At 42.7% G+C, this 72089-nt stretch overlaps 1 protein-coding gene across 1 annotated transcript; it reads right to left on the bottom strand.

The window, feature by feature from the left end:
- Positions 1-12869: 12869 nt before the first annotated feature.
- HORMAD2 (HORMA domain containing 2) lies at positions 12870-70006 on the bottom strand. Its single transcript, XM_068990167.1, has 10 exons — positions 69917-70006; positions 64769-64910; positions 62856-62919; positions 62273-62309; positions 59403-59423; positions 58650-58676; positions 49535-49602; positions 46456-46607; positions 46025-46278; positions 12870-12974 (listed from the first exon to the last, which is right to left on the bottom strand). The coding sequence occupies exons 1-10, from the start codon at positions 69965-69967 to the stop codon at positions 12870-12872; spliced, it is 921 nt and encodes a 306-aa protein (XP_068846268.1). The 5' UTR covers positions 69968-70006.
- Between the last annotated feature and the right edge of the window lie 2083 nt (positions 70007-72089).

The following is a 72089-nucleotide window of genomic DNA, read 5'->3' as shown; positions in this document are numbered from 1 at the left end:
AGTCCATTTTCAGAGAAGCTCTTTGCGTTTGGGGAAATAAGGCCTTTTCGCAACCAGATGCCCCCGAGCTCCCCCTCCCCTAGTCATATGTGTGTGTGTGCGCCCCATTGCTCAGTCGTGTCCAGCTCTTTGCGATTCCTTGGACTGTAGCCCGCCAGGCTCCTCTGTCCATAGAATTTTCCAGGCAAGAATACTGGAGCGGGTTGCCATTTCCTTCTCCAGGGGATCTTCCTGACCCAGGGATCAAACCCTCTTCTCTTGTGTCTCCTGAATTGGCAGGTGGATTCTTTACCACTGTGCCACCTGGGTGGCCCCCCAGCCCCCACCCACCTCCAATCATAAGTGCTTCCAAAGTTGACTGGGTGGGTATTTACAGAGTAGACTCAGGAAATTGAATGTTCAATCAAATTAATATCTTTCCATGGGAGACAATGTTCATAAGACACAGAAAATTGAAAGACGGGAGTTGATGAGAAATTCCACTAAGTTCAATGCTTTTGTACACACACACACACACACACACACACACACAGGAAATACTCTAAAATGGGTGGTGAGACTAGGAGTAATTGTTCCCTTCTTCATGTTTTTCTTCTCTTTCTAAACTCTTTACCGTAAGCAGAGATTTATGCCCATAGCAGAGCATGGTGAGTGAAAGCTTAGACTTTGGAGCCAGACTGCCTGGTTTGAGTCCTGGCCCTCCCACGTCCTGTGGTGGCGTTCAGGGAATTACTTGATTTCTCTGTGCCTCATTTTCCTTATCTGTAAAGTGGGGGTAAGGATTGTACCTATTATATAAGCTGATTATAGCAATTAAAGGGTTTATGTGTGTAAAGTGCTTAGAGCATGTCTAGCACTTTTGTTCAATGAAGAAAATTTTTACTTTCTTTTAAATATTAATTGGAGTATAATTGCTTCACAATGTTGCGTTAGCTTCTGCCATTCAGCAGTGTGAATCAGCCATCATGTATACATGTATCCCCTCCCTCTGGAGCGCCCCTCCCGCCCCGACCCTACCCTCCTAGGTCATCGCAGAGCGCGGGCTGAGCTCCCTGCGTTGCGCAGCAGCTTCCCGCTGGCCGTCTATTTCACACGTGGTACTGTGTATATACCCTCCCAATTCATCCACCGTCTCCGCCCCCTCCCCCTCCCCCTCCCCCAAGTCTATTCTCTACGTCTGCGTCTCTATCGCTGCCCTGCAAACAGGTTCATCAGTATTTCCATCAGTACCGTTTTTCTAATTTAGTCGAATTGTGGCTAATTTTCTCTGGAACGCTCTCGGCCATGGTATTCATGCTTTACAAGGCTGACTGCTGAGAGGGCACGTATATCCCTAGGCCTGTGTCTGCCCTCAACTAACACAGTTAGGGTGGACATGTGGCTAAGATTCTCAAAGACAAAGAGCAGAGATTTCCCAAGGGTATACTGTGACGTCCCCCCCTCCCCACCACAGCCCCCCCATTCGGTCATAGCCGAGTGACGGCAAGCCTAATTGTCTCCTAAACCACAAGTTATACTCTCACAGTTTGGCTGGTGACGTCCACAGAGCTGGAAGGATCCTTGACCTTTGGTAAGTGATGCCCCCTTGCCCAGATTGAAATGCCCTGGGTAAACCTGTGCACAGTGGTACGTGCTTCACTTCCTCACGTAGGCCTGGGAGGAGCAGAGGGAAATGGGAGCCGGCTTTGTGGCAGGTAGTCAAATAATTGTGAAATTGTTCATGAACTGATAGGAGAAGGTGAAGGAGCTCATGACGAGGCAGAATGAGCTGGGGAGATCTTTTCCCAGCACTCAGAAGAGGATCCACCCAGAAGCACATCTGGGACCGTTCACTTGTTTTGCCGACCACAGACTTGAGTGGTGGAGCTCATTTTTCATTTCATCATCATCATCATAGTATATATGTATGGCTGTGAGCTGTAGCCTAAGAGCTGACAGAAAGAAAGGAAAAAAAAGAAAATGCCTGAAACAGGGGATCCCTCTTGCTCAGGGGACAGGACAGGAGGGCACTGGAAACCATGTCAAACCACACTGAAGCTGTTTCCCTTCAGCCAAGGGGAAAATATTCTAGAAAAAGGAAACTCCAAAACTCTTGTTTACCCAGCTGTCTGTACAAAGTGAATTATTCATGATTAAATGTGAATAATAAACCCATGCAAATATTTGTTATATTCTCAGTTTTGAGGAGGTTGGGAGAGCAGCAGGAAATGAAGTCACTTTAAGGTGATTTTGTTAACTATTTTCTTTAAAAATATATAAAGAATATAGATTTTGATTTTTACTTATGTTCTAAAAACAACCCACCAGGTTGCGTTTTCTTTAGGAGGTTGTGTCCTATTGGAAATGACAATCTAAAGCTTTTCCTTTTAGTTATTATGACTTTTATATAATTTCCTTAGAAACTAATTGTGAAAGTTTTTTTTTTTTCCTCTGACATTAGAGGGCTAAAAAGCTTACAGCAGAATCTCTTCTCTAATGGGAAATCTTAACTGACAAGTTTCCAAGTACCTGCTGCTTACTGTAAATTCTTACCTATAGATTTCAGTTATAGGTTTTTGATAAAGGGAATATTACAATAATACTGATACCTGGCAGTTTGAAGCTGTTTGTGTCTTTTTGCAGAATTGGTTTAACAGTTTCCATCAGAACTGTTAGACTTTTAGCTGGAACTTGGTTAGGTTTTATGTAGCTTGCCCATTCTAAGAAACACTTAAAAATCCAAGCAATTGCCAGACAGTGTTTAATCATCTTGTAACTTTTCAAAGTCACTTAACACAGTGTGTCACCATGATCTGCTAAAGAGTTTAAAGCATGCAAATGACCATTCTCTGTATTGTAATTGTAAATGAGTTTCATTCACAATAATAACTTAAAAAAAACCCTTTCCCCTGGGCTCCATCCTTATGGCTGAGTTCATTCCAAGTGAAGCCCATGTTACCGCTGACCATAGACTAGGTTCAGATAAATCTCACTTTTGCTCAACAGTAACCTCAGTCTCTGGAGGAGGGGCCAGAGGACTGGTGTGGTCCCTTCTGACTCATGAGGATCAGGCTTTCTCTAGTTGCTGGGTCAATCGCTAAGTCATGTCTGACTCTTTGCGACCCCATGGATGGCAGCACATCCGGCTTTTCTGTCCTTCACTATCTCCTGGGGTTTGCTCAAACTTGTGTCCTTTGAGTGGGGTTTGCTCAAACTTGTGTCCATTGAGTGGGGTTTGCTCAAACTTGTGTCCATTGAGTTGATGATGCCATCCACCCATCTCATCCTCTGCCACCCTCTTCTCCTTTTGCCCTCAATCTTTCCAGCTGGGCTCCCAAGAGAGCTCACCCTCCCTCCCCGCAAACTGCCCCGAGGCCAGGCTGAGGAATTCCGTCCAGGTGCCAGGCTGCGTTTAGAGTGGACCGTCACCACCCCGAGCGTCTGCCTCTCGGTGGTCCCAAGCCCTATGTGGTCGCTGTCTGCTTTTCGCTGCTAATGGAAGAGAAGAAGAGAGGAGATAAAGGCCTCGTCCAGAAATAAAGGGAGATCCAAGATTACGATGAAAACCAACTTTGACAGGATCTCTGGTCAGTTCTGCACATCACGCTACCCTGCCCGCCTCAGTTTTCCTGGAAACCAACAAATTGGCGGCTCATCAGTAGCTAGCGCTGTAGTTCACCTGCCGTCCTCTCTTTCTTCTGCTGCTGTTGTTCCTGGAGATCCGGATCTCCAGGACTGGGTGGCACAGGCCATCCAGAGGAATGAGAGACCAGAAAGTCATCTAATCTGCTCCCCAGGCTTTAGGCTGCCCTGAAATCTATCTAGACTTCCGGAGCGGGTAATCCTACCACCTTCTCTTGAGTTTGAATGAAACGTAATACATCCTAAGTCCTTCATCTCTCTCTCTCTCTCTTTTTTTTTTTATTAAACCTTTTATTTTGTATTGGAGCATAGCTGAATATCAATGTTGTAACAGTTTCAGGTAGACTGCAAAGGGACTCAGCCACACATATTCATGTATCCATCCTCCCAATCCTCGGTCCACTATCACTTATTCTATGTTACGTGGAGAAAACTGGGTTTTTAAAAAACATTTATTTTTAGTTATTCGGCTGTGCCGGGTCTTAGTCACAGTGTGTGGGATCTAGTTCCCCGACCAGGGGTTGAACCTGAGTCCCCTGCATTGGGAGTGGGGAACCTTGGCCGCTGAACCACCCAGAGGAGTCCTGAGAACTATTTTCTTATTAAAAAGAAAGCACATTAAAATTGCATTGTAAGGTTAATTGGCAATATTTGTAAGTGGCAAACATAGGTCTCAAATAAGAGGAGGTAATAAAGAACTAGAAATTTTTAGAAAAATATGGCCTGCATTTAGTGAAACCCCATCAGTGAGTGAAGGCTTCCCAGTAACACTAGTGGTAAAGAACTAGCCTGCTAGTGCAGGAGACAGGGGACTCCGGTTTGATCCCTGGTTTGGGAAGATCTCCTAGAGGAGGGAATGGCTACCCACTCCAGTAGTCTTGCCTGGAGAATCCCATGGACAGTGGAGCCTGGCGGGCTACAGTCCATGGGGTCAGGAAGAATTGGACACAACTGAAGCGACTTAGCACACACTCACACCAGTGAGTGAACATTGGTCTCATCGTTGACATTTTCACTCTCCTGTTTCTCCCAGGATCTGCAGTTATCTGAGCAAACTTGCCTTTCCCTTTATAGGAACTGGCCTCAGGATTTAGAACGGTGGTTTCTTTCTCAGACTGTTTCGGCTGGGGAGCCGTTTCATTATGTGCCAGGAAGTTTCTGAACCTGCAGTGTGATTAATTCCTTTAATAGCCTCCTCTCTAGGGAAGGCCCATTAGCAGACATCATTATGAATTAACATCCGAGTCCAGGAGAAAAGCCCTTGGAGGCAGCAGTGAAACAGATCAATCTTTGTTGAGAGATGTGACCGGGGGACTAAACCACGTTCCTTGTGGTTTCAGAATGACATGCGTGTTCTTGGACCTGTAGATACTCAGAGATAGTTGTCTTCTCAGTAATATCCTGACCACACCAGCTCTTTAACATTAAGAGAGAGTTCTCAATGTTGTAATTTCTTAGAAGAGAGCGGCGTGGTGAGTGTGCATGCTGCCTGTGCTGACTGATGCCTGTGAAGAAGGGCCACTTAAAATACACTTGAGGCTGCTGGACAGATCCATTCTAGAGTAACGTAAAATTCAGGGTTCCCCCCACCCTCCACACGCCTTGATCTTGTTAAATAGTAATGAAATCTTTCTTGGGACTTCCCTGGTGGTCTGGTGGCTAACACTCCATGCTCCCAACACAGCGGGCCCCGGGTTCAATCTCCTGGTCAGGGAGCTAGATCCCACATGGGGCAACTAAGACCTGGAGCAACCAAATACATAAATGTTAAAAAAAAAAAGTAATGAAGTCTTTCTGCTGGAGTCTGAGTATTTTCTTGATTATTTTCACATTGCTTTGGGTTCAGAAAAGACCCTGATGCTGGGAAAGATTGAAGGCAGGAGGTGAAGGGGGTGACAGAGAATGAGATGGTTGGATGGCATCACCGACTCAATGGACATGAGTTTGAGCAAACTCTAGCAGATCGTGAAGGACAGGGAAGCCTGGCATGCTGTAGTCCATGTGGGTGCGAAGAGTGGGATGCGACTGAATGACTGAACAACAAAGCCTGTATGACCTTGGGCAAGTGGTTTTGCTTCTCTGTGTCTTAGACATCTCGTCTGAAATCGAGAGGACAGCAGGACCTGCCTCCTTTGGTTGTGGGGGGATTAAATGAATGAGCATGAGTGGGTGGGTGCTCAGCAGAACGCCCAGCCCAGAGCGAGCCCCACCGAAGCTGACTAATACCGCGATTAGCTCGGCTGAGTGGAGGTTGCGCCGCAGCACGCAGGCCTCAAACACAGAAGCCGAAAAACTCTGACAGAGCAGAGGAGTGGGTGTGTGGGTCCAGGGTGGGGCCCAGCTACAAAGGGACATAAAGGAACTTCTGGGGGTGACAGAAAGGCTCGGTATCTTGATTGTGGTGGCGGTTAGGCTGGTGTAAACTTAAAACTCAGGCCATTCTTTCTCTGATCACCCCCTTTCATGTATCAGCCCAGGCCGTGTAACCACTTGCTGTCTGCGTTAATGCAGAGTTTGCCCGGTTGATTTTGTGTCTCTGAGCGACTTCTTCTCTAACGCCCCTTCGTGTGCGCATATTCACCCTCGCTTCTGTGACCGTGTCAATGAACACACCTGGACCGGCGTATGTGGCCGTTCGTTTAAAAAGGAGGGAAAGAGACAGACGTGCACATGCCGGTTGGTTTACCTGTTTTTGCCTTAAAATAGCTCTAGAACGACAAATGAGAAAGTGCCTGTCTTAGTCACCGGTGGGGAGGGGGCCTCGGGACAGGGCGGGAGGGCTGTGTCTCGCTCTATGGCCTCTTGTTCCTTTTGAATGTTCAATCCCGTGCGTGAATTACCTAATCAAAAAAATAAATAAATAAAATGTAGGCAATAACAAGAACCCTGCCGAGTCCGTCCGTCCGTTCAGCAAATGTTTACCGGGCAGCCCCCACTTGCCAGGCAGGCAGCAGGGTTAGGTGCCCAGGGCTGTGTGTCTCCCGTGCGACCCTTCACAAACGGTGCGTCACAGGCCCTGTGTGCTTGTTCAGCCTGAAAGCTTGCTTACAGGAGATAGAAAGGGCCCGGGTTAATTACAGTGGCCGGGGCTGGCACATGATTCAGGGAAAAAACAAGGTCAGGGTCAATTACGGTATAAGGGACTTCCTTCCACATACTGAAAAGACGCAGAAAGCGGCAGCGTGGCAAGGCTGTGGGATAGTACCTTGTCCCTAATGTGTCTGAAGCATTAACTCTCTTTGTGCCAGGCATTCTCCTGCGGGCTTTATTTGAATCAGTTCACTCAGTTTTCACAATAACTCCGAAGGGAGACACTATCATGGCCCCCACTTTTACATGTGGGGAAATTAGCTCGGAAATAGGACAACCAGGGTTTGAACCCAGGCAGTGTCTAAACTCCAGAGCCCTCAGCCTTTTTTTTTTATTTAAAATTAATTAATTTAATTGGAGGCTAATTCCTTTACAATGTTGTGGTGGCTCTTGGTGTACATTGACGTGAATCGGCCACAGTGTACATGTGTCCCCTGTCCCGAACGCCCCTCCCACCTCGCTCCTCATCCCATCCCTCTGGGTTGTCCCAGCACACCAGCTTTGAGTGCCCTGCCTCATGCATCGAACTTGGACTGGTGATCTATTTCATATATGATAATATACATGTTTCAGGGCTATTCTCTCAAATCATCCCACTCTCACCTTCTCCCACAGAGTCCAAAAGTCTGTTCTTTACATCTGTGTCTCTTTTGCTGTCTCACATATAGGGTCATCATTACCATCTTTCTAAAGTCCATATATATGTGCTAATATACTGTATTGGTGTTTTTCTTTCTGACTTCTTTCACTCTGTATAATAGGCTCCAGTTTCATCCACACCATTAGAACTGATTCAAATGCATTGTTTTTAACAGCTGAGTAATATTCCATTGCGTATATGTACCACAACTTTCTTACCCGTTTGTCTGCCGATGGACATGTAGGTTGCTTCCATGTCCTGGCTATTGTAAACAGTGCTGCGATGGACACTGGGGCACACATGTCTCTTTCAATTCTGGTTTCCTTGGGGTGCATGCCCAGCAGTGGGATTGCTGGGACATATGGCAGTAGAACCCTCAGCTTTAACCACTTCAATCTACTGTCTTTTGGGAAAAGCATTTAGAAAATGTTCCTTTGCTCCATCTCTGCTGAAATTCTACCTTTAATAACAATGTCATAGAATAGAATTTTACAGCTTGGAGAGCCCTCGATATTCTCAGTATTTACTTGATTCTTCTTTTATAGAAAACTTATTTTTATTTATTTGGCTGCACCTGCTCATAGTGTGGCATGCGGGGTCTTCATTGTGCGGGACCTTTAAGTTGCAGTGTGTGGGATCTAGTTTCCCGACCAGGGGCCCCTGCCTTCGGAGCACAGGGTCTTAGCCACTGGACCACCAGGGAAGGCCCTCATTTGATTTGATTCTTAGCCAAAGAGCAACATCCTGGTCAACTCAACTTGAGCACTTCTAGTGAGGGGAACTCATTCCAGCCAGAAACCGTCATGGGCTGACAGGTTTAATGATGGAAAGATCACATCCTCGAGCCGGGCGCCGCTCTAGGGCACGAAGGAGAAAGTCTTCCTGCTGTGGAGCCCACACCTGCCTCCCTGCAGCCTCTTCCTACCGGGTCTGTGTTCTGTCTTTGGAACAACCCAGATCGGGTCTGTGGTTCCCTCATCTCCTGACTTGGCCTCCCAGTTTGCAGACAGCTGTGAAGTTCTCCTTAGACATTCTTCTCCCCTTTATTCAGTCTCTTCTCCTGTCGCATTCCCCATGTGAGATTCACTTTTCTTACAAACAAGCTTCCGTTTTAAAATGCAGATGTGGGGAGGGCAGCCCATTGAGCATCATCTGAAGCTTGCCTCCCATCAGACTGTCTTGCGGGAAAGAGAGTCTCGATTTGGGAAAGGAGAGGGGAGGGTGGCTCGGGTGTTGATACAGGATCTCGGGGGTAGGCAAAAAGCCGCGCTGGGACCCTCAACTCCTGACATGAAGCAACGGGACAGGCCGAGAGCTAAAAATGAGCACCTGTTGAGCACCAGCTGCATACATGCTGGACACTTAGCTTGAGTTGCTTGGTTTAATCCTCACAAGTGTGTCACTAGGTAGGCGCCACTGTTATCCTGAATAACCCGAGCTGGAGGAGGGAAGTAGCCTATCTAAAAAATGCCAGCCAGGTTTGGCAGCCACACCCTAGCCTTTTCCTTAACAACCTTGCTCAAAGAAAGATGAAAACCTGACTGTGTCTGCTTACCCTGGAGCTGATCAGTAATTATTCAGACAGACTCCAGATGCCCCAGACTTCCCCAGCCTTCAGGAGTCCTACAGTCCCCAGTGAGGAGCCCCACTCTTACACCAGCCTTCTGTCCCCAAGTGCCTGAGTGCCTGAGGAACGGCGCATGCCCCACCAGCCTGCTCGGGCGTCCCCGGCTCTCTGAGTCTGCTGCCTCCCCACTCCTGTCTCGGGGAAACCTTCCACAGCTGAGCCTCGTGGCGCACTTAGGGCAGGAGGCAAGTGTTTAGGGAGACTTGCCCCAAGGGGGTCCTATTGAGCAGACCTCACGTCCAGCTTCCGGCTGGGTTGTAGGGGTCAGCAGACCCTCGCCTGCAGTAGGCTACTGGTAACCGTGAGTCCGCCACCTCCAAGAGTCAGTCTCAACGACTTTGACACTCCCTGTTTGTAGAGATGTAGTCACCCAGGGGAAGTGATGTGAGTCGATTAGCACCTCAGGTCTTTCCATTTCTGGGTAGGATTTTGGCTTTACCATTGCCTAACCAAAGAGCCCACTAATTAAGGCCCTCATCCTAACGGAAACTGCGAACTACATAGCAAGTCTCAGCCAGGGCCTCATTACACAAACACACAACCACATTGAAAATATTACCTTTAAAAAATACATATGCACTGATAATTTCTGAAGGGGATACATTTGGAACAAACAGAGGCATCTCCTCGTTTGTGCAGAATCTCGGACTCACGCCGTGGGAGGGCTGCTCGTTGCTTTGATTCTTATGAGTACAGTGCGGGTCTCATTTTATCATCTGGGTCTTCCTTCTCACTGAGGATCATCACCACTGAGAATTATTTTTACTATAAATCCGGAAACTTCCTGGGAATCTCTAAAGATCCAGTACTACTCGGTTTGAAACCGTGAACTGACAATGTTAAGACAGCCTGAGAACTGGCTCTAATAGTGTTATTTTTTTAAAAAAATTGTATATTATTTATTAACACATACATGTGGAATCTAGAAAAATGGTACTGATCAACCTATCTGCAGGGCAGGAGTAGAGATTCAGACATAGAGAACAGTCTTACGGACACAGCAGGGATGGAAGAAGGTGGGATGAACTGAGAGAGTAGCATTGAAATATATACGTTACCATGTGGAAAATAGATAGCTAGTGGGCAGTTGCTGTTTAGCAGAGGGAGCTCAACCTGGTGCTCTGTGGCAAGTTAGAGGGGTGGGATGGGGTGGGAGGGAGGTTCACGAGGGCGGGCACATACGTATACCTGTGGCTGATTCACGGTGATGTACGGCAGAAACCAACACAGCGCTGTGAAGCAATTATCCTCCCATTAAAAATAAAAAGAACAAAACATACACAACTTTGAATGTGTGTGAATGTCACTTTGACACTGGTGAATCTTTCCAGGCTCTTCCTGGTAGAGGTGAGCGGGAGAATGAAAGCACCCTGACACCAGAGGGACCTTTGAGAAGGGAAATGAAGGTGTGGTTTTGGTGCCTGGCTTCAAAGGCTGGTGGCAGTCGTGAGCTACACCAACCCTCTTCCCAGCTAGACCAATTTTCTGTCAAGACAGAAAAACCGCAGCAGCCCAAGTCAAATTTCCCCTGCATAGATTTCAGTTTAACGACATCCCAGTTTCCAGGCGGCCTGCGGCAGATCTTCGCAAGCGCCAGTGCTGTTGGGGTGAGGGACTGGCTAGAGCGCTGTGGTTTAGGCCCCCAGCTGGGGTCTGAGTTGTCCTTCTTTTCACCGAACTTCTAGCTTCATGATGAACTTGTGGTTGTTCATTCCGTTATTATTAAGGACAGAAATGAATAAGCTACAGAAAGGGTTTTTTAAAAAAATTTTTTTCCTCTCCCCATCCCAATAAATTATCCAGTAAATAGAATTGAACACCCTCCCATCTTGATAGCTGGCTGAACATCTGAGCTCTGCTATGTCAAATCAGCGAGTTCACGTTTTCATGGTTCTCGGATCCTCTTGACAACATGTCTCCTGGATGTGCCCAGCCAGGGCACAGTTCCAGCACCTCTCTGCTGCTGAGACACACTCTCTCTCTCTCTCTCTCTCTCCGTCTCTCTCCCTGTTTCCATCAGACACACACATCCCGCCTGCTGGCATCCATTGCAGGAGGAGAGGGGTGTTAATAGAGACAAGAAAAGCACTGAGAGACTCTCCAGACAGATTCAGGCTCTGGACTTTGACTTAAAGGATCCCCCACCTTAGGCTAGGTTTATGAAAATTGTAGATTGAGAGCTAAATTCCTCTTTTGAACAAAATGGTTCTCTCTGAAATCCAGATTGACTAATTGCTGCCTGTAACTCGTCTGCTCTGAGAGTCAGAGCCTCCTGGGGTATTGACAAAGCTGCTTGGTGTTCAGACACCTGAGGCTCCGGGGCAGGCTCGCGGCCTCACAGGGTCTGCCCTGTCAGATTTTGCCAGCCTGTGGAGTTCCGCTCCTCCTGGCACTGAGCGCGAGTGGCCTCCTATAGCCTTTGCCAGTCTGGTCTACGCTCTGCACTCTGGAGACACAGAACGAACCTAATCCCTCTACTAGACAGCTAATCTCTTCACAGGATTCTCTTCAGAGAAGTTATGGTGACTCAGGCTCCAGCTCTATCAAGGATATAATAAGCCCGTACCTTCCCCCTCCTCCTCCTCTTAGTGGCAGGGTGAGCTCATGGGAGGACAGTCCACGTGCTGGGGGAAGGGAACTCGCTCCTCCCTGGCAGGCCTCGGGGCCACAACCCAACTCAGGACCCCAGTTGGGGGGCTGCCTGTGGGCAATCGGAAGCTGGAGAGCCTCCCAAAGGGTAGTGTGACAACCACAGGCTGCCGCTGGCTTGAGTGCACGTCTGGCCCCTGAGAGTCTCCTCTCAGCCCGGATCAGAGGTCTGTTCTGGGTTCTGAGTCTTTCATGTGCATTAGAACCCAGGGAGCTCTCCAGAGGGGCCCCCCTGGGGTTCTGATGAATAGAAATGAGGCAGGCCTAGTAGTCTGCATTTTAACAAGCACTCCAGGCCCTGATATCCTTACTACACTGATCTGAATGAAGAAAACTAGATGAGCCAAAAAATACCTTGTGTTTTGATTTTATTTAACTGGAAAGCACACACATTTACAACATTTAACTTGTTGGTCCTATCCATTTAAATTGTTATTAAATTTCATGGTATATAAATAATTCAAATAACACTGACATTTATTACTCATCTGCTGCTAATCACTCAGTCTATCAGAATTCTTCCAGAATGACGGGAGGACTGGGGGCATCATCTGCAGGTTGCAGACTGATGAGCTGAAGTTTGGGGTGGGGGGAGTGTGTCACAGGGGCTCTCGGGAGGGAACCAGGCTCCTGCACTGCAGCCCATTCCCGTCTCGGGCTGGCCAGCAGAAGAGGGCACAGGGCCGGCTTTGGGGAACTCTACAGGGAGACTACACTTCGGTCCAGCACTTGGCTGATGAACCTCGTGACTGAAGTTACCCCAGAAATCACACCTGGATCAGCACCGCCTCACACTCGCTATGCGATTCTGTGGGAATTCTAATGAACTGCAGAGGGATTCCAGCACACAGGTTACAACAAGTTAAAACCTTTTGTGGCTGTCTGAGTACCTGGGGAGTTGAATTATGCAAAGAAAATCCTCTTTCCTCTGAGAAGGACAGCTTGTTTCTCTTCCAAAGAGCTGCTGTGGTTCTTTTCTAGCTATAAAGGGTGTCTCATCTCTAACTCCGCCTCAAAGTACTGCTGGCCCCAAGCAGTCCTGGTGACCTCGTTTCTTTGTGGCCAAGTGAACCCGTGTCCTACCCGGTCATTCAGCACTTAGTGAATTAACACAGAAAGTTGAGCAACACATTTAGTAAAGGGTTTTGGTGATAGAAACTTACTTTCCTACTAAAACACTTCATGCACACTTGTTGCAAAATGAACTTATTTTAGAATAAAAGTAGCAAAGGCAGCCAAGTTTCACTTTCTGTCAGGGATGAAGACTTTCACTGGTTCGCTGACCTTCCTCTTCTTTCCGGATCTCTCAGAACTTTGCTGACTGCACACGAAATTCATCTTTTGAATCTGTGAGAATCACCAGAGAGAGGCACAGTTCAGCAGAGACTCTGATATCTGCTCAAGGTACACAACACAGACCAAGCGTTAATCCCCTGAGCGGCATAACGGATCCAAACCTGCCTTCCTGCAGGCTGGGCGAGCCCTGCTCGGGGGCCCTGCTGCCAGGAGCTGAGCCTGGCATTCCAGCTTTCAGGAGCTGAGGCCCCTGGAGGCAGCCAGGTTCGGGGACAGTTTCTTGGCTCTCTTTAGTGAATTCAGCACATCCAGCTCTTGAGAAAAGAGCTGTCAAGAGGTGGGGCTAACAAGGAGCCATTAAGGGTCAGGAGAGATCTAGGGCACTGATAGCTTTAGAGGCAAATATAATTCAAGTCACCTTTTCAGTGAGCAGAATCACACAGTCTTACCTTTTTTAAACTATAGGTTCATATTAACAAGGTGGGACCATGACCTTCTTTCTGCTTGATGAGAATTACATTACTGACGAAAGAGAATTCAGTTAGTGACTCATCATGGATATATATTTCTCCATTGGGCTCAGCTTTGGTAAAGATTTTATAATTTATTTTTGCTTAACCGAGCAAACAACTCGATGTCAGACAATCCCTAATGCCTGAAATTCCAAGACCGGCATGGAGGACATTTTTATATTTTCCAGCCACTAGATGGGAGGAAAGGTTTTTCCATGTTCTCTGTTCTTTCTTTGGAGGAAAATGGAATAAGATACATATTTTTAAGCAAGACTTGTCAGAATATCTAGTAGAAGTTCCAACATTATTCTTTTCCTTTGTTACAGGTACAGGTTATTATTGTTGACATGCTTTTACTACAAAATAATAGAAGTATCAGTAAAGCAGCTAAGTACCATTGAGAACCAATGATTGGTTCTACAAACACCTAATTTCATCACCAGTTTTGCATTTTAGAAAGTAGTTGAATTTCTGATCTCAGAAACCACAAATTCCCTTTGGTTTAAACCAAGACGTTGGCTATATGGAACAGTGAAACTGAGAAAATGAGTACAGCTGCTCATCAAGTAACTGGTTTGCTTAGATATACAAAAGTTTGAAAAGTCTGCTCTAAAGGTAAGGAAATAGAAACATAAAAACCCAAAGCACAAAAACCGACTTCTTTATCTGGGAGGTGAATCTGTTTCAGTGTAGCTGGAAGAAAAAGTACTTGGTAAAATCTAGCTTTTCTAAAAATGCTGCTTGGGTATGCTTTCCATTCAAATGAAATTATCCCCACTTCTATCAAGTCAGGTTACACTGGGAAGGAGAGAAGATGGGTGTCCAAGTTGGCCTGATGGTTTGATAGCTTTGTTCTCTTTTTCTTCTTTCCTCGAGTCAACCAGAGTTCTGTTACAAGCTTCAGAGCTTTACTTTTATGGCAGCGAGTTCACTGAAACATCTTCATAACGTATACAAGGCAACTAGTGCGGTCTGGGAAGTCCAGTGGTTCATAGGAAACTAGTGGGTTCGAAAGCAGGCATGTGATCAGTTGGGATGCTCCCTAACATCGATAAATAGTCCGTGTTCTGAACTATATAAACCCACAAGTTTTACCCATACAAAGCAACATTTGAGAAACATTTTTCAGGTGCGCTCCGACTCGCTGAGTTTGCATCGTTGGTGCCAAAGCCACCCAGGCAAGCACCCCACTGGAGGTGTCCAAGGTAAAACCCTGGGGCTCCTCCACGGCTACTCCACTATCCTCACCCTGAAGTCTAACCCATCACTAATTCCAGTCGAGCCTACCTCTTCAATATCTTTCAGATCCGTCCATTTTCCTCTCTCGCCCTGCCTCTGGTTTGCCATAGGCCAGTATCATCTCTCCCAACTCCTGGGTCTCAAACTCCCACTCTCCCTGCCTCTCCAATCCACCCTCCCAGTCCGGAGCCTACGTAGGCTCTGCTCAAATCTGACTACATGGCTCTCCTGACTCATCACCCACGTGAGTGACTTCCCACCGTTCTCAAGACGAAGCCCACACTCTCTGTGGCCTGGCCCATCTCTGCAGCTCCGCCTTGCTCTAGACTTCCTGGGCCAATCGCAGCTCTCACGTGGCCCCTGCTCGCCCCACTCTGGACCTGGCCTCTGGGGTCTGCTCCACACTCTGCTCCTGCTCTGTCACCGGGTGCCGGGAACTACTGGCCGAATGAATGAGTGTGCTCTATGCTGGCACTAATACCGTGTCCCTGGTAATGCGAGAGTGCATTAGACACAGTTGTTTTCAAGGATTGAATCTTGTAAGGGAGAGACATTAAGCACATGATTGCAAAATAAGGCAGTACAACATAGTAGACATTCATTCATTCAGCAATTACTAATGGAGTGCCAACTCTGTGCGTGGTATTGTTCTGGGTGCGTGGGGCACATTAGTGAACAAACGAGATAAAAATCCTTGCCCTGTAGACTTTACAATCCGGCCATGTTACTTTTTGGCTTAACGATTTCCTGTGGCATCTCACCACTCTTAGGCAAAGTCCAAAGTGCCTACCTTGGCTTTTTGTACACCATCGGTGGTTCTGGGAAAGGGAGGGGCCCCAGAGGGGCTCTAAGACCCTGATGGCAGCTCTGCACTCATTCCTTCGGAAAATGCTCCTGCCCCCAACTCACACATGCATCCGCTGTGATGGGCCATTTGCTATTTGTGGGGGCTGCTAGCCCCTGAACACCCCGCAGCTGGAGTCGCCACCTGCCAGGGCCTGGCTGTGCCCAGGCGTACCTGCTGCATCTCCTCTACTGTCTCACTCTCTGCCCGCTCAGTTTTCTCAGCACCAACGACTGGCAAATGGCCCATCACAGTGGACATGTGCGTGAGTGTGTGTGCGAGAGAGAGAGAGAGAGAGAGAGAGTTGGGGCAGGAGCATTTTCGCAAGGAATGAGTGCAGAGCTGCCGTCAGGGTCTTAGAGCCCCACTGGGGCCCCTCTTTTTCCCAGAACCACTGATGGTGTATGAAAAGCCAAGGCAGGCACTCTGGACTTCGCCTAAGAGTGGTGAGATGCCCCAGGAAGCCATGACGCCAAAGCTTTGCCCTGACTCTGGACCTCTGCACACGATGCTTCGTCTGTTCAGCAAGCTCTTTCTCCCTCCACCGGTCCTCTTTTTGGCCTGATCAATTCCTGCTCTTTCTTCAGATGAAACATTATTTCCTCAAAAAGCCTTCCCTACCCTATTCCTGTTAAGTTAGGTACCCCAATCATATGCTGTTAATAGAGTCCCAGGAGATTAGGCACTTGCCTGTCTTGGTCGCAACTAGCATATAGTAGGGCCTGAATACATTTTTTTCCTATGAATGAATGAATGAATCCTCAAACAACACTGCCTGCTGTGTAGAAAGGTGTGCGGAGGCATCAAGTGGAGGCAGGGCCGTGAGTCATGCTACTGGAGTAGTCACATGGTAACCCTGGGCACCAATGCCGGAGAGACGTCAACAGTGAGAGAAGTATCGAGAAGATAGAGTCAGGAGGATGATCAACTGGACGCAGTGGTAAAGGAGAGGTGGGTAGGTCAACAATGACTCCCCGTTTCTGGTTCAGCTAACTTCAGGGATGGAGGGACTGTTCTCTCAGGCAGAGAACACTGAGGGTTTTGAACCTGCTGTGTTTGGAGTACTTGAGAAACCCCAAGTAGACATAGGGGATCGGCAGCTATGTACGGACTGGAGCTTGGGATGGAAGTCTGGGTTGGACATGTAAATGTGAGAGTCATCAGCATATGGAGGCTGATTAATGCTGTGGGTGTGGAAGAGTTTGCTTATTGAGAGATCAGAGCGTGAGAAGGGAAAGGAGGCCAGGATAAAGCCATAAGGAACTCCAACACTTAGAGATTAGGTGAAAGAGAGCCAACAAAGAAGGGTGAGAAAGAGACAGAGAAGTCTAGATTGTCCTACAAAGAAAGCCAAGGGAAGAGAGGTTTAAGAAGAGGGAATAGAGAAAATAAAAGCGATGAAGGCTTTTTTTTCCTGAAGTGTCAGGGGTTGCTGAGAAGTCAAGGATGATAAGGACAGAAATATGTCTATTTGATTTAGACAGGGAAGTAACTAGCTGCATTGTCTGAGGGGCAGACATCACCTTGAAGTCAGTTGAAGAATGCATAAAAAATTAAAGACATTGAGACAGCAAGTATGCAAAGTTTTATAAAAAGTCAAGAGGGAGTGACCAGCTCAACCTGGGGAATTTAGAGAAGGCCCCTAAGCATAAGAGAAACATTGGGATGGGTCTTAAAGTATGGGTTCACTGCACTGGAGACGGGAAAAGTGGGTAAGAGAGGTCATTCTAGGTGGAAGGTTCATTCAGCATGTTTAAAGCACTGAGGTATGAAGAGACATGGAAGGGACATGCAACAGTGAGAAATGTCCCTTCATTAGATGGGCCCTTAGGGTGAGGTGCTACATACACATCAACACTCTCCTGTTAAAAATGTAAATTCCCCTCTAATTATTACTCAGCATGAGATCAGTGTAAGTCAGCTTATCAAATGGTCTCCTCACAGGCTTTGGGAAGAAGACAGATAAGTATCAACACAGAAAGAGCAGTCAGGGCGCCGTGCTTTGCATTAGGGGGTTGATCTGTCTGGGGAACAGAGCGGGTGGGCAGCCCCAGACGACCAGGAAATACCGTGAGAACTTTTTGTGCCTGGGGTGACAGTGCAGAGAATTTGTTTATTACTTCAAAACTATCTGCCAGGTCAGATCTGGCAAAATGTTTTCTGTTTAGAAAGTCAGTCCTTGCCAGCATAGATGTATATATAATCAAGTGTGAAGTATGGAATCTCTGGACTTAGAAGTTCCCAGATCAAGGACATTTATGGTTCAGAGAGGGTTTGTGCTCTTATAACTAAGTTATAGCCATGATGTTAGTTTCAAATCCTCTCCCTTAAAATGTATCTTTTTTTGCACAGTGAAAGGCAGATCAACAGCGAGTATCCAATAAATGCTATTCGCACGAATGGAGCTTGTTGTTAACATTGTGATGAATGAGCGGTTAAGAAACCAAACGCTTAAAGAGAATGCTGACCTCCAGCTCCAGTGGAGCTGTGAGCTTTCTGATGCGTTGGGAAGTGTCTCGCATTTTCCTGGGATTTATGGAGAGTTTGCCCACTGTCTTAGGGTTCTGGACCACGTTTATCTCTCTTTGGGAGGTAAATATGTAGTCTCCTTAGAAATCACATATTTCCATTAATCTCTAGAGTTTTTTCTATCAGTTCTTCCTTCCTGCACATTTTCTAATGCATCATGTGGCTTTAAAAGTTCCATAATTCATTCATTTACTCAGCCAACGTTTGGGGCATCTTCTCTGTGTCAGATATTGTGCTGAGCACGAAAGACACAAAGCTGATCAAGACATACTTCATGTCCTCCAAGAGATTGTGGTGGGGAAACAAACTGGCTACAGATGAAATGATAGAGAGTCCTGTGTAGGGCACGGGGAAGGTTCCAAAAAGATCTTGTCAGCTCTTCCTGGGGAGGCCTAGCACGGCTTCAGAGAGGATGTGAAACCCGAACTAAGAATGGCGAGATGAGCAGACATTCACCAGGCAGATGGCATTAGAGAGAACATTCTAGACAAGAGAAGCACAGGGACGGGATAGAAAGCAGAATACCCCTGAGGACAGGGAATCGTTCAGCGGGACCAACAGGAAGGGCATAGGGTGGTGGGCTGGGTCAGACAGTGTCGTTCTCCCAAGTGTGGACTTTTTGTGCGGTCATGGAGTGCCTCCAAAGAGTTCTCAGAGCAGGTGTGTTGTGGAAAGGTCCCGATGGCAGCAGTGTAGGGGTGAGCCGGGGGCAGTGAGACGAGGAGCAGGAAGGTTACTTCAGGAGAACTGATCCAGGGGAGAACAAGGGCCGCAGTGAGGCTAGACCAGGGCGGGCGATGGGGGCAGAGGGCAGAGGAGAGAGAGAGTGAGGGCCTGGACCTGGACCCTGCCACATCATTGCCATTCACTGCGATGGGCACAGAGGTGGCAAAGGAAAGGAAGGAGTAAAACAGAATGACGAAAATGATCAATGATGCCATAATAATAGTAACAATGTAGTAATAAAAATATGATAATAATAAATAATTAAGATGGGAAATAGGGGAAGCTGAGGGGGTGGGTGGTAGAAGCAAGGTGGGGAGGGTGGGAGCAGAAGTAACTGACTCCGGTTCCAAGATTCTGCATTGGAGGTGAGCTCTCCAAATGCAGATGTCACCAGGGCCCCGGCTAGGTGATCTGGAGCCCAGAAGGAGGGCACCGTGTCAGGAGGGAGGGTGTATTCACTTCACATCAAAGACGGGCCGTTACCTGAGCTCCGGCAGGAAGGTGGGCGAAGTGGCTATAGGTACAGGTACCTCTTTAAACAGGGGGGCAGGAGGTTGACTGATTCGTTCCTGCTGGGCTGTCATTTCTATGAAGTAGAGTTCAGGTCATCTGTTTAGCAAGGGAGTCAACTGTCTTGGGTGGCACTGAAGACGCTTACATGGTGTAAGCATGGAGGGGGGAAGGAGCCACTGATGGACCTTCAAAACTAACAGTTACTCCTTAGGGTCCAGATAACTAAGATACAGCACCTTCAAATGAAAAAATGTGACTTTGACATATTAAACATTTTGCTCTTTTTACAACCATTTGAATGCTTACAATAGACTTGCTAAGAACATCACAAATGTCATCTCATGTATTCCTTGCGACAACTATGTGAGGACAGAGAAGGGCTTTTTATTCCTCTCTTACAGATGTAAAAACTGAAGCTCAGAGAATTGAAATGACTTGTCCACTTCACACATTTAGTAAGTGGAAGTCTTGAACACAGGTCTCCTGGCTTCAAATTCAGTACTTTTTATAATCTGCTTTCAACCCAAAGGGGAAACAAAGATAGGAGAACCCAGCCATCAGAACTCTGGGTAGGGCTCCTCGATTTCTGTCTGAGGCTGACCGTTGTTGGGCACAGCCTGCTGGGACCTCAAATGAAAAGCCAAAGCTGAGTTCATTAATCTTCCTTTGGAACCAATTTTTCCTCCTGACTTTTCAATTTCTGTTAACCACCATCTCCCAGTCATCAAAGGTGGAAAACACGGTCACCCTAGACTCCTCTCTCATTTCCTAGTGCCCACACAGCGCTCTTGTAATGAGTGCGTGAAACGGCACAGATGGGGCGCCTGGCCCATCTCCCACATGCAAGTCCTTCAGCGCCTGGTGGCTGTCGTCATTCCTACTCCAGCCAGACTGGATCCTTGCGGTAGGCTGAGAAGGGCCACCAAAAGATGTCCATGTCCTAGTCCCTGGAGCCTGTGAACAATACCTTATATGGCAAAAAAGGCATTGCGGGGGCAGTCTCTGGAGGTGTGCCTGAGGGTCTTGAGATGAAGAGGTTATCCTGGATTATCCAGGTGACGCTACCCATGAGCACGTGTGTCCTTATAAGAGGGAAGGAGCGGGAGACTGGAACACTGACGGATGAGGAAGAGACCGTGTGACCCCTGAGGCAGAGACTGGAGTGATGTGGCCATAAGCCAAGGAATGCCAGGGCCCCGACATTCAGAGGAGTATGGATTGCTTTCGGCCCAGTGACTGAGTCTGGGGTTTCTGGCCTCTAGTGAGAGAATACATTTCTGATGTTTTAAGCCACAAGATGTGTGGTCATTTGTTACAGCAGCCCTAGGAATCTAACACAGTTATTCCCCCAAAACACCTCATTCTCTCCCCTCTTCTCTATTTCTTCCACGTTTCAGAAGACAGAAATCTTCTGTTATTAATACTTACCCTCCTAGGTTTTGAATAATTCTTTCAAGGTCAATCTCTAAAAGTATTTCATCCACAAAGTCTTTCTTGTTTCTTTAATCTGATATGAATTTTCTTTCTTGAGCAAATACCCACAGCACATTTTTTGTAATTATGTTTTCCTGACGGCATTAATATTTGTAAACAATTTGTCCTTTACCTAGAACAGGGTTTTAAGTTCTTTAGGAATTAGTTTATATTAATATGATTTTTAGACTCCCTGAAATGCTTTACATGGTGTCTTTTACACACACCAGTAATTCTTTTGCTATCTGAACTACTTACAAAAGTATTCAATTACATAGTTATTCACACATCCTAAAGCTGCACCGTCAACATGCGTGACCACTTAAATTTAGTCAAGATTAATTAAAATTTAGAATTCGGTCCCTCAGTTGCCTTAGTCACATTTCAAGTGTTCAGAAGCCACCTGTGGGTGCTCAATTCAAGTGCAGAATAACCACGTATCAGACGTCACAGATACGGAACAGTCATCATCAGTGACGTTCTCCTGCACAGAAGTGCTTCACAGAGGCAATCTGTGACTAATCCAAGCAGACACGTTTCCTAGGGACCTTGGTGACAGTAGTGACATCAGAAATAAATTTTCCTCAAAAACGCAAAGAACCATTTTACTTTGTAAAAAAGTCACAACTCTCCAAGATTACTTTATCAAATCAATGCAATCCCAACCAATATCCCATTAATATGTCTTTTGGAACTGAAAATGATTCTAATGGTTGTCTAAAAGTGAAAATATACAGAAAAATCTTTAAAATACTAAAAAAGAACTAAGGGTGGGGGGGGGGAAGAGTTGGTTTTCCGGACTGCAGACACAGAGTAATTAGAGCACAGTAGCACTAAGAACAGACACATCAATCAGCGCAGCAACAGACAATAGCAAGTCTAAAAACACACTATCTAGGGTTTTTCACTTATGATAGAAGTAGCATCAGATTAGCAGGGAAAGGGTAGCAATCCACCACCACCACAATGGGAAGACTCTCTCACACCAGGAAAAACAAAATCCTGCTAGCTTAGGGAGCCAAACGTAAAACCTAAAATTAGTTTATTAGAAGAAAATGTATCAGTAGAAAACCTTCTTAGAAGAAAATATGGAAAAACACGTTTATAGCTTTAGCATTGCAGAAACTTAAAAAAAAAAATGTTTATTTTTTTGGCTGTGCCGGGTCTTAGTTGCAGCATGTGGGATCTAGTTCCCTGGTGGGGGATTGAACCTGGGCCCCTTAGGGGGCGCCGAGTCTCAGCCACTGGACCACCAGGGATGTTCCTCCAAAGACCTTTCTAAGCAAGATATGAAATGGTAAAACCATGGAAAGTTATCCTGTGTTCCTAAATTGGAAGACCTAATGTTGTTAAGCTGTCAATACTACCCAAAACAATCTACAGATTCAATATAATCCCTGTCAAAATCCTAGTGATTTTTGTTTTCTCAGAAATAGAAAACTTCATTCTAGAATTCATATGAAATCTCAAGGGACCCTGAATTGCCAAAACAACCTGTAAAAAGAAGAACAAAGGGATAGGCCTCACACTATTGATTTCAAAACAACTACAAAGCTAGTGATCAAAATGTTGTATTGGCCCAAAGACAGACATACAGACCAAGACATAGAATAGAGTCCAGAAATAAACCCTCACATATATAGTCAGATGATTTTTGACAAGGATGTCCAGAGGGGATGCCCCATGGAGACTGATTTTTGACAGAGGGGATGCCCAGTGGGGAAAGGAAAGTCTTTTCAAGAAATGATGTGGTAGACCTGGATATCCATGTGCAAAATAATGAAGTTGGACCCTTGTACCACATACAAATATCAACTCAAAAGGAACTGAAGCCCTAAGCATAAGAGCTAAAACCATAAAACCCATAGAAGAAAACGAAGGGGGAAGTCTTGTGACATTGGATCGGGCAAGACTGTCCTGGACATGACACTAAAAACACAAGCAACAAAAGGAAAAACAGGTAAATCTAACTTCATCACATTAAACCCTTCTGTGCGCCAGAGGACACTACCAAGAGGTGGCCTAGACGACCCATGGAATAAGAGGAGATATTTGCAAGTCACATCTTATAAGACATTAACATCCAGAGCATATAAAAAGCTACAATTGCAACAAAACAATCTGATTAAAAAGTGGGCGAAAAAGAAAATAGACAAGTGGCACAAAAGCAAATGAAAAAGATTCTCAACATCACTAATCATTGCGACTGCTACTGCTAAGTCGCTTCAGTCGTGTCTGACTCTGTGCGACCCCGTAGACGGCAGCCCACCAGGCTCCCCCGTCCCTGGGATTCTCCAGGCGAGAACACTGGAGTGGGTTGCCATTTCCTTCTCCAATGCATGAAAGTGAAAAGTGAAAGCAAAGTCGCTCAGTCGTGTCCGACTCTTAGCGACCCATGGACTGCAGCCCACCAGGCTCCTCTGTCCATGGGGTTTTCCAGGCAGGAGCACTGGAGTGGGGTGCCATTGCCTTCTCCTCACTGATCATTAGGGAAATGCAAATCAAAACTACAGTGAAATATCACTTCATACTCATTAGGATGGCTATTAGTAAGAAAATAAGAAAATAACAAGTATTGGGGACAATGTGGAGAAACTGGAACCCTTATGCATTGCGACTGGGAATGTAAAACAGTGCAGCTGCTATGGAAAACAGGATGGCAGTTCCTCATGTAATCAAAAATGTAATTACCACATGACCCAACAACTTCACTTCTAGGTATATGTCCGAAAGAACCCAAAGTGTGAACTTGAACAGATATTTCTTCACTCATGTTAATGGCAGCATAATTCACAACAGCCAAAAAGCGGGAGCAATCTCAATGTCCAGAGACGGATGAATGGGTAAACAAAATGCAGTGTATACAAACAGTGGAATATTGTTTAGTCTTAAAAAGGATGGAAATTCTGACACATGCCACAACACGGATGAACCTTGAAGACATTACGCTAAGTGAGATAAGCCAGGCACAAAAGGACAACTAGTGTTACATGGGTTTTCTAAATATACTAACAAGGAGAAATCTCTAGGACATATGTTAAGTGAAGAAAGCAAGTTTCAGGAAAAGATGCCATTATCCCATTGATGCTTTTAAAATATCCATAAGTGTATGCATATATGTGTAGGTATATATACCACATAGGCATACATTCCTATACGTGCATATAGTGCTATCCAGTAGAAACAGATGCCAAGACACCATTACAAGCCACATATAAAATTTAAAATTTCCTAGTAGGTACACTGAAAAAAGTAAAAGGAAACAGATGAAATTAAATTTTAATAATTATTTGATCCCATATATAAAAAATATTATTTCAATATGTAATATAAAATTGAGATATTTTGCATTTTTTATACTATGTCTTTACAGTCTGATATGTATTTTCCACGTACAGCACATTTCACCTCAAGTTAGCCACATTCCAAGCGGCTTACAGCCACCTGCAGCTCCTGGCCGTCATGCTGGATAGCACATCTTGTGTGTTTTCAATTCAAAGCCAGTGATATGCACTATCCTTATTGGTGATTTTTAAATTATCTGTGAGAATGTATTAATGTGTAAATTGTATTGGGTTGACCAAAAAAGTTCATTTGAGTTTTTTGAAACATCTTACAGAAAAGCCCAAACAAACTTCTTGGCCAACCCAATAGAATTACTTGCATTAGAAATTTGAAGTTCTGTATTTGTTTATTCTGTTAAAACTATATCTTTTATTAATTGCTGTTTATAACCAACAATCTTTATCTCTTTGTTTTCCTTCATTTCAATGTGATGAAAGTTTTACTACATTATTTTAATTCGTAAACTGGGAAAGTCATAAGAGAACATTAAAAGCCTTAAAATTTTTGTGGTTTACCTTTTACAATTATAAAATATTCTAAACTATTATTAGATACTTTTCAATAGAAAAATGTCAGCTACTTTCCTACTTCCACATGCCTGAGTAATTAACTATTAATTCTGTGGTAACTAAAGTAGAAATATAAAACACATATAAACACATTCAAGCACATACTTGAAGTAATTATAAAAATGAAACAGTTGTTTTCAGTTTGCGGCATGTAGGAGGAAACGTACAGGCGATGACATGATGATGTTATTAGATGTGCTAAACTTGACATAGGTTTGCTGATTCTTCACAAATGAGATGAACAGATAATAGATACAGAATTGGAAATGATACCCGCTTCTCATAGACTCGCTATGTAGTATGTAGGTCATTTGCTTGAGTCTGAGTCTCTGAAAAGCGCTTCAGCAGGTGTTAAAAGAAACAGAGTATAACCATAAGTACAGAAATGACTCTATAGAGACGGGCCCCGCAAAACAGGCAGGAAAGGGCCACTGTGGTATGAGGACCATCTGAAGTGGGAGAGCTCCTACTGGTGTGATGTCCAGACCTTGGGTCCTGACTGCCTGCTCCCACTGGCAGGAAAGAGAGGGCAAAGCTGATGACACTTAGGAGCTCTGGCACCCCCGAAACAGTTCTTGCATACAAGGTGGAGGCAGAATGGCAAAGATCCCTTCACTGAGAAGTCAGATTTTCACTTTAAACTGGCCCTAAGTTCACCTGAAGAAACAAAGGAAAGCAACAACAACTAAAAAGAAGTAGTTGAGTGTTTAGAGTGTGGATAGGTTTTATATGAGGGACAGACACCTAACCTTAAGTTGTATTTTGCTTTTTCAGCAAACAGTGAACATTTTCCAAGTTTTAAACAGAAAATGAAAATAATCATACCTCTCTTTCTGATCTACTTTTATTTGCTAATATATTTGAATCCTTTCCTATAATTAACAGAACTTTGCATGGCATCAGTTCAGTTCACATCTAGTTATTTAACTGCCTGATTACTTTTCCTGGATTTTATTTATCTCTTGCAATAACTAGTACAGTCACATGGTATGAAATTCAAAATGCAAAATAAAGGTGCACAGTGAGCTTCTCCCTGCCACTCAGTGCCCTGTCTAGAAGGCAACCTCCACCAGTTTCTTGGACAACTTCTCAGAAACTGGTCTGTTTCCATTCTGAAATTAACTGTACAGGTGGCGCTAGTGGTAAAGAACCTGCCTGCCAGTGCAGGAACCACAGGAGATGCGAGTTCAGGCCCTGGGTTGGGAAGATCCCCTGGAGGAGGGCATGGCAACCTACTCCAATATTGTTGCCTGGAAAATCCCATGGACAGGGAGTCCATGGGGTTGCTAAGAGTTGGACACGACTGAAGCAACTTAGCACGCGTGTACTGCTAAAAAACTTAAAACTGCTAGAAAAAAGTTCGCAGTATCATCCTCTTCAAGTTGTTTCACTAGAGCTGGATCAGGCCTGGACTGATGAGGAAGTGAAGGGTTGTGACCAAGTCCCCGACCTCGTTGCAGGGTCACGCCTGGTCTCATAGCACGTGAAGGTGGGCCTTCTTCCCGCTGCCTCCAGTTATCAGTTCCCTTCCCCATCTGGAGACCCCATGTTTTCCTCCTAAACATGGACTAAAGGAAGTGATAGAACCAGACTGTATGAGGGTAAGAATGAGGGTGGGGCAAGCAGAGGTTCAGGTAGGAGGCCGAGTACCAGATTCAGGTCCCAGGCGTTCAGGTGATGATGCGGGAGGCCTGGGCAGCAGAGCGTTGCACGGCGGTGAGGAACACAGACGTGGGACAGTGAGCTCTCGCCAGTATCTCCCACAGGTAAGATGAAGTGAGGGCTAAATCTAGATGCAAGCAGGATGCTGTAGGTACACAGAGGGAGAGAATGGGGGGAGGGGCTTTATCAATCAGCCCAGGGCTGCTTGAGCATGTCTGATGAGCGTCTTCTCAAAACAGCACACGTTTTTCCCTGACTCATGAAAACCCAGAGCTGGGAGAACGCCAGACCCATGTGCTGTTCAGTCAGTGGGGAAGCCTTTAAAAACCAATATGGGGAGGAAGCACTCGGAACTTGCACACGCACAACAATGTAGGGATTAATAATAAGTACCCCCGCAGCTTACGACTGGACTCAGAACCAAAACAAAACACTCATTTTCAAAAGCTTTACTAATTAATTAAAATCGAGGCTGCCAGGCATTGCTCGCCTCCAGGGGGCGCCATTCACATCGCTGCCCGAGACTTCGGTAGCCCCTGGAATTGTGCAACGTTGTCGACATAACCTTGCGTGCGTGGCAACACTATGAGGGCAAACGTCACTTTTTGCGACCACTTCCTAAGTTTCTCCATCTCTACTTTTTTACTTGGGATACAAGATTTTCCTTTGGGCTAATATTTTCTATAAGAAGAAATCAGATATATAGAAATATGAATATGCTTTCTTAAAACCGCAAGTTTGTTGAGTATAAACTGCAGTGTAGCTATGCTACAGAATGTGGCTAGATTATAAACCTAAAATATGGCATAGTGTGCATAATGATTTTCCATGATGGGGTAGGGCTGCCCGGTCTCAAATATTATTTATTCAGAAATGTAAGGCTATTTCAAATCAAGTCAGCCAGAGAACAGCGTGGAATGGTATTACTGTTGCAGGGCGTCCGGCACATACATTGTCATTCTGAGGGTTTTAGGTTTATGATTCAAAGTTGAAAGTTTCACAAGAAGAGTTTTCCTGATTTCCCCTCAGCACGTCTCATTTCACGGCCATTGTCAAATCCAGCGGGGTAGAGATGTCTACCCATTTGAGAAACAATATGACGGTGGGTCACGTGAGAGAAAGAAACAACAATGTGGAAAAAGCTTCTGTGCATGTTTAAAGTTATGCCAGCATGGTTCATAATTCCTCGGTCAAATATTCCTGGTCCGGAAGCGGCCAGCCACGTGAAATCAAGAAACATTTGTCATCCTTAGATACAGCTGTGTTCTGTTCTCTGTGTTTTGCATTAACTGGTGAATGTGCAGGTACCGATCTTTTTTAAGTTGCTGGGGCTGGGTTTTTTTTGTTTTTGTTTTTGGTGGGTAGGTATTGAGCTAATTCCTAGTGGTTTTTAGAGTTTACCCACATTTTCCCTTTTTGTGGAAATATTTACGCTGGGGATTTCCACTAAGGGAATTCGAGTTAGCAGAGCTCTTTGGGGTATGTGTGTTGGGGGGATGATGGAAGGGACATAGCAGCTGAGGCCGTATTTCTATTAGTGCCTTTTTATTTTCTTGCCCCACGGAAAGTGTTTCCATACACATAAGACTTAATCTAACAGGTTCTCATGGAATATTATATACATAAAATAAGATCATGGATTCGAAAACGTTTGGCACAGTATCTGGTACATGTTAATCACTCAATACAAATTGATTGTGTCTAGCTGCCTGATTTTGCCTGATTTGGGTGAATATGTGGTTGCTGTAGGTGAAATGTGCCCTAAACTGGTGTACCAACTTTTAAAAACCTACCTTCTCTTGGGGTATGAGAAGTATACAGGATCTCCGAGTGATAAGTGAAATTATATATTTAATAATAGCCCTCCACTTCAAGTTTCAGCTGCAAACCTGTCGTGTTCCTGTAAGTGCGGCAGCGGCACTGAAGACTGAAAAGCATACAAACGGAGCCATCCTCTCAAATCCCACCCAAGAAGCCATGAGTCTGCTTGAGAAATTATTCATCTGGTTATTTTCACGGTATAGTGCAAAGACTGAGAACTAGGGGGCTGGGTTCCATCACTGACTTGCAAGTTTCCATCACAGTTAAAAAAAAAAAAGGGAGGGGGATCATATTTGCCACGGACCAAACAGCAATGCTTTGAGGATTAATGACATAATGTCTGTAAAGAGGCTGGAGCTCCTTGGAAAAAAGACACCACATAAATATAAAGCAGTATTAATATTTAGGCTTAGTCCACAATGTGAGCCCTGCTTTCTCCGGCTCATGAGGTCACCAGCAGTTTGGTAACGTGTGCTCAGACACCCACAGAGGAGCCTTGTTCACTTCCTCGTGAGTGGGCCAGAGAGCTAATCTGGACCCACCTGGCGGGGGCACCCATGGAGGCCGCGCCCCCTTCCCACGGCCTCTGAGTGGGCACAGATGGAGCGAGCCGGCTCCCTGAAGGGATGAGACATGGCCGAGGGCGCACTTCAGCAGCATGCAGGGCTTCCCAAGAATGCAGTGGGAGTTTGGGAATGTTTTGGCTTAGAATTAAACAAAAGTCCAGTCATATTGTATCTTGATTTAGAAGAAGAGCTAAATTTGCCTTTCTCAGACAAAGAAAATTGGGATTAAGAGTAGGAATGAGAAAGCTGCCTCTTGGAGTGGTTAGTTTACGTCTCTAAAGGGTTTGGAGGCAGACTTGGGTATTTCTGTCCTGGGAAAGCTGTGCTCTCCAGGGACTGTCTGCAGGCCCTTTGATGACTGCTTTCTGTCTCCTCGTCAGCGCTTCGTCTCTGTGAACTGGTTATCAAGGGTGATCTTGCAGAGGTCTAACTGAATGACGAAATATCTGCATTTCTCAGTTTTAAAAGATAAAGTTAATTTTGCACCTCGGGCATCAGAAACCACCATCTTCAAAAAATGTAAAGTTCATGAATTTACCAAAAGCCCTGGAACTTGATAGCGATTCTGAGGCTGTGGCCATAATATCAAACTATTTGAGCAAGAGATGGAGAATGTGAAGAAATATTTCTTTTTTTTAAAGCTAGGTGTTTTGTTTCTACATTGATGTAGGTTGCATATTCTTTTAGAAATGATTTGGTTTCTTTGTCCACTGCTTTCTGTGGTATTTCAGACTGACTGATACTGACAATAGGTGCTTCTGTTGGAGAAAGGAAACAGAAACAAATTGGAAAGCTTTTTCTAAAAAAATTATTGACCCTAGTGGTGCTTCCTCGATGAGCAGTTCGGTCCTCACGCCCATGACGCGTGTAGCAGAGCCAGAGAGGCTCATGCACAGGGGGTGTCAGGGCCTGGGCATGGGGAGGAGGGTGTCCCCATGGAGGACAGGCCTGGCGCGAAGAGTTAGAGGCTGAATGGAGCAGGGTATGGGAGACTCTTGGGGCGTCAGAGCCTGAGCAGGGTGACACGGGTACCTATACGTGTGTGGGGAAGATGGCGAGGATGGGAGGTTGGTTACATTCGAGAGGATGAATACCATAAGTAATATGTTAAGTATAATGGGGGCCAGGTTTCTCACTGATGGAGAAAGAAGTTACAAATATGGAAAGAGATAAAGCCAGAATTTCTATGGGATTAGATGGGAACTGGTGGTAGAGCTGTGAGTTCACAGATTCATGATAGGAAAATAACTGTGTCTTGGACAGTGGAGGAGGAGTGGGGATGAAGGCCTGATTACTGTGGCATGCAAAGAGAAGAGAAAGGGAAGTGGGCACAGCAAGCGCAGGCAACTCTCTTGCAAGGTGGATACGATTTAGGTCAACGGAAAGAAGAAAGGCATTCCAAGCGAGAGAAGATTACTTGTTAAGTTAAGGAGGCAGAAGTGAACTTGGCTTGTTCTTGTGATACTGAGAAAATTCACTCCAGGAAGGGGGACAGGTTCGGTGATAGTGGGAAATAGGACAGGCAACGTGGGGGCAGGTCGGGAGCAGCCTGAAAGCCAGGTAGAGGTGCTTAGACTTGACGTAGTAGGAAATAGGAGTCATGAGACATTTTGATTAAGGAAGTGAAGTGATGAGAGTTGCATTTAAAGAAGATGCGGGATGGAGCAGGAGGCGGCGGGAGAGCTTGGAGGCTGCGGCAGCAATTCAGGTGCAAGGGGATGCAGGCCTGGACTCAAGTTCTGGCAGTAAGAACAGACTGGAAAAGGAATGCTTGGGGAAATTTTGATACCCGACTAAATAAATGATCTCAAGATTCTGTACCGAAGAGGATAAAGATGATGCTGAGAGGCAGGGAAATTGGATAAAGAAGTCTGTTTTGGGTGTGGAAAGGAGAGGGCAGTGAGGAATAAAAAGACGAGCATCCTGGACTTGACATGATAGTGGGACATCAAGGTGGAAATGCCCAATAGAAGATTAAAGATACAGAACTGAAGCTCTGTTCAGTTCTCATGGTCAGGGCACAAGCTGAGACATTTGGGAGCCAGCAGCACACATGTGGTCATCAAAACCCTGAGAATGGATGAATCCTCCCCGGTAAAGTATGTAGACTTCGAGGAGTATGGAGTCAGGACCTGGGACAGGTTGGGGTTTGCCCACAGTTAGAGGTGGGAGAAGAAACAAAAGTAACAGAGAGGAATGGATGACAGCTCAGGAGGGTGGAAGAGACTGAGAAGAGTGTGAGGTCCCGGGGGTAAGAAGGAACATTTTAAAGAGGATATGCAGCCACATCATAAAACAGGTCAAGAAGAACGAAACGAACAGAGGAAAGACTGTGAGATCTTAGAAAAGTCGTTATTAGAAAAAGTGAAGGGAGGTGAAGAAGAGGGAAAAAGCACGCTTTCTGATTCAAAGAGCAGGTGAGAAGGTGCAGTACATGGACGGCATCTCGTGAAAGACTGCCTATGGAAAGAGCACAGTTAACTAGAAGGATGCGCAGGGTCACGCGAAGCTTTCTTCTACCTAATGTCTGAACAGCTTCATCCAAATTTTCCTCCTCATCTTCTACTACAAGAATGTCAAAGTCCCACTTTTGAACAGAGTCAGGATTGTGACACAAAGCTCCCAAAACCAAGTGGAAGAATTTATCTCTGTGTGTTCTCCTAAGTTAATAGGAAAGTATCTTGGTGGACTTTCAAACTATCTTTTAATATTTTTTCCCCTAAATTGAGACTATGGATGTCCTGGCAAGAAGCTCCAAAAAGACAGAGTATGCATGACAAATTTAAAACATGCAAATATTTTCAGATAATATTATTATTATATTCAGTGGCCTTCTACACATATGAGATATTTATTTCCAAGTCAGAGACTATGAGCTAATATTCTCTTCTTAAGACCATTCAGACTTAAATACTTTAAATGTGATTTTAAAGTAGTTTTATAGGATTATGAAGTGTTTTTAATGTTAAAATTGTTAAGCAATATTTCACCAATTCTGAGAAGTCCTGTCTAAAGCAAGTTAGACCAAACCATTATTCTTCAAACCAAAATGCTTAAAGGAAAAAAAAAAATGCATTGCTGGTCCTAAAAGTTAATTCTTGAAATATTTATTTTTTGAGGAGTACATTTACTGATTTCTGGGTGAAATGGTACATTGACACTCCATCAATATTTATTTAGTTTCCTCCCCAAACCTCAGTGCTGCTGCTGCTGCTAAGTCACTTCAGTCGTGTCCGACTCTGTGCAACCCCATAGACAGCAGCCCACCAGGCTTCCCCGTCCCTGGGATTCTCCAGGCAAGAACACTGGAGTGGGTTCCAAACCTCACTAGAGCGACAGTAGAGATTTAAGAGTAGAAACCCCAAAGGACTGGAAGAGTAAGAGAGAAAACAACAGCAATGGGAGTTTGGAAGCTGGAAAGCAGACAGATAAGAGGTAACTAGTATCGCTGGTGGAGAAGGCAATGGCAGCCCACTCCAGTACTCTTGCCTGGAAAATCCCATGGATCGAGGAGCCTGGTGGGCTGCAGTCCACGGGGTCGCTAAGAGTCGGACACGACTGAGAGACTTCACTTTCACTTTTCACTTTCATGCGTTGGAGAAGGAAATGGCAACCCACTCCAGTGTTCTTGCCTGGAGAATCCCAGGGATGGCGGAGCCTGGTAGCCTGCTGTCTAGGGGTCGCACAGAGTGGGAGATGACTGAAGCGACTTAGCAGCAGCAGCAGCAGCAGTGTAGCTATAGTTTCAGCATCAGGTGCTTTTGGAATAAGGAATGAGAATGGTGGGTAGTGAAAGTGTTAGCTGCTCAGTGGTGTCCGACTTTTTGAGATCCCATGGACTGGAGCCTGCCAGGCTCCTCTGTCCATGGGGGTTCTCCAGGCAAAAATACTGGAATGAGTTGCCATGCCCTCTTCCAGGGGATCTTCCCGACACAGGGATCAAACCCGCTTCCCTTTTGTCTCTTGCATTGGCAGGCGGGTTCTTTACCACTAGCGCCACCTGGAGCTAACTAAAGAAAGTGCAAGTTGCTCAGTCGTGTCTGACTTTGCTTCCTCAGTCCATGGAATTCTCCAAGCCAGAATACTGGAGTGGGTAGTCTTTCCCTTCTCCAGGGAATCTTCCCAACCCAGGGATCGAACCCAGGTCTCCCACATTGCAGGTGGATTCTTTACCAGCTGAACCACAAGGGAAGCCCAAGAATACTGGACTGGGTGGCCTATCCCTTCTCGAGCGGATCTTCCCGACCCAGGAATCGAACCAGGGTCTCCTGCATTGCAGGTGGATTCTTTACCAACTGAGCTATGAGGGAAGCCTGCAGCTAACTAAAGACCTAGTAAAAGACATTTATGAAGCAGTTGGATTCCTCAGACCCCTTCTTCAACTTTGCAAAACCAAACAGTTGCCCACCCAGGCATAAAACTGGAAATTCCCTGAAGAATGCTGCAGAAGGTAGTGAGATCTAGATCACAATTGAGGCAGGGTTGTGGCGCCGGAAACAGGGGGATTAAGTGAAAGTATGCACAGTGAATGTACAGAGCCTCAGCCCTCTATCTCTACTTGGCTCCCAAAACAGCAGAGACCAACACAGACTCCGGAAAGTGACCAAGAGGAATCATCTAAAAATACAGATGTTGAGCATTCCCTGAGGCCTGATCGTGGCACTCTACAGCGAAGGCCCACGAGCTCAGAGCTTTCTAGTCCTTGCACTTTTAAGCACGAGCAGCCAACCAAGGACCACCAGCCGTCTTTGGCCTCTGCAAGGAGAGAAGTCGAGAAGGCGAACAAGGGTGGAAGAGGAAACAGCAAACAAACAGAAGAAACAAAGGCATGCAGAGGGCAGAAATGCATCTGGAGTATCAATATCCTGAGATAAGAGGCCATTCTGTGAGTGTGAACGAGAGCAGGACGCCTAACCGTAAGAAGGAACACTCAGAGAACAGCGGCAAAAGGCTCTTGGAGACAGAAACACAGTAGCACAAACAAAGACTCAACAGAGGAACGGGGTCATGTTAGCATGCTAGGAGTTATCCCCTAGAGCACAGAATGAAGGCACAGGGATGCGGAAATGGCACAGGAAAGATTTTTTTAAATAGAATAACTATATACAGCAGGTCTGCTATCTGAATATCATACTAGGAGATCCAGAAAGAAAGAGTAGAGAGTTTTGAGCAGACATAATTTTCATCAAGGAAATAATTCAAGAGAATTTCCCAGAACCGAAGGAGCACCCAGGTTACCAGACTCAAACTGGCCAGAGTGACAAACATAAATAATTAATTAAAATAATTAATAAAATTTCAGAAATCTGAGGAAACAGCTTCCAGACAGGAAAAAAAACCCAAAACAAAACAGATAATAGACAAAAGCTCAAAATCAGAATGACTTGGAAATTCTTAACAGAAACACCAGAAACTATAATATTTTGAGGAACAATGCCTCAGAATTCTCATGAAAAATAATTGTCCTCCTTGACCTTTATTTCTGGACAAACGTAACAGTAAAATAATATTTTTAGGGCTTAAAGGATCTCAAAAACTTATCACCGATCACCTCTCTCTAAGGAAGTTATTAAAGGACAGGCTCCACAGAAACAAGGGAGAAAAACGAATCAGGAAATGAAAGGTCTAAGGCAGGAGAGGCACAGAATTCCCCAGAAGCTACGGAAGGGAGATTTCAGCATGAGAGGCAGGCACCAGGCAGAGCAGTCGTGCAGATTTGGTCAAAGGTGGAAAGCTCCAGGAGAAACTTCTCAGTGAGGACAGAGCTACTGCGTCTGAACATCCTAGAGGGGCCTTAGAGCAGCACTGTCAGCAGGTCTTTCTGTGAAGACGGAATGTTCTGCATGTGTACGGCCCAACACAGCAGTCACCAGGCAGGGCACTACAAGTGGGTGACTGAGTAGCTGAACTCGTTTAATTAAAATTTCAACAGCCGCATGTGGTGAGCGGCTACCATTCTGGACAGTGCAGGTCTAGACAATTTGCAGAGAGTTAGGAATTGAATTAGGAATAAGTAGAGAAAAAGCTAAGCAAATGAACAATTATTAACTGCAGGAAAAACAAAAATTTATGCAAGAAAAGCAACCATGACTTACTGCATAACTCGGCTTGTTGTAGAATTATATAGATGAAAGAATCTACTGCAAATTAATGATATAACCCAAATTATATTACATATTGGGAAAGTATTAGGTGGCTTGTTTTATCTTACTTTCACTTACCAAAAAAGGTACAAATACTTTCTCCAGATCAATAATGTTATTTCTCTGCATTTGTGCTAAGTCACTTCAGTTGCTGTCTGACTTTCTGTGACCCTATGGACCATAGCCCGCCAGGCTCCTCAGTCCATGGGATTCTCTAGGCAAGAATCCTAGAGTGGGTTGCCATGCCCTCCTCCAGGAGACGTTCCTGACTGAGGGGTGGATCCTGCATCTCTTGTGTCTCCTGCACTGGCTGGCGGCACTGGCTGGGAAGCCCTTTCCTTCTCTACCATGTTCTTAATGGCTACGTAGCGCCTCATTTGCTTGGTCTACCAAAGCTGACTGAGCCAGTCTTTCCGTGAGGGACACTTAGGTTCTTTCCAATGTGGAACAGTTACCAACAGGGCTTTAATGGTAATAATTAATACCATGGATCACTGCTTTTTAAAATTTAACTGTAACGAGGCAAAGTCTATATACTATTATGTATACTGTTGATCTCCTGGAGAAGGAAATGGCAGCCCACTCCAGTATTTTTGCCTGGAGAATCCCATGAGCAGAGGAGCCTGGAGAGATACAGTGCATAGGGTTGCACGGAGTTGGGCATGACTGAAACGACTTGGCACACACAGCACACATATACTGCTCCATCTATTTTAAGCATATTATACATTTGTAGGAGCCTTGATAAATGTATATATCCTTGTGACCACACTACTATCAAAGTAGAGAACATTCCATCACCTTAAAGTTTCTTTATGCTTCTTTGCGCTAAATCCCCATCCAACCCCCACATCTAGGGAAACATCAGTTTGTTTCCTCTCATTTTAGATTAGTTTTGCATCTAGAATTTCACGCAAATGAAATCATATAGTATGTACTCTTATCTGACTTTTTAAAAATTCGGTCACAGTTTTGCAGAGTTGTTTATTCTTTATTCTTATTATTGCTACTACTAATCCTTTGTACTGAGATACCACAATTTACTGATCCCTTGACCTGTTGTTGGGTATCTGAGTTGTTTCCAGTTAGGAGTTATTATGAATAAAGCTGCTGTGAACATGTGTGTTCCAATATTCTTGTGATTATATGTCTTCATTTCTCTTCGATAACTAGGAGTGAGATTGCTGTACCACACAGTAAGCAAATATTTAACTTTATAGGAAACTGACAAAATGTTCTCCAAAGTGGCCGTACCATTTAACATACCCACGAGCAAGATATGAAAATTCCAAAAGATCCACATCCTTGACAGCACTTGGTATTCTCAATTTTAATTTTAGCCCTTCTAGTGAATGCAGACTAGTATCACATTTTGGTTTTAAATTTGCATTTCCTGGATGACTAATGACATAAAGTATCTTTTAATGTCTTATTTGGCTATTGGTACATATTTTTTGGTAAAGTGTCTGTTCATATTCTTGGGCATGTTTTTAAATGGGGTTGGTCTTCTTGAGTTGAAAATAATCTGTATAAATATAATCTGTACATATAAACATCATACATTCTGAATACAAGTTCTTTGACAGATTTTTATTTAGGAAGACTATTTTCACTCAGTTTTTAGCTTGCCTTTTCATTTTCTCAACAATATCTTTCTGGAAGAGAAGTTTTAAATTTTGATAATGCTCAATATATCAGTATTTTTCCTTTTATTGTTAGTGTTTTCAGGGAACTGCTTAAAAACATTTTGTTGGACATTTTGTTTCCTCCTACAAGTTTTATAGTTTTAGCTCTGACCACGGTGGTATAAAATTAGAAAAAAAGAACAGAATAAAATTGGGTAACTCACAAATATGTGAAAATTAAACAACATACTCCTAAGTAACCAATAGGTCAAAGAAGAAATCAAAAGAGAAGTCAGAAGATTATTTGAGATGAATAAAAGAGAAGATACACCCATTTTTTTTATTGGGTTGTTTGTTTTTTTGATACTGAGCTTCATGAGCTGTTTGTATATTTTGGAGATAAATCCCTTGTCATTTGCTTCGTTTGCAAATATTTTCTCCCATTCTGAAGATTGTCTTTTTGTCTTGTTTATGGTTTTCTTTGCTGTGCAAAAGCTTTTAAGTTTAATTAGATCCTATCTGTGTACTTTTGTTTTTATTTTCATTACTCTAGGATTTGGGTCAAAAAAGATCTTGCTGTAGAAATCAGGAAGAGAAAAACAAATATCAAATATTAACGAATATGTGGAATCTAGAAAAATGGTACAGATAAACCTAGGTGCCGGGCAGGAACAGAGATGCAGAGCTAGAGAACAGATGCGAGGCCCTGGGCTGCCGGGGAAGAGGCGGGATGGACTGGGAGACGGGGATTGATGTCTGTGCTCCTGCACGTGTAAGACAGGAGCTCAGGTCTGTGCTCTGTGTGACCAAGACGGGTGGAATGTGGGTAGGGTGGGAGGAAGGAAAAAAGACAGGGTGTAGATATATATATATATATATATATATATATATATATATACACACATACATATAGCGAATTCACTTTGTTCTACAACATTGTAAAGCAACCATGTGCTGTGCTTAGTCACTGAAGATACAACAGAAGAAAACTATTGCTAAAGCAGTGCTTAGAGGGAAGTTTATAGGTATAAATGCCTCAAAGAACCTAAATTTCCAACTTAAGACACTAGAAAAGTGCAAACTAAACCTGAAAACAAGCAGAAGAAAAGAGATAAAGACTATATTGGAATTCGTGAAATGGAGAATACAAAAACAAATATAGAGAAAATTGATGAATCCATAAACTGCTTCTTTGAAAGATCAACAATATCGACAAACCTATAGCCAAGAAAATGAGAGAAGACTCAAATTATGGGATTCTCCAGGCAAGAATATTGGCGTGAGTAGCCATTTCTTTCTCCAGGGAATCTTCCTGACCCAGGGATCGAACCTAGGTCTCCTGCATTGCAGGCAGATTCTTTACCATCTGACCCACCAGGGAAGCCACTGAATTAGAACAGCAAAACTTATTACTGACTTTACAAAAATGTAAGAAAGCATTATAAAGAGGTGCTATATAAATCCCTTGTCATTTGCTGTATATGTCCACAGAGATAACATAAATGAAATAATAAATTCCTAGAAAGACACAAACTACCAAAACTGGCTCAAGAAGTAACAGAAAATCTAAATAGCTCTATACAACTGAAGAGACTGAGTTAATAAGTTTAAAATTACCCACAAAGAAAAGCCTAGACCCAGATGGCTTACTTTAATTCAAAGAAAAATTAATGCCAACTCTTCACAAACTTTCCCAAACAGTAGAAGATTGTTCCTAACCTAATATTACACTGGTTTTAGTATAATGATAACATTGTATTATTTCAGGTTATTACAGGCACTTTTTTTACTCTCAGTCTTACTCTTTTAAAAACAACAACACAACAAAACTGACTTCTTTTAGTAATAGTAGAATCCAAAGTGTTATTACCTAAGACTACTCATTATGCTTTTCTTCTGCTATCACACACACACACACACACACACACACACCCCTATGTATCAATATGGACTTCCTAGGTGGCTCAGTGGTAAAGAATCCGCCTGCCAATGCAGGAGCTGGTTCGATCCCTGGTTGGGAAGATTCCCTGGAGAAAAAACTGGCAACCCACTCTACTATTCTTGTCTAGGAAATCCCATGGACAAAAGAGCCTGGCAGGCAACAGTCCATGGGGTCTCAAAAGAGTCAGACATGACTTAGAGACTAAACAACAACATCTATCGATATACTCTTTTTTCCTTTATGTAAAAGTGATACATACACAGCTCATCAGAGTGGCTATTCCTACTCACAACAGGAAGGAAATAATTCTCTGATATGTTAAAGAGTGATTCATATATGAAAAAAAGATGACTTATATGACTGATGGGAAAGTCAACCAACTTTCATTCCTTTTCATGGTTAACAGAGGATAACAATTATATTCTGTAATGCAGAACAGAAAATTTAGTTGAAAAAAAAATGTCCTATTAGACAAAAAGAAACTTTGTGAAAAGGACTATAGCCCTGTGATAAAGAGAATGATGTGTGGTTTTGAAGTCTGAATATTTTCTGTAGATAATGAGCCTCCTCCAACGTTTTCAATAATCAACTCCATTTCCAAGAATCTAAGATATTCTTGCCAACACTACTTTGTATCAGACAAGGCATATATGCTTCATGAGATATAATGATATGAAAATCACCAGCCTATACCTCAAAAATTCAAAACTTCAGAGTTTAGTGGGAGAAAATAGGGTTTTGAGTGAAAAGGCTCTTGTTTTAATCCACTGACTAGAATACATAGGAATTCTAAGGAATTTCAGAAAATATCTTTCTAGTCCACACTTAAGTGCCCATTTACTTGAGCACTAATATACTTTACATTCTAATTTCTCAAAAACAAATCATTTATACTTAAATCCAATGTGTTAGCACAAAAGGTAAGAAATGGCCTTCACACAGGGAAAAAAATGCATTCAGGTAAGCCATATATTGTTATGTGTATTCTTCTGTGGAATTCATCAACAAGAAAAAGCAACCCCTTCTAAGGGAACAAAGACTCATAAAGAGCTCACAAAATTAGAAAATTACCGCCTGTGGATCCCCACTTAAAAATTGATAAAAATACAAATTCCCAAAGAGCTTTCTTTTAAAAATTATTTAGTTTTGGCTGTGCTGGGTCTTCACTGCTGCTGGGGCTTTTCTCACGCTGAGGCGAGTGGGGGCTTCTCTTTGGTTGCGGTGCACAGACTTCTCACTGCGGTGACGTCTCTTGTTGCAGAGCACAGGTTCTAGAGCGGGCTCAGTAGCTGCGGTATGCGGGCTCAGTAGCTGCGGTATGCGGGCTCAGTAGCTGCGGTATGCGGGCTCAGTAGCTGCGGTATACGGGCTCAGTAGCTGCGGCATGCGAGCTCAGTAGTTGCGTCTCCTGGGCTCTAGGGCACAGGTTCAGTAGTTGTGGCACACGGGTTTAGCTGCTCCACGGTATGTGGAATCTTCCCTGACCAGGGATGGAGCCCATGTATCCTGCATTGGCAGGTGGATTCTTTACCACTGAGCCACCAGTGTTAGTCACTCAGTCAGGTCTGACTCTTTTAAACCCCATGGACTGTAGCCCGCCAGGCTCCTTTGTCCATGGGATTCTCCAGGCAAGACTACTGGAATGGGTTGCCATTCCCTTCCCAGGAATTGAACCAGGTCTCAGGCAGATTCTTTACCATCTGAGTCACCAGGGAAGCCCCCCAAAAGCTTTCAGTTCAGTTCAGCTCAGTCACTCAGTCGTGTCCGACTCTTTGCCACCCCATGAATCGCAGCACGCCAGGCCTCCCTGTCCATCACCAACTCCCGGAGTTTACTCAGACTCATGTCCATCGAGTCCATGATGCCATCCAGCCATCTCATCCTCTGTCGTCCCCTCCTCCTCCTGCCCCCAATCCCTCCCAGCATCAGAGTCTTTTCCAGTGAATCAACTCTTCGCATGAGGTAGCCAAAGTACTGGAGCTTCAGCTTTAGCATCATTCCTTCCAAAGAAATCCCAGGGCTGATCTCCTTCAGAATGGACTGGCTGGATCTCCTTGCAGTCCAAGGGACTCTCAAGAGTCTTCTCCAACACCACAGTTCAAAAGCATCAATTCTTCAGCGCTCAGCCTTCTTCACAGTCCAACTCTCACATCCATACATGACCACTGGAAAAACCATAGCCTTGACTAGATGGACCTTAGTTGGCAAAGTAATGTCTCTGCTTTTCAAAATGCTGTCTAGGTTGGTCATAACTTTTCTTCCAAGGAGTAAGCGTCTTTTAATTTCATGGCTGCAGTCACCATCTGCAGTGATTTTGGAGCCCCCCAAAATAAAGTCTGACACTGTTTCCACTGTTTCCCCATCTATTTCCCATGAAGTGATGGGACCAGATGCCATGATCTTTGTTTTTTTTAATGTTGAGCTTTAAGCCAACTTTTTCACTCTCCACTTTCACTTTCATCAAGAGGCTTTTGAGTTCCTCTTCACTTTCTGCCATAAGGGTGGTGTCATCTGCATATCTGAGGTTATTGATATTTCTCCTGGCAATCTTGATTCCAGCTTGTGCTTCTTCCAGCCCAGCGTTTCTCATGATGTACTCTGCATATAAGTTAAATAAGCAGGGTGACAATATACAGGAATGATGCTAAAGCTGAAACTCCAGTACTTTGGCAACCTCATGTGAAGAGCTGACTCATTGGAAAAGACTCTGATGCTGGGAGGGATTGGGGGCAGGAGGAGAAGGGGATGACAGAGGATGAGATGGCTGGATGGCATCACTGACTCGATGGATGTTGAGTCTGAGTGAACTCCGGGAGTTGGTGATGGACAGGGAGGCCTGGTGTGCTGCGATTCATGGGGTCGCAAAGAGTCAGACACGACTGAGCGACTGAACTGAACTGAACTGAACTGAAGGCCCACTTGACTTCACATTCCAGGATGTCTGGCTCTAGGTGAGTGATGACACCATCGTGATTATCTTGGTCGTGAAGATCTTTTTGGAGAAGGGATTTGCAAACCACTTCAGTATTCTTGCCTTGAGAACCCCATGAACAGTATGAAAAGGCAAAATGATAGGATACCAAAAGAGGAACTCCCCAGGTCAGTGGGTGCCCAATATGCTACTGGAGATCAGTGAAGAAATAACTCCAGAAAGAATGAAGGGATGGAGCCAAAGAAAAAACAATACCCAGTTGTGGATGTGACTGGTGACAGAAGCAAGGTCCGATGCTGTAAAGAGCAATATTGCACAGGAACCTGGAATGTCAGGTCCATGAATCAAGGCAAATTGGAAGTGGTCAAACAGGAGATGGCAAGAGTGAACGTTGACATTCTAGGAATCAGCAAGCTAAAATGGACTGGAATGGGTGAATTTAACTCAGATGAGCATTATATCTACTACTGCGGGCAGGAATCCCTTAGAAGAAATGGTGTAGCCATCATGGTCAACAAGAGAGTCCAAAATGCAGTACTTGGATGCAATCTCAAAAACGACAGAATAATCTCTGTTCGTTTCCAAGGCAAACCATTCAATATCACAGTAATCCAAGTCTATGCCCCAACCAGTAACGCTGAAGAAGCTGAAGTTGAATGGTTCTATGAAGACCTACAAGACCTTTTAGAACTAACACCCCCAAAAGATATCCTTTTCATTATAGGGGACTGGAATGCAAAAGTAGGAAGTCAAGAAACACCTGGGGTAACAGGCAAATTTGCCCTTGGAATACGGAATGAAGCAGGGCAAAGATTAATAGAGTTTTGCCAAGAGAACGCACTGGTCATAGCAAACACCCTCTTCCCAAAAGCTTTAATGGCTTAATAAACTAAGAACATCAGTCTCTACAATTGACATGATACAACATTAGCTGGCCATCTTTTTATAGCTGTCTGGATGTGTTAGTAATTACTAGAGTCATTTAAGAAGCCTGGGTTAACTACCTGTATTAGAAAGAAGTACTTTTCCCTCAGGATTTAAACTTAGCGTAAAAATTTTTTAAAATTCTACATCCACAGGTTATTGTCACCATATAGATGAGTTCTTTAAAGAAGAAGCTTGTCCAAGAGTCTCTTTCTAGGGTACATGACTATTGCTATCTATGCAGCTGACCGCAACAGAGAAAACAGGCCCCACTTCACGGAGTACTGTGAGGAGACAGACACTGTGTTGTGGGCCTTACTACCTAAGGCCTAAAGCTCAAAACACCCTACGAGGAAGGAAGACCTGTCCTGAAGATGTGGCCAAAGTAGATGAAATGATAAGGACACATTAGAACAGGATTTTTCAGACAGTGCTACATAAACCTGTTTTGTCCTGGGATTCCTTGGTCTCTTTACTTGGGTTCTGTGTCCTGTTTCTGAAGTGGAGTTTGGTTTTATGAGTTCTTATCATTTAAGAATTTTTAAATTTCAAGTTTGTCTCTTTTCATCATTTCTGATCCATGACCAAATTATGGTCTGAAGTATTTCAGATACAAAACAGAAATGGTAACCAAAAGGATGTATGAAGTGAGAAGAAAACAGGAGCTGAACATATTCCTGGTCAGGCTGTTTGGTAAAGATTCAACGCAATACAAAGATAAGGACCTGGCAGGAGGGAGAGCATGTATGCTTAGAAGCTGAAATTCCATTTGATGCTGAATTTGAGGTATTCATGTAATAAATATGTCTACATATTGATGGAGAGGTCAGTTTGGAATAGGGAGACAAAACCAAACCAAAGAAATAGAAGAAGACAAAGATGAAAGCCAAACATGAGCAAGATAGAAAAACAGAGCCACAGAAGAGACCAGCACAACCAAAAGATGACCGTGAAGAAAGAAGTAAAAACGCACTGATTTGGGCCAGTATAACCCAAGAAAAACAAATGAGGCACAAATAAATACCAGATATAAAAATGGGGAAACAACTACAGAGCAGAAGTGATTTTTAAAATTATTAGACCTCCATGAATAATATCATACCAAAATATGAATACTTGAAGACAGGGGAGAGAAAGGTGAGTTATTTCTATTTTTTGTGTGATGTTATTCATGGAGGTATCTTGTAATTTTAAAATTCACCTCTGTTTCTGTAGCTATTTCTCCTTGTTAGAGGAAAAATATAGAGTACATCTCTGTAAACTTTAGAGTGGAAAAAAATTTTTAAATAAAAACTGCCAAAGATAGGTGAAAAGACTGATAAGTTGAACTATGCTAAAATTAATATTCTGTTCATCACAACATACCATTAAGAGAGTAAAAAGGCAACTCATAAAGTTGAAGAGATATTCACAATACATGTACCTGACTAAGGACTTATGTAGAATATATATTCAGAACTCCTACAAATTCATAAGAATGAAAGACAAACCCAACAGAACCCAATAGAAAGATGACAAGAGACTTAAAAAGAAATTTCACAAAAGAGGACATCCAACATGGCCAAGAAACCTATGTAAAGGTGCTCATCTTCCTTAGTCATCAGGAAACTGCAAATTAAAACCACAGTGACATACCACTACACACCCACCAGAATGGCTAAAATTAAAAAGATGGAAAATGCCAATGGTTGGTGAGGATGTGGAGCAACCAAAACCTGCTGATGGAAGTGTAAGTTGACACAAGCACTTTGGAAGTTGTTTTGTAGTATCTATTAAAGCTACTCATATCCTGTGACCCAGCAATTCTACTCCTACCAGAAATGTGTATATTTTACTAAAAAACATGTTCAGAATACTTGAAGAAGTGAAAAAGTGTTTCACACTCCATGATTCCACATCTATAAAATAAAAAACAAGAGAAACTAATCTATTCTAATAGAAGCCAGGAGAGAGAGATTCCTTTTGAATAGAACCGTGACTGCAAAGCAGGACTGAGTTTTCTCAGAGTGCTGGTACTGCTGTGTTTCTTGATCTGGGTGCTGATTTCACATGTGTGTTCAGTAGGGCTGGAATAGGGTGAGGCAGGCAAGATACCTAGGGAGCTGTACTGAAGGTGGCACTCTCTCTTACCTCCCATCCCAGTGCTTGGGTTCAGTTTGTGAATATTTATTGAGCTGTATCATTATGATATATGGGCTTCCCTGGTGGTACCAGTGGTAAAGAATGTGTCTGCCAATGCAGGAGACATAAAGAAATGCAGGTTTGATCCCTGGGTCGGGAAGATCCCCTGGAGGAGGGCACGGCAACCCACTCCAGTATTCTTGCCTGCAGAATCCCATGGACAGAGTAGCCTGGTGGGCTAGAGTCCATGGGGTTGCAAAGAGTCAGATACGACTGAGCACGTGTGAAAGATATATATTATGATGTACGTTGTTTTCTGTATGTGTATTATACTTGGGTTTTAAAATGTAAAAGGAGTCTGATCTACCTTACTCCACAAATAAAAATTAACTCCAAGTGGAATAAAAATTTAACTGTAAAAAGAAAAACCTTAAACTTTTATAACAAATTAAAGTATCATAAATGACCTCAGATAAGGAAGGATTTCTTAATATCCAAAAGCACCTGTTAGAGGAAAAGTTTGACTATATTAAAATTAAGAACGTCTCTTTAGCAAAAAGGAGCTTAAAGAAAGTGAAGAGACAAGCCACAAACCTAAAAAAAAAATACTGTAACATAAGTAATGGAAACAAGTTATTATTTAGGATATATTTTTTAAATCAATGAGGAAAAGATAAATAACCCAAAAGAAAAATGCATGAAAGTCTTGAATAGTTACTTTATATACATAAAAAACCACAACAGCCAATATACATGAAAAGATGCTTAAACTCATTAATAATCAGGGAAATGCAAATCAAAATCAAATCATGAGGCATTACCATTTACATCCAGCAGTTAGGCAGAAACCATAAACGTGGGTAACACTAAGTGCTGTCAAGGATGGCAAGCACTCCCTCCACTGGTACCGGAGCACAGACTAGTACAGCCATTTTGGAAAACAGTTTTTCACCACCTAAGAAAGCTGAAAATGTGCCAGCCCTAGGACTCTCTGGAATAGTCCTCAGAGACACTCTTGCATATGTGTACAAGGAGGTGTCTACATGAATGTTTATAACAATTACAAAGAGAAAGAATGTCTATCAAGAGTAGAATACTCTACAGCAGTGAAATGAATGCACTCTAACTTAGGGTTATCCGTAACACCTGTACCCTGGTCATCAAGAACTTAATTATACTTCCAGTGCGTATGAATAAACACTTAGAAGATTTTTAAATGTTTAATATGCTCTTTTAAGTTAAAGAAAATCCCACATTTCCTAACTTCATGGGTACCTTTTGTAAAAAGAAGTATATTATTGGGTTGGCCAGAAAGTTGGTTTGGGTTTTGCATAAGGTGCTATGGAAAAACCCAAACAAAATCTTTGGCCAACCCAACAGAAGGTCTATTTCCCCCTCCTAGCCATGGACAGTTTCATTTAACAAAGCATATTTCCTTCTTGAAGATAGTGCTTTTTTAGAATAAAGACTCGAGGTCAGGGTCTAGTTTTGTTTTCCTTTTTATACCCAGCACACTCCACTGGACGGTTATGCTGTGATATGAGCTGTGCGGGAGCTGAAGCGCGTCAGCTGGGTTTAGCCGAAGCAGTAGAGGGGTGCTGCGGCTTTGCCTTACGTCAGTGTTGCGTTCCTCTTCTTCCTCATCGCAGTCGAGGCCCTGGTGGGCGATCTCGGTCGTGTCGCTCTCCTGGAAGAGGCTGCTCTGCAGATCAGACACTCTGGTGGCTTCGGCTGTGACTTTTACTTTCATGCTGTGAAAGCCAGTGGAGACCATTCCCACTTGAAGGTTTACAGGCTCCCCTTCGAACAGCAGGAAGTGCGAGGTTACTCCTTCTTTAAAGCCAGGGGGCTGGTAATCGTTTGGGGTCACTGCAAAATGGAGAGGGCAGAAAACCAAGAAAACTGTGAGTCTCAGGAGAGCAAGTCAGGTTAGCCTTTCATGTGTAACAACAGCCGTCTCTTTCAAAGGCTTGCCAAAATCCTTCTGTTTATCCAAAATACTACTTCAGCACTAAAGAGGGGATCTGACTAGAGGTCTCCACCTACCTGCATTGTAGTAGTGGAGAGTCATAGTCAGTATAACATCGTTAGGAAGGGGTCCAAGGTTCTGCATCAGCGTGTACAGTTTACGGATCAGCAGAACACTGGCTTTCTTAATATCTTCACTGTTTGTCCCACTTTCGAAGCTTGTGTTACTGCTATAGCCACATAAGAAAACAGCACACTTTTCAATCACATATAATATTGAAAATCTATTTCAAAAAGAACAAAAATTCTTACTGTATGAGCAGATAAATATAAACTAAACGCAGGACACTCTTGAGACTATTTTAGAATGTAAATTAAAGGAGTCATTGTACTTTTTGCGATGAATGTTCAAGGGGTTCTTAAGTAGCAAGTTCCCTTAAGGCATTTTAAATGTGACCTCATTTTTTAAAAATTTCATTTATAAGTGACCGCATAATTTAATACTGAGAACAATGGACTTGACATTTAATATTGGCTCTGTTGCTAACTAGCTGAATGACTCCGGTCAAGTCACTTAGACACACCAGGTCAGTTAACTCCATTGTGAGATAAGCTTACACATGTTTCTATATCTCTCCAAATTAAATCAGTCCTCATCTCTGGCCTTTGTACCATCTGGGCATCTCTCAGAGGCATCCCCTTCTCACTCTTGCATGGATTATCACCATGACTGACTATTCTTCCTGTTTTCCTTCTTGTTCACACTGCAAAACATTCTCCACAGCACTCCTAATACATATTCCTAAAAGGAAAATCCGCTCACATCACTCTCTTGTTTCTTATATTGTATCCATTACTTTTCAGTGAAATTCGAGAGCAGTGTGTGTGCAATGGCCTTTCACCAGCCACACCCGCGCCTCCACCGTCATCCATAACTCGTCCCTGATTCCTTCCTACTCCTGTGCATTTGTGTATGCTGTTCACTCTGCTCACACTGAGCTTTCCCACTTGCCTCCCTGACACTCACGTGTCATCTCTTCAGGAGGTCTTCTCTGGCCGTGCCCACCCCGCACCCCCATGTATAACCGTATGTGCCCTCTAGACTGAGTGGCTGTATTTTTCATCTCCACAGTACTAAGTTTGGTGCCCAACCCCAGTAAGTACTCAATAAACATTTGTTTTATTGAGTGAATGAACAAATTGGGCTAAATTACCTTCCAACTCTAAACATTTTTTATTTCTCTCCAAAAATTTCCCCCCGATTAGTCTCACATTTGAGTAGTTTCCAGGAAGGACTATGACTGCAATATATTTGTACAATGCCTTTCACGTAGTAAGTACGCAATACTGAAAAATAATCCTTAGTAATTGAACTACTAGAGGTAGTGTGAATTCATAAAACAAACATTATTAAGTAAACACATTTGCTCCTTTTTCAGTTTTGAACAACTTAAAGTTTTGTCTGCCAGGATCTAGCCAGTTTGAAATAAGTAACCAGAGGGAAGGGTGATAGCCATGAAGTCCATGGGCTCCTCCAGTATACATCACAGTCATGAAACTGTCTCATGTAAAATCATAGTCAAGGCTTCCTTGCACTGTTTTTTAAAAGGAAAATCATCTTTACTATGTAAGAGGTGATAAGGTAATTTTGTATAAACAGGCCCAGCTTGGGTCTAGTATGCATTATCTTCTCTTCCCCTGAGTAGCAGAAAGATTTGGCCATTCCTGTTATACTGCTCACCTCTAGATATATGCGCCTTCACGACAAGAGAGACTAACCTGGTTGTCAGTGGCACTTAGGTCTGAATTTTAGAGAGCAGGAGGCAGCTGCTTCATGTAAGAGAATAGACATGGAAGCTCTGGGCACTGTGCGGCAGCATACAGACGGTAGCTGAGGATGTTAGTGCCTTGGTTCTCATTCCTAGAACCTACTTCCTCTTCACAGCCTAATGCTGTCTGGAGAGTTTACGAGAAGATTGTAAGGGTATGAATCTTGGAGAGAAGTTGTAAAGCTTGTAGTGAATGATGAGAGAACTCATCGCATGGAAAACTGAGAATGAGGCCACATTTCTCTTCAGAGTCATTCCTTTCAGAGAGACTCATGCCTCTGAGGTGGAGCTCTCCGCCACCCAGGACCTTCCTCCATCCTCCACCCGCCCCGCTTCTATTCCATCTCATTAGGGATACTCAGCTCTATCTGAATCCAAAAGCTGGGAGGGGAATAAAACATCTCCATACGAGCTGAGGACCTTCTGAAGCAACTGTCCTTGTCCTTGCTGTTCAATCCACTAGTGTATCTAAAACTTAAAAATTTAGGCTTGACAGGAAAACGCAGTGCTCTCCAGTCTTTTCCATACAAGGATACAATATAGATGGTTATATTCGTATGGCATATGGGGGTAAGCAGATGAGAATATTTCTGTCTACAGGTAAATAGAGCAGGGGCTTCGCCTATCCCAGTCCCCATCTGGCTGTTCTGAGGGTAGAAAGGATCGCTTTCTTAGCATAGTAATTCAGAAGCTTCGGGTTAGTGGTTAGATAGAGCCTCACAGAGTTCTTCAATCAACACCACATGCACAGCCCCATCAATATAATTTCTACTGCTGTGCTACCCACCAGCCACCATAAAGACCACCACCATCACCACCGTGACCACTTGGTACCGTGTACTGTGTGCTTCTTACCCGCCAGAGACGGGAAAAGCTTTACCTATGCATTATAATTAATTTAACAATCACAGCAACCATATGAAGTAGATATTATTAATTCCACAGTGTGGATGAGAATGCTAACATCTGGGGAGGCTGAATATTCTGTCCAAAACTATATGACCAGAAATGTCAGAGCTGGGGATCCAAGCTAGATCTTTCTGCCTTAAGAATTAGGACTCTTGACCACTAAACTTAACTGCCTTTAGACCTACTAATATCACCTACAAGGAGAAGAGGGAAAGAAGCAAAGGAAGCCTCTTCTCCCACCACCTTCATCCACGGATTTCAGAAATTTAAACAATTATTACATTCCCTTTTTATAATAGCAAGTTTTTTGTAAGATTATTGGGGAGGTTACAAGGAAGAATAAGGCCTATCTCTGGCTTCAAGAGGTATATGTCTACCTCAATCCTATGTATTTCTTATGTTCATTAAACAGATTCTACCTGTCAAAATCCATAGTGGCGCCTTCTTGTGTGTATTTGAATTTGAACTGGTATATCTCAGTCACTTTCTAGAAATATCAAAGGGAAGAAAGAAAGAAATTACTTTCAGAAACTCTCTGGATTTTCTTATCTAGTCACAGGTGTTACTTGCCAGGTGTTACAGGTGTCTGCTTATCTAGCAACAGTATATACCTTGACTGTTTACCTTCTATACCTCCCACATACCTGTTTGTTTTATAGCATGACATTATTCAGGAGTGACAGCTCCAGATAAAAACCTATCAGTTTTTCTCCTCCAAGTTAAAAATGAGTTAGATGGCATAGTCTATTGTTACTGCTTTAAAGCTGGAGAAACTAAAGTCCAGAGGCAAGTGTCTGACCTGGCTTTGGTCAATAACAGTGGAACCAGCTAAGAAACCACTCATTCATGGAACAGATATTTATTGAATGTCTACTTTGGGTCAGGCACTGGAGTCACTGTGGTGAACGTGACAGAAAAGGTCCCTGTTTTTCCTGAGTATACAGACTGGTGGGAGAAATCAGTAAATAAGTAAACAAATAACAATTTCAGGTAGTAATAGTGCTGTGGACAATATGAAGCACAGCCTGTGACAGAGGACGGAAGGGCGAGGTGCTGACTGGGTTGGGAAGGGCCAAGGAAGCCCTCGCTAATGAGGTGATGTTTGAGCTGAGCCTCCCTGACAAGGGTCAGTCCTGCGCAGATGTGGGGGAAGGCGGGGCACCCCAGGCAGAACAAACAGCGAGGCTAACGCTCTAGAGGAGGAAAGGAAGCCTCCTTCAGGATTACAGAGGAGGCCAAGTGGCTGATGATGAGCAAAGGGGAGAGTGTAGGAGCTGAGGCTGTAGAGGAAGTTGTGGTGCCTTGTAACTAAGAGGCTTGGACTTTATTCCAAGTAAACAGGAAGTGAATGGTGAGTGGTATTAAGCATGGGAGTGATTGACATTTTTTAAAAAATCACCTTGGCTATTTTAAGAGTTCAGAGAAGTGGGAAGCATGAGAGTAATTAAGATGGTAGTAATTCAGGGAAGACTACAATGGCAGCAGGTAAACTAGAAAAATTTGAAAAAGAACCAGAGTCTGTGGTATCAGATCTTTTTTTTCTTTAACTTTCGTGATCTTGCACTAAAAACTAGAAACCACTGCTATCTGCTAGCTATAAACAGAGACAAACATAAATAAATAAGCTAGAAATAGAGAGGGACAGATTTCCTCATGAGAGATGTAGTCCATTTAAAATAAAATGATCGCCTAGCAGTTGAAGCTAACATTTGACCCAGATACACACACAGTTGACTCTTGAACAGCCCAGGTTTGAAGCATGCAGCCCCACTTAAACATGGATTTTTTTCGATAGTAAATACTACAGCTGTATGTGATACGTGACTGTTGAATCCAGAGGACGCAGAACCAAGGATACAGATGAACTCTGTGCAAGGAGGGCCTGCCATGAACTACGCATGGCCTTCCCCTGCATGGGGGCGCCACCCCAACCCCTTCCTTGCTGGAGAGTCAACAGCAATCTATCCACAGAGCTGTAGAAGGTGCTGAAGACAGACAGGCAAAGGCTGTGAGTTTAAGTCAGAACTCAAAAAAGACTCTTCCTTCATCATTTCAGTGTTTTGTTCCTTGACAGTGTGGGAATGGGAATGTTAGATTGATGAGGAAAAAATCACAACGTTCTTGTTCAGTTCAGTTCAGTTGCTCAGTCGTGTTTGACTCTTTGCGACCCCATGAATCGCAGCACGCCAGGCCTCCCTGTCCATCACCATCTCCCGGAGTTCACTCAGACTCACGTCCAGCGAGTCCATGATGCCATCCAGCCATCTCATCCTCTGCTGTCCCCTTCTCCTCCTGCCCCCAGTCCCTCCCAGCATCAGAGTCTTTTCCAATGAGTCAACTCTTTGCATGAGGTGGCCAAAGTACTGGAGTTTCAGCTCTAGCATCATTCCTTCCAAAGAAATCCCAGGGCTGATCTCCTTCAGAATGGACTGGTTGGATCTCCTTGCAGTCCAAGGGACTCTCAAGAGTCTTCTCCAACACCACAGTTCAAAAGCATCAATTCTTCAGCGCTCAGCCTTCTTCACAGTCCAACTCTCACATCCATGACAAATGGAAAAACTCCTTTTCCTATTTGGAACCAGTCTGTTGTTCCATGTCCAGTTCTAACTGTGGCTTCCTGACCTGCATACAGATTTCTCAAGAGGCAGGTCAGGTGGTCTGGTATTCCCATCTCTTTCAGAATTCTCCACAGTTTATTGTGATCCACACAGTCAAAGGCTTTGGCATAAGCAGAAATAGATGTTTTTCTGGAACTCTCTTGCTTTTTCCATGATCCAGCAGATGTTGGCAATTTGATCTTTGGTTCCTCTGCCTTTTCTAAAACCAGCTTGAACATCAGGAAGTTCACGGTTCACGTATTGCTGAAGCCTGGCTTGGAGAATTTTGAGCATTACTTTACCAGTGTGTGAGATGAGTGCAATTGTGCGGTAGTTTGAGCATTCTTTGGCATTGCCTTTCTTTGGGATTGGAATGAAAACTGACCTTTTCCAGTCCTGTGGCCACTGCTGAGTTTTCCAAATTTGCTGGCATATTGAGTGCAGCACTTTCACAGCATCATCTTTCAGGATTTGAAATAGCTCCACTGGAATTCCATCACCTCCACTAGCTTTGTTCATAGTGATGCTTTCTAAGGCCCACTTGACTTCACATTCCAAGATGTCTGGCTCTAGATTAGTGATCACATCATCATGATTATCTGGGTCGTGAAGATCTTTTTTGTACAGTTCTTCTATGTATTCTTGCCACCTCTTCTTAATATCTTCTGCTTCTGTTAGGTCCAGACCATTTCTGTCCTTCATCGAGCCCATCTTTGCATGAAATGTTCCCTTGGTATCTCTAATTTTCTTGAAGAGATCTCTAGTCTTTCCCATTCTGTTGTTTCCCTCTATTTCTTTGCATTGATCTCTGACGAAGGCTTTCTTATCTCTTCTTGCTATTCTTTGGAACTCTGCATTCAGATGCTTGTATCTTTCCTTTTCTCCTTTGCTTTTCGCTTCTCTTCTTTTCACAGCTATTTGTAAGGCCTCCCCAGACAGCCATTTTGCTTTTTTGCATTTCTTTTCCATGGGGATGGTCTTGATCCCTGTCTCCTGTACAATGTCATGAACCTCATTCCATAGTTCATCAGGCACTTTATCTGTCAGATCTAGGCCCTTAAATCTATTACTCACTTCCACTGTATAATCATAAGGGATGTGATTTAGGTCATACCTGAATGGTCTAGCAGTTTCCCCTGCTTTCTTCAATTTGAGTCTGAATTTGGTAATAAGGAGTTCATGATCTGAGCCACAGTCAGCTCCTGGTCTTGTTTTTGTTGACTGTATAGAGCTTCTCCATCTTTGGCTGCAAAGAATGTAATCAATCTGATTTCGGTGTTGACCATCTAGTGATGTCCATGTGTAGAGTCTTCTCCTGTGTTGCTGGAAGAGGGTGTTTACTATGACCAGTGTGTTCTCTTTGCAAAACTCTATGAGCCTCTGCCCTGCTTCATTCTGTATTCCAAGGCCAAATTTGCCTGTTACCTCAGGTGTTTCTTGACTTCCTACTTTTGCATTCCAGTCCCCTATAATGAAAAGGACATCTTTTTTGGGTGTTAGTTCTAAAAGGTCTTGTAGGTCTTCATAAAACCATTCAACTTCAGCTTCTTCAGCATTACTGGTTAGGGCATAGACTTGGATAACTGTGATATTGAATGGTTTGCCTTGGAGACGAATAGAGATCATTCTATCGTTTTTGAGATTGCATCCAAGTACTGCATTTTGGACTCTCTTGTTGACCACGATGGCTACTCCATTTCTTCTGAGGGATTCCTGCCCACAGTACTAGATATAATGGTCATCTGAGTTAAATTCACCCATTCCAGTCCATTTCAGTTCGCTGATTCCTAGAATGTCAACGTTCACCCTTGCCGTCTCCTGTTTGACCACTTCCAATTTGCCTTGGTTCATGGACCTGACATCCAGGTTCCTATGCAATATTGCTTTCTACAGCATTGGATCTTTCTTTTATCACCAGTCACATCCACAGCTGGTTATTGTTTTTGCTTTGGCTCCATCCCTTCATTCTTTCTGGGGTTATTTCTCCAGTGACCTCCAGTAGCATATTGGGCACCTAATGAACTGGGGAGTTCCTCTTTCAGTATCCTATCATTTTGCCTGTTCATACTGTTCATGGGGTTCTCAAGGCAAGAATACTGAAGTGGCTTGCCATTCCCTTCTCCAGTGGACGTTCTTGTTACCTGTTTCTATCTGAGATTTGGTGTCCCATTAATCACAGTCAGCGGGTTCTGGGGATACTGGCTCATGCTGCTTACATTATTAAAAGACTAATTTGTAATGGAGTTAATTTTAAGAGAAAAAAATTTTTCTAGCAAAACTATCTATGTGAGATATCAAACGAAGATCAGAAGGCTGCTTCGAGAGTCCAGTAGGAGAGACGTATGAGACCGGAGGAGCTTATGGCAACAGGTTTCCTCCAGACAGGCTAGATACACAACACCCTTCTTCGTGGATGAGGGTGTAGTTGCCCTGTCAGGTAAACAATGCCTGTTCTTCCTGCCCGCCCATGTTTCCCAACCAGCTCTAGCTTTCTGATGCTCCAAGCTATCTTTTAATTGTATCAAGAGTAGATCCTGTAGTGGTTGATAAAAAATTGATACTTTCTTATTTGGTCTGTAGGGGAACTGATAAGAGAGTCATGTTTGTAATTGTTTTACACTGTGTGTGTTAGTTGTGTCTGATTCTTTGCGACCCCAGGGACTGCAGCCCACCAGGCTGCATGGAATTCTAGCTCCATGGAATTCTCCAGGCAAGAATACTAGAGTGTGTAGCCATTCCCTTCTCCAGGGGATCTTCCTGACCCAGGAATTGAACCCAGGTCTCCTGCATCACAGGCAGACTACTGTGAGCCACCAGGGAAGTCCAATTGTTTTACAGAAGATGCTCATCCTTAATAACTTCAATCTGTGTCTGATTGATCAAAGAAGGTTTATTTATAGCAGGCACTAGTCTCTTCTTAACACCTCATAAAACATTCTCCTGCTTTTCAGATTAATGTGTTGCCTAATAAAGATGAGCCTTTAAGCTGCTTACCAATGGTTTCTATTAATCATACTGAATGTATCCACATGGACCAGAACAACAGCAACATATACAGCCTTTCATTCTCCCTCCATGTTCCAACCCACTGGCAAGACTTCAGGCCTGTCTCCAAAGCGCATCCCCAGGCCATCTGGTTCTCTTCACCTCCGTTCTCTTCACCCCATCCAAGCCAAGACCAGCTCTTTCCATCTGATCTGCTTGCTTCCAAACTATTCCTCCTCCTCCAAATTCATTCTCTGTTCTATGGCCAAAAAGAGTTTGGAAAATGCAAATCAGACCGTGTTGCTCCTTTGTTAATGGTTTCCCACTGCCCTCAGGATAAAATCCGGTTTACTTTGGTCCACTGGCCTGACTCATCTGTGCCCTGCCAACCTCTCTGACCTTCTCTCTTGCCTCTTCCTTCCACCCCACTCACCCAGCTCCAGGCCCAGGGCAGCCTCTCTGTCCATGAACATACAAGATGCCTTCCTGCCTTCAGGCCTTCAGACAACTGCCCTCTGGGGTATGTTGTCTCCAGTTGATGATAGTAATCATGCTACTTGGGCACTTCCCTAAATGCTCTGCTGCTGCTAAGTCACGTCAGTCATGTCCAACTCTGTGTGACCCCATAGACGGCAGCCCACCAGGCTCCCCCGTCCCTGGGATTCTCCAGGCGAGAACACTGGAGTGGACCTACATCTGTTCATTTATACATAGCCAGACTGGGAGCAGGCACGACACCATTACAGATGAAGCTAGTGAGCAGCAGAGCTGGGATCTGACTCTGACATCTGCAGTGTTAACTCCTGTATTGTAATGCCAGTCCCATGCTGTTGCCTTTCACAAGCCTGCACAGGGCGGCTCTTCTGGCCACTGAGTCTCAGCTCAAACAGTGGCCCCTCAGGGAGACCTTCCAGGGACTGCTCTCCAATCTTTTTTCCTCCATTCCCACTTGGCACTCTCCAGCATACCACCTTCTTTTATTTTCATAGCTTTATGATGTATCTGAAACTGTTGCTAACTTTTGTTTACTTGTTTATTGTTTATCCTCCTTCATAAGCTTAATGTAAGCTTCCAGACAGCAGGGACCTTGTCTATCCCATTAATTCCTGTGTGTCAGACACATAAGTGGAACCTAATTAATACTTGGTGAATGAATAAATAGTCAGCCAGGACAGAGTTCACACTCAATTGGATTTCATCTTACAGAATTAAAAAAGTCTCCAAAAGTATATTGTGGCTAGAAACAGGGACCCTCTGTATTTCAGTTCCTGAAATGATCTATTAAAAGTGGTGTTGACGACCTCTAATAGTCCCAAAGCAAACCAGATGGCGAAATGGCAAGATCTGTGTTGTGGTGTCAGTCGTGTCCAACTCTGCAACTCCATGGACTGCAGCATGCCATGCTTTCCTGTCCTTCACCGTCTCCTGGAGTTCGCTCACATTCATGTCCACTGAGTCGGTGATGCCATCCAACCATCTCATCCTCTGTCACCCCCTTTTCCTCCTGCCCTCAATCCTTCCCAGCATCAGGGTCTGTTCCAACGAGCCGGCTCTTCACATCAGGTGGCCAGAGTATTGGAGCTTCAGATTAAGCATCAGTCATTCTAATGGATATTCAGGGTTGATTTCCTTTAAGATTGACTGGTTGGATCTCCGTGCAGTCCAAGGGACTCCCAAGAGCCTTCTCCAACACCACAATCTAAAGCATCAGTTCTTTGGCGCTCAATCTTCTTTATGGTCCAACTCTCATATCCATACATGACTACTGGAAAAACCATAGCTTTGACCAGACGGACCTTTGTTGGCAAAGTGGTGTCTCTGCTTTTTATACTCTCTAGGTTTGTCACAGCGTTTCTTCCAAGGAACAAGCGTCTTTTATTAAAACACAGTAATTCTTTATGGGTCTAGCATGTGTTAGGTTACACATCTTATTAATACCCTCCACCCATTCCGCAGCATGCATCTGCAGGAAAGCTACACTGTCCCTCTTCACTGCTCTAGTTACTTTTGTCAGTTCATCTTTCTTGAGATGGAGCAACCAGGACAAAACCTCAGGTACAGAAGCACCACAGCTTTGTGTAATGCCCCAAACTCCGCGGGTCTCTGGACAGAATAAGCACACTTGTTTAAGCCAGAGGCTCTCAGCTGGTGTACCATGACAGCTCTTCACAGGAGCACTGCAAATTTCAGTCCATGTGTCACATGCTTTTTTGCTTCAGGTAAATATTAATGTTGTTATTATTTGTGCAATTCTGCTTAAGGGAGGCTACGCTTCTACCAATATGAGTTAAGAAACATGGTACCATATTAGATAAGACTGTTTATGTGAGAATGTTGTTTTGAGAGTATATAAAAGAGTGAGATCAAAGACGTAAATAGTTCTCTCAGTGTCTTGATGCTAAAGAGCAATCATGAAACAGTGTAACCCATGGATACTCTCCGGCTATGAGTATCGCTGTGCCATAGTTATACCATAATTATTGCTGAGATGTGTGGAGTCTTTTTGAGTCTTTTAATCCTCTTAAACATGCCACCAAATTAGCTAGTAATCAAAAGTGTTCCATGAACACAGAAGTTAGGGATCACTGCGATCGGAAACCATATGCAAGAGTTCCGAATATTTTTTCTGGGTCATAGATGATGGCTCAGAACTCATACAATAAGCTGACTCTGCTTTCTAACTTTACTATAGATATCGCCTACATCAAATTTCATTTACCAGCTTTCTTCCCGCTCCGTGATACTTTTCTGTAGACAAGCCCACTTTCCTGAGCATTGTACTACCTCAAAAAGCCTCAAAAATTTCAGACCAGGAGTATGCATGCAGAAAAAAACTTAGTAATTTATTGCATGAAGGAAATGACCAATTTATTAACAATTTATTGGAGACCATACTTTGGGAAACTTTTCAAATGTACTGGAAAAACCCCTGAAAACTAAACTAGAGATAGAGATATACAGAGGTAGCTTGGGCACTGAGGAATTGTTACCCACCTGCACGCACCAGTTTTCTCGGCCTTGCTCAAACAGCTATTTATAATCTTGCCAAAGAGTGAATAGTAAAGGCTAAAAAAATGCTCAGCTTAGCTGTGAAGGTCACCATTTAGGCTAAATTCATAGGCTTAGGGAAAGAAAATTGAAAGCAAGGAAAGGGGAAGAGGAAAGAAAGCGGAGAGGAAAATAGAGGTCAGAATGAGAAGAAAGGAGGAAGGGCATCTCCCTCCATTCCTGGGCTGTGACCTCAGCTGCTGTTCAAAGCAGCACAGGTAACCACTGTGTACTCAGTACATTGACAGTCACTCTGGGGGATGAAAAGAAGACAAGACCCTTGTCCTCAAGAATTCACAGTCTGGCTAGAAAGATAAAGTAATCTATAGGAATCAAGAGTGTTGAATTGTGAGGTCCTACTGGGAAAGGGAATTCAGAGAAGGAAGAACTTAGTGTGAACAAAATAACCAAAGAGGCTCTCATGGAAGTTTCAGACACAAGTTGGCGTTGAGGATGAATAGGATTCAATAAGCAGAGGGAAGAAATTTACAGAGAGAAGGAAAAAGGTATGGCTTGGAAATCTATGAGAAGGTCAGAGCGGGAGAATTTAGTTAGTCTTTTTAAAAAAAATGGTTTAGCATTTTTATGCCCCAAAGACCACAAATAGAAAGGATTAAGCATCAGTCAAAATGAAAAGGAAATGCGGTCTTCATAAATCAGATCCTCACCGTTAAGGTGTTAGGGAATAGGCTTCAGTTCCACTCAATGTTTTTCTCCCAGTACTGCTAGGTAGTTTTTTTAAACCGCATAATGAAGAATTGGTGACATTTATAATAAAACACACAGAAACAGCTCACTATGAGTTACTTTGCTCATTTGGTAGTCTAGTGACATAATCTATGGCCTCAACTCAGGTAAACATATTTAAATATACATACCTGCCCATCTCTCTATGTGTTCTTACCTCAGGTTCCTTGGGATTTGTGTAAAGCTATTTAAGGAAAAATAAACAGCATTTAATTTCTGAAATTAGATTACTCCTCACAGAATACATTTGCTATGTGAAGAGTTCAGTCTGTGCTATATTAATTGAGTACTAAAATACATATATGCATAGATTATATATATCTTGAGATATACATTTCAAGCTAGAGGTGGAATAAGCTCTAATTTTGTGAACATAGAGAGGCTTTAGAGTATTCCATGAACATTGACTATAAGGAAATTGATAGCCAGGTATTTTATAATTACTGTAGCTGAGCTACAAATAAATTCTAAATAATTGGCTGTGGTTTTAAATTTTTAAAATAATTTATACATCTAAGACTCTCGGTAGTATTGTCTCCTATTTTCCTTCTGTTCTTAATGACATATACCATGCTATACCCAGCAGTATACAAAACTTCAGCAAAGTCTGCAACACTTCAAAAACAAGGAACTTTGAGTCTGTAAAGTAACTGAGAAAATGAAATCCTGATAGCTAGTAGATAGAACAGATAGTGTATCCTATATATTTCCTCAGTTATTATAATATGCCAAAGAAATATATAGACTATGACATTTTAGTAAAAGTTCTGATAGAGTTTTTTTTCATTCCAAAATGTCATAGGACACACAATGAAATTCAGGGAGGATGGGACAGAGTACACAGTTGAACCTTTCACTTGCCAAAAGACAATGAAGCAGAGACACAGGCTTAGTTTAAATGTGTACTTACTGTTAGTACTGCCATGTGTAGCTGTAAGAGAAGAGAAAACTGTTGTTACTACACACTTGCACCTGTGTTATTGTTTTTTTCAATAAAGTCTAGTTAAACTATGACATCAGAGATGTTCCACAAATTTGGGTAGAAAAAATATTCAAAAGGTCAGAGAAATGGATACTAATCCATTCATCCAAGTGAGTTCTGCTGGAGAGGGGAAGGATGAAAAAAAAGATAACTATACTTGTACATTCTAGTCTGGGAGGCAAAAGATACACAAAATAATTCATGATAAGAGTTAAATATGCCATAAGCATCTCTAAAACATTTTGCCCTTGGAAAGGAATCTACTAGAGTTAAAAATCTGAAGTCTGATATGAGTTCTACAAAACCCCTGACCTCCCTACATATACATTACAAATTAGATTCTCTCTGTTTGAAAGAATAACAGAATACATAGATACAGAGACAGAATCAAGTCTATCACAAACTTTTAAACACTGTGATACAGATGAGAAAATTTTCAGGACCATAACTTCGTATCAAATTATTCACCTATTTCACCCAAAGGACTAAAACTTTAGTGACGCTGTGTGGCCATTTTGGTTACTGCATACAGTTGATTTTAAGACTACCCAGTGAAACTCTAACTTACATTATTTAATTAATACCTCATTCATTCATTCAAAAGTAGAAATGGCCCCTGATCTCAGGGAACATGCAGACCAGCAGGAGAGGACAGAAACACACACACACACACACACACACAGGTACATCATCACAAGTGTGTTAATTGCTATGAAGCAGTAAAGGTTGTGAACATTAAACAGATGGACAATCTAGGCTGGGAGAAGGGTGGCAGGGGGCCGGGGCTTGTCAAGGAAAGCCTTTTGGAGGAAGTAAATATTTAGGCTGGGACATGAAGGATAAATTGGAATTAGCCAGATAAAGGGTGTGGGGTAGGGAAGAAACTTTTGCAGGAAAAGTAACAATATGTACAAAGGTTAAAGGCACTCAGCATGTTCTAGAATCCTTGTGTGGCTTGAACTTGGTGAACAATGGTGAGAGTGATGCCTTAGAAAGTGTGATTCCTAGGCCAGCAGTCTCAGCATCACTTGGAACTCGTCTGAAATGAAAATTCTCACACCAGAAATTTGGGGGTGGGACCTGGCAATATGTGTTTTACCAGGCCCTCCAGGTGACTCTGATGCAAGCTAACATTTGAAAACTGCTGCCTTGGATTATTAACTCATTTAATTCTCAAACAACCCTGAGGTAGGTTCTAATATTACTGTAAAGAAACCCTAAGAGGTAGGTTACATGCCAAGACACAGGAATTAAGTGGCAGAACTAAGATTCACTTCAGGCTGGCTTTTTCCAAGCCTTGAGCTCTTACCTACATTGCACTGCCCCTCAATGATGGACACTCAAGAAATGTTGCTCAATGAATGGACAGGAGAATGAATGAGTGCTGTTTGGTGTACTGATGATGGCCTTCTACCCCTCTCAACCCATCTAAATACTAAGGGCCTTCAAATCGCAGGAGTCATTTTCTCCCAAAGACTTCCCTCATGCCTCTCGCTGGCTGTAATCCCACCTTTCCCATACTTCCTTTGCACATGATCAGTATCTTGCCTTTGGCATTATATCACTTTCTAATGAATATCATGATTATTTATACTTGTGATAAAGATGATTTTTTAAATAAAAATATCAAACTGATATGAAAAAACTCAAAGTTTAATAGCCCATCCTGGCACAGGTAGAGACCAATCAGAAAAGGTGCCAGCTTAGCCTTAGGCTGGGTTCCTGGAAGCTCCCCCTGAGCCAGCTGTCATCCCTTTAGTTGCTAGGTTATGGAACAGTCTGGGGAGATCCAAGACTGCCCAGAGACTGGGGGGGTGAGGGGGAGGACACGGTGGGAGTCGTTTGGGGCCTCAGAGAAGCATTTATTGAGCACTGGATATAGCGTACTTCAGTATTTTAACAAAAGGTACAGCCACACCAGTGTTCACTAGCTGATCATCAGTTGTGCATATGAATGTCATTCATCTTCTGCCTTGGTCGTAAGTTCTTTGTGTGCACAATCTCAAATCTGTTTTATTCTTCCATTCCTCAACCTCCCGGTCAGTGTCGAATAACTCATAAGTAATAACTGTTCAGTGAAAAAGGAAATGTATCAGTGCAACTAAATAATCCAATGCAAGGCTTACTCACCTTCAGTTTTCTTAAAGGAATAGGAATTGAAAAGGGGTGAAAAGACACAGATGGGGAAAAGGAGGGAGCAGCGGTGCACAGTCCATTTATTAAATTATCTCTTCCACTAGACTGGAGCTTCTCATTTTTATACCCTTTGCAGCTGTCTTGGGCAGTGAGGAAGATCTAATGCACTTAAAATTCAGGCTGCATTTTTCAAAATTCAAGCTATAATACTAGCTATTTTGAGGGAACAGGTTATATACATGTGCCAAACAGAGGCAATGAAATAACTAACACAGAATAAAAATCAAGTATTCAATTCCACTTTTTCCTTTCATATCTGCACATTGCATTGCCACAATTTTGAAGCAGCGCAGTGTGCTGAATGCCAGATTCTTGTCTCCCCTGTCCCACATCCTGTGGGTCTCTTCCAGTGACTTCAGAGGAAATTCTGTGGTCAAAAAGATATGCGTATGTCAAAGAGAAAACTGAGGGTGTCACTTCTAACTGATGTAAACGAGACATCAACAGGACAACAGAGACACAAAGTAAAAGAAGCTGGTTCATGAAGGCATATGTAGGAACTGGTGTACTGTTAAAACACAACAAAATAAAGGCTAAAATCTTCTTTTAAAGGGATAAAGGGTGAGTCTTTGATCCTGGTATAAATTTAAAGACATTCTTACGTATCTCTTTTCCAAAGCATCAAAACAACCTTGAATCCTGTCAAGAAATAAATACCTGATGTCAATTTGGATCAGATGCAAAGTCAAAAAGAATCCTAAGTACAAAACTAATTTACTTTTTTTGCTTTGAAATGCTTTAAGTTGATAACCACCTCACCTTTCACCCATTTAATCATTTTCTAGAAACTCCTAGTATGTCTTAATGTATTAACAGTACTTATAATAAATAATACGTAAGCAATTTTGAGGTAGGGAATCACATCTTATTTTTCTTTTTGCATCCTGTAATGTTTAGCGCACTAACATGTATTTGATAAGTAATCAAATTTTGATTGATATTTTTCTTCCTTGTATAAAGTCTGTATTCTTAAAAAAAAACAAAACTAAATCAGTACCTTAAAATAACATTGGATAATTGTTACACATTTCTAGGAAGTTGTAAAAAAAAAAAAATACATGGAAAGAAAGAAAAGAAGAAGGCAACAGTTTTAAGGAAATGATCTTACCAAATAAAGTCTTATGGGTAATTTCAGCCATAATAAAAATAATGCTGTTTAACTTTGGTGGAATTTCAGTTACTTACCACTTGATAATATGCAGTGACCCAGGACATTTTTTATCTTCTCGGAGGATTTTTAAACTGAGGTCTACAAAAATAGAAACATAGCCTGCTGTACTAAAATTGTCCATGCTAAATAAGGGTATTTCCTTTCATGATTTTATTTATACCACTTACTTAGTTTTATAGCTTATAAAAACATTTTGAATCTCTAAATGTCTAATTTTAAAGCAAATCCTGTGTTGATGACTGGCTTAGTTCCCGTTTTTATTATAGATTAGCAGTCTTCTCTTCTACAGTGTACACAACTGAGGTGGTTGTGAGATCAATGTGTCACTTCTCTGCTTCTGCTGAATTTTAAGTTATCATGAGGTAGTACTGAGACCAGCTATATCAAGCAATTTAAAATATACACCTCAATCTCAAATCACTTATCTGGTATTTCTCTCAGTGGGGGGAAAAAAAGGATAAGAAATTTTTCATGGGTTATTCCTCAGATATTAATTTCCATCTGAAATTCAACCACCTTACTATAGGAAGGAAGAATAAGAAAAGCATTAACAGTCTGGTTTAAATTAGTCTAAAATTGATTACTGATTCATGTATGACTTCGTATAAATCACTTCACCTTTTCATAGTGTTTTCCTATTCTAAAATTGATGTTACCTCTGTTGCTGTTGAGGGATATGAAAATTATTACTGGGCATTTTGATGGCATGTGCTACTTTAAGTACAAACACTGAGAGGAAAATATACAACTTCCATTAAAACTATCACAAAAGATAAAGCTGTAAACAATGGTATTGCCCTCCATGCATAGGTTAGTGATTGGCACACAGTAAGTGCTTAATTAATTACCCCAAACGTGGCTTTCTCTAATTCTATATTCCAAACAAGAGGAGAAATGACAATTATATGCTGCATAGAAACATTTTCACTATTACAGATTTCTATCCTGGCCAGAAGAGCACAACACAAATGAGGCTGTCACAACTGCAAATATGCTTTTGTGTTTACAGCACACATGGATTTCACTGACGCTCATGTAGAGAAGCAAATGGTGTTTAAGAAAAAATAAATTGGAATGAGGCCTAAGTTATCATTAAATACAGATGTGAGAAACAAAGTAAAATTAGATTTTGAAAAATAACATCTTACAAGGAAACTTGTAGCCCTCTAAGCCCTCTATATTTATTTTCCAAATGATACTCTCCCACTTTGGTGACAAATCAGCAAGATTTTCTGAATGGTTATCACAATCTAGCTTTTTTTAAAAATAAGATTTTTGGAAAACTGAAGAGTCCTAGCGAGGTACATTCTTCTTAATACAAGAGAAGGAAAGGAGACAGAAACAGCTTGTAATACAAGGAAATGAGATCATAAATTTAAGGACATAAGAAATAAAAGGAGGGAAACTAGAAGAGAGAGAAAATGGAGAAAAGAACAGAACCGATTGGAATAGCAATTGTTGACATCTCCATGTCAATCAACAGATGGGTTTGGGATGGGTATGCATTTTTTTCCAGCTTATTTCTACATGTGAACAGAAAGAATCTTTAAAAACTTCTCAATTAAAGTTCCTCAATGCGGAAGCCTGTCTCAAAGTTGACACACAAAACAGTGCGAACGTACAGCGCCCACAGAGGTTCCAACCTGGCCGCTGCTTTTGTGGGTGTGGTTTAGAGTTACTGGGCTTGTCCATACAGATTTCTTTCTTCTTCAGCCTGTCATTTGGTATCTAGCCAGGAACTAATGGTTCCTACAGGTAAAACCACTACACAAAGTAAAATTAAAATGGAAAATGAATTAGCAAATTGATCCTGACAAACAGGCCCATGACCTGAAATTAGCACACTCCATGAGAAATTAAAGTGTACTCCTGCCAAATAGAGGGAAAGGGCCGCACCAGCCAAAGTAACCATTTAGTTAGACTTTACCATCCAAATGGCGTTCTCCGTAAGAGCTCTCTGGAAATAGGCCCCGTAGATACGTTATACACGAGATAGAAGTAGCAAAAAGTTTCTTCACCATTATCAGTGACTCATGCTCGTTAGTGATTTGAGATGGGAAAACTGTTTTCTAGGAGGGAGGAAAAAATGAAAAAGATTAGTATTCTTTAATATTTTCAGCCCATCATGTCATTACCACAAGCAAAATGGAAAGACTTTTCAAGACCTCAAGTCTGATACCTTTTGAGATAATCAAAAGGAAACAAGGCTTTGAATATTGCTTTAAATTAGATTTTCACTGGCAAGGCAGAGAAGAAAGGTAGAGACAGGTATTCAAGTAAGTCAAGACTAATATAATTTATTTTACAATGATCTGTGGATTTGAGGCAAAACTGGGAGTCTGATGATGTGATCTTCCCTTCCACACACTCCTCAGAAGGCGCTGCAACCCGCCCTTCGCCCCCTCCATTCTGTTCTCTCCTCTCCAGTAGCCAAGCAATCCTATCGTTGGCCTCATCTCAGTCCCCATAGATGCGACTCTACTGCAGTGTCTGACACTTTTGCCCACACTCGCTCTCAGCTTCCGTAACACTATTTTCTTGTTTTTTTCCCCCATCTATCCTCCATAGCTATTTCAGTCTCTTTTTTTTTTCCTTCGGTTTTTCTGCATTTTCTGGGTGTTGCTCCCACCCCAGAATTGTCTCCAGTCTTTTCTCTTTCTATAGCTCTCTCTTCTTGAGTCATTTCGTCTAGTCTCATTGCTTTACCTGCAGCCAGTACAGAGAAAATGTCCTTATTTCTGTTCTGAGCTTGACTTCCATGTCTATTTTCCCAACATCTATGCCCAGACCACTTTGTAGACCTCTCAGTTTCTCTCTCTCACCCTGACTGAAACCTGATCCCAAGCTTCAATCTCAAACAAATGAATCAAGTGTCCACTTCAGTCAAATCATCCAAGCCAGACGCAGAGTCACCTTTGGCTTCTCGCCCCCCTCCATACTCCATATCCAATCACTCAGTACTCTTAATGCTATCTAGAAGCAACTCGTTGTCTCCTTTCTCTTCTCGCTGACTTGGCTCAGGACGTGCTCATTTCTCCCCTTTACTACTGCAGCAGCTTCTGACCTCCCTGCCAGTCATTCTTTTCAATCTGTCCTTCATGTTGCCGTCATCATTCACTTTAAAGAATACAAATCTTATCATGACACTCCCAGTGTTCACACAGGATAGAGTTCAAGTGTGGCATTTGGGAACTGTCAAACCTCACCTCTGCCCAGTTTTCTTGCTTCATCTCCCAGTGACCCCCCTTCATCCTCTCCCACGCACCCTACTCTTTAGCCACACACAACTGCTCTTCATCGACTATTCTGCTACCACGTGTTTTCACCTTTTGTGCTTTGCTTAAGCAAAAGTTCTGCACTGTAGGTGACTCTCACACATGAAGCTGAGCACAGGAAACCTGGCACAAATGAGTTCTACTGCATGACTGCTCCTATACAAGATACAAAAGCAGGTGAGATGAGTCCATGTTACTAGAAGTCAGGATGGTAAAGCTCCAACAACCTTGTTCAAATTCAGAGGTCTTTAAACTATGGTATGCAGTTTCAACTGTTCAGATTTAGTAATTCTGTTACCTGGAGGCAGGCACTACCCACGAATATGCCTTTAGATGAAAGAGAATGCCCCCAAAGCTTCTCTGTATCCAGATCTGGTTCTAGAATGTCTTCTGGACATTCTGGACATGATTTTGCAATGTAAGCTGCTTCCTGGGTACACTATATAGTGAAAACGAATTATCAGTTCATCCTTTTGGTCAAACTACATTATATTCAGTTTTTAAAAAGATATAATTATTACTCTTGCATGTATGAGAGGAATTTGGGGGGAAAAATTAATAGAGATCTTAAAGCCAGCCTAAGGCTATTTATTTGTATTCTGTAACCAGTGGAAAGGCAGCAGGTTTGATCGGGTCAGTAGAATAATTGTTTTAGGAATATTAAGCTATAGTAGAAGTAGGAAAGATCACAGTTCAAAGGGAATTTGATATGGAATGTGCACATGTCTGCATGTAAGTGTGTAAAATTTTATAGAAAATTGCTTTTTGTACCCATAGATTCTGAGAAATTAAGGTTCTTTGGGATTAATTGGGTAATAGCTGGCATGATATGCATATATAATAACTTACTGAAAATATGCCAAAACTTAGAGACAATACTTCAGTAATAACCATCTGTAAAATTAAATAATCTAAAAATATAAAGACATTTATTTTAAATATGGAATCAAAAGGGCCATTTGTAGTAATGAAGATCAATGGTTGGAAAAGGCCTCTAGAATTGTTATTTTTCTATACTCCAGGAATTTTTTTCTCAGCTCAACTGGTCTAATATTTTGAGCGGTATCATGCACATTTTCATAAATGTCTAATACATGAAAATACTGTGGCTTAATAATAGAAAACTATTATAAGTTATTTTAATCAGAAAGTGTGCTAATGACGTAAGTAATGTTGGACAGCTCAACTGTCAAGCTGTCTGTGTGTGAGTCGCTCAGTCGTGTCCGACTCTTTGTGATCCCATGGACTCTAGAGCTCAGCCATCAAGTTACATGTGTGTGTGTTAGTTGCTCAGTCATGTCCAACTCTTTGCAACCACATAAACTGTAGCCCACCAGGCTCCTCTGTCCATGGGATTCTCCAGGCAAGAATACTGGAGTGGGTTGCCATTTCCTTCTCCAGTGGATCTTCCCGAACCAGGGACTGAACCCGGATCTCCCACATTGCAGGCAGATTCTTTACCATCTGAGCCACTAGGGAAGCCCTATGGCAAGTTATAGTATTTCTCTGAGCTTCAGTTTTCTCCTTGTTTCAAGGCTTAATTGAAATAATAATACCAAGCCCTTGGCACAGTGTCCAGCACATGTAAGTGCTGAATAAATGTTAGCTTCTATAGTAATTATTGTTGTTTTCAGTAAAAAAAAATAGCAAAATCATACAGTCACTTGAAATTTGCTGGGAGAAGTAGTTCATGCAGTCCAAACTACAAAGACAAAGATCTGTTTATATCAAAAGGTCAATTTGTTAATTGACAGCGCAAAAAATAACTGCCAAACTGATTGCAATTCATCTACCCAGCTAAGCATTTTCACCCCAGGAAGGAAGCACACTTAGGAAATCCGATGAGATCAGGAGTCTGCTTGTTGAATATACTGAATTCAAGCCAGAAAGATGACGGCTTTCTCTCTGCCCTAATTCTCCTTCAACTTCAATCCTTCCTACCTCTGCTACAGCTTAATATTCTTAAAACAGTAATTTACTCAACTGTCCTGGTAAAACTGCTGACTTTCCACTGACTGCAGAATAAAGCATAGGCTCCTTACTTAGCATGGCTTTTAAGATCCACACTAATTTGTCCCCAAAGTTCCTATTCAATGAATTTTCCTACTTCTGTCCAACATGATGAAGCCCCACTCCAGTAAGGATGGGTTCTTTGTTACTCGCTGAAACACGCCATGCTCATTACTTATTTGAGCCAAGGCATATGCTAGTTCTTCCTCATGGAATTCTCTTCTCTCTCCTCCATCCTAATCTTTTTCATTATTTAAGGCCCACCTTAAATCTTGTCTCCTTCCTGAGGAATATACAAACCATTCTAGTCTATACAACAATCCCTAAATTTCTATCGTTTGTATTGTTTTACTCTTGTCACAAACATTTAATGCATATACTGCATTGTATATTGACTTACCTCCAGTAAGTCATTTCCCCAACCAGATTATAAACTTCTGGAACATGAAGATTCTTTTTTTTTTTTTAATTCTCTCAGAAAAGAACACAGTGTTACATATCTATTACGTAATACTAAGCTCTCAGTGAATAAATGAATGGTTCATTAATGGCTGTCATGGGACAAGATAAACTGCCAAGGTGAGCCCAGCAAGGCTGCCTGGCCCTGGCGTGCTCCCCCAGGGTCCTAGCTTCTCTCAGTGCCCTCTCCTTCAGTTCTTATAATTGCATCAGTGTGTATCAGAAGCTTCCTAATTGTGTCAGGAAGTGAATGTCTAACAAAGAACCTTTCTCTTTAAATCTTTTTTTTGGTTTCTGATTTCTTTTACTCTTGCTGTTGTCCAGTCACTCAGTGTCTGACTCTTTGCAACCGCATGGACTGCAGCACGCCAGGCTTCCCTGTCCTCCACTATCTCCTGGGGCCTGCTCAAACTCATGTCCACTGAGTCAGTGATGCCATCCAACCATCTTGTCCTATGTCTTCCCTTTCTCCTCCTGCCTTCAATCTTTCCCAGCATCAGGGTCCTTTCCAATGAGTCAGTTCTTCACATCAGGTGGCCAAAGCACTGGAGATTCAACTTCAGCATCAGTCCTTCTAATGAATATTCAGGATCGATTTCCTTTAGGATTGACTGGTTTGATCTCCTTGAAATCCAAGGGACTCTCAGGAGTCTTCTCCAACACCACAGTCCAAAAGCACCAATTCTTTAGCGCTGAGCCTTCTTTATGGTCCAACTCTCACATCTATACATGACTACTGGAAAAATGGTAGCTTTGACTATACAGACCTTTGTTGGCAAAGTAATGTCTCTGCTTTTTAATATTCTGTCTAGGTTTGTCATAGCTTGTCTTCCAAGGAGCAAGCATCTTATAATTTTGTGGCTGCAGCCACCATCGGCAGTGGTTTTGGTGCCTGAGAAAATAAAATCTGTCATGGTTTCCATTGTTTCCCCATCTATTTGCCATGATGGGACCGGATGCCATGATCTTCGTTTTTTGAATGTCTCATGAGATGAACCTTCATCTGAAGATGCTTCGAGCCTGAAATCTAGAACTCTTCCCTCAACTGGTAGTTCTCTGGACTTATAACTTCACAAAACCCTTTTACTCTAAAAGGTCTAGATATATAAACATGAAATAAGCACCCAGGAAGTTACTTCGTAGGAATCTATTCTAATTTCCTGAACATCCTCAGTCCATTAGCCAGTTAAAATGTAGACATACTCTGCCAGGATATTATGTGCCAATTAACTGATAAAGCTGCTATTTTAAAAAACACCAAAGATTAAAGTCATGATTCTGAATTAACTCACTAAATAGTCATTGATTTTCTTTTAATTCTTAATAAATACCTTAGATGTCTTGTGAATTCTGATAGAGCGAGAGAGCTGAACAGTGGCCATGATAGTAATGTATCAGGATTCTTTTAACAAATCTAACCTGCAGAAAAAAAATTAATTAGAGACCTTGCCTAACATAATCCTTTTCTTGCATATCTTCCAAAGAACTGTATAATTAGCAGTTGATTGTCTTCTTTGGAAAATCAGTTTAATAAACATCTCCACTACCAATTTTCTATAAATTAGAGTAAGATCTCTGGATTAGTTTTTCCAACCACCCAAGGAAAATATAAGTTGACTTACTAGTTCCCAAATACATTTGGAGAATAAATTACAAATCCCCTAAAGGTTCAACAATGTATTTTACTCATCTTTGTTATTCCCTCAGAGTGTTAACAGTGCTCTCTTTATAACAGGGGCTTAAAAAGTATTTCTTGAATTAACTTCATGTATAATTGATTTTCAAAGTCAACTCAAAAATTAGAGTTTCATACCCATTAGGATGGCTATTCAAAAAGATGGAAAATAACAAGTGTAGGTGAAGATGGGGCAAAATTGGAATCCTTGTACACTGCTGGTAGGAATGTAAAGTGGTGCAGCTGCTGGAGAAAGCAGGATGGCAGTTCCTCAAAAGGTTCAATAGGTTTACCGTACTACCAGCACTTCCACTTCTAAACTCAGAAGTATCAAAAAGTGTTAGTTGCTCAGTTGTATCTAACTCTTTGTGATCCCATGAACTGCAGCCCACCAGGCTCCTGTCCATTGGATTTCCCAGGAAAGAATACTGGAGTGGGTTGCCATTTCCTTCTCCAGGAGGTCTTCCCCACCCAGGGATCAAACCCATGTCTCCTGTATTGCAGGCAGATTCTTTATCATCTGAGCCACCCGGGAAGCCCAAAAAGTATTGAAAGGAGGGATTCAAACAGACACACACCAATGTTCAGAGCAGTATTATTTAAAATAGCCAAAAGGCAGAAACAACCCAAAGGCCCAGGAACAGCTGAATGGGCTTTTAAATATGGTATATACAATGGAATGTTATTCAGTATCAAAAAGTAATGAAATTATGATATATGTTGCAACATGGGTAAATTTGAAAACATTATGCTAAATGAAATAAACCAGACACAAAAGGATGCCTATCACATGATTCCATTTGTATGAATAGAGTCAGATTCATAGCGACAGAGAAGAGAACAGAGGCCACCAGGGGCTACGGGGTGGAAGGAACGGGGAGCTCAATTTGTACATAATTTCATTCAGGATGATGTAAAATTGTTAGAAAGGGGTAGTGGTAAAGGTTGTACAAACGCTGTGAATGCACTTAGTGCCACTCAGTTACACGCTCAGTGGTGGCTGAGATGATAAATTTTATGTTATATACATTTTACCACAATAAAAAAGCATTTATGTTTAAAAATACATACAGTTTTCACTATATCACTTCACTAACAAAAAAGAAGCAAATTTCCCTTTTTCTTTTTAAAGGACTTAATTGTAGTTTCAAGATTTTATGGAGTTCTGACCAAAATATTAGTAAAATAAACCACTTCAAGAAATTCTGGATCACCTAGGATAGCCTGTGACTTGATTTTGTGTATAAATTAACGCAAGACTCTGGAAGATTTTGCAAATAAAAGAGAGCAGTATTATTTAAGGACACTGCCACAAGGTGGTGATAGAGATTATAAACAGGTAATAATTTCTCTCAATTTACTTCTTCAGAGTAGCACTAGGGGACACTCTTTTACAAGATTTAAATGAGACTGACAACCACCTGATAGTGCTTTGGCCCTTAAAGATTCCAAGGTGTCTTTTGTTGACTTCAGATGAGAACCTTCATTTTTGAGCATAACCTTCAAAACTGACTCAATATGATCACTGTCTCCTTTATAACTTCAAGAAATAAAATGGGAAAAATAAGTAACTACAAGAGTTTACACCCCAGTTTTGACCCAGTAAACCAAGATAAACTACCACTTCCCTGGTGGCTCAGACGGGAAAGCAATTGCCTACAGTACGGGAGACCTGGGTTCGATCCCTGGGGCAGGAAGATCCTCTGGAGAAGGAAATGGCAACCTACTCCAGTACTCTTGCCTGGAAAATCCCATGGACGGAGGAGTGTAGCAGGCTACAGTCCATGGGGTTGCAAAGAGTCGGACACGACTGATCAACTTCATTTCAT

Source organism: Capricornis sumatraensis, chromosome 17 (assembly GCF_032405125.1).
Source record: "Capricornis sumatraensis isolate serow.1 chromosome 17, serow.2, whole genome shotgun sequence".
Lineage (NCBI taxonomy): Eukaryota > Metazoa > Chordata > Mammalia > Artiodactyla > Bovidae > Capricornis > Capricornis sumatraensis.
Note: the sequence above shows the minus strand (reverse complement) of the source record. Positions and strands in the feature narration are given on the sequence as shown.

What these genes read in the sequence shown, in the direction of transcription:
- HORMAD2 (XM_068990167.1), bottom strand. Translation starts at nt 69,967, where the DNA reads ATGGCCACTGTTCAGCTCTCTCGCTCTATCAGAATTCACAAGACATCT. An exon ending in TCACTGCATATTATCAAGTG is followed by an intron (nt 62,310 to 62,855) that starts GTAAGTAACTGA and finishes ATTTCTTGACAG; the next exon opens with GATTCAAGGTTGTTTTGATG. An exon ending in TACACATGGCAGTACTAACA is followed by an intron (nt 58,677 to 59,402) that starts GTAAGTACACAT and finishes TTCCTTAAATAG; the next exon opens with CTTTACACAAATCCCAAGGA.